Source organism: Capsicum annuum, chromosome 12, assembly GCF_002878395.1.
Source record: "Capsicum annuum cultivar UCD-10X-F1 chromosome 12, UCD10Xv1.1, whole genome shotgun sequence".
Lineage (NCBI taxonomy): Eukaryota > Viridiplantae > Streptophyta > Magnoliopsida > Solanales > Solanaceae > Capsicum > Capsicum annuum.
The window spans coordinates 54380582-54452670 of record NC_061122.1 but is presented as its reverse complement, the minus strand read 5'-3'; the positions used below and the strand labels follow the sequence as shown (position 1 = coordinate 54452670).

At 33.5% G+C, this 72089-nt stretch overlaps 1 protein-coding gene across 4 annotated transcripts; it reads left to right on the top strand.

Moving 5' to 3' along the window:
* The first annotated feature begins 26862 nt into the window (after window positions 1-26862).
* On the top strand, window positions 26863-60466 carry LOC107850675. 4 transcript variants are annotated; one of them, XM_016695371.2, is made up of 4 exons: window positions 26863-27120; window positions 28971-30001; window positions 35082-35949; window positions 60028-60466. In XM_016695371.2, the coding sequence occupies exons 2-4, from the start codon at window positions 29027-29029 to the stop codon at window positions 60072-60074; spliced, it is 1890 nt and encodes a 629-aa protein (XP_016550857.1). In that variant the 5' UTR covers window positions 26863-27120; window positions 28971-29026; the 3' UTR covers window positions 60075-60466. The 4 variants fall into 4 exon arrangements, with proteins under 4 accessions (XP_016550857.1, XP_016550859.1, XP_047257746.1 ...); XM_016695373.2 differs by having other exon boundaries at window positions 26951-27162; XM_047401790.1 differs by lacking the exon at window positions 60028-60466 and adding an exon at window positions 58114-58493 and having other exon boundaries at window positions 26968-27120.
* The last annotated feature ends 11623 nt before the right edge of the window (window positions 60467-72089 follow it).

Genomic DNA, 72089 nt, shown 5'->3' with positions numbered 1-72089 from the left:
TACTCATATTTGGCTTTACTCTTTTCCCGTTCACCTTGAACAGGGTTCACCATCCCGCTTCAATTCCAAAGGACCATATTGTAACACTCTTAACACAGTAAATGGACCATACCATCTAGACTTCAATTTACCTTGAAACAAGCAAAGCCTTGCGCTGTAATGCAATACCTGGTTGACTTTCTCAAATATCTTCTTCTCAATATTGTGATCATGATTATATTTCAAATTTTTTTTGTAAATATCAGAACTTTCATACGTCCAAAGTTGGAATTAATCTAGCTCATTCATCTTATTCAATCGTTATTTTGCTGCATCCTGCCACTCAAAGTTTAGCTTTTTCAATACCCACGGTGCTTTATATTCCAGTTCCACAGGCAAGTGACATGCCTTTCCATATACAAACTGATATGGAGAAGCACAAATTGGAGTCTTGAAAGCATTTTGGTAAGCCCATAATGCATCATCTAACTTTTGTGACCAATTATTCCTATTGGCATTCACTGTCTTTGCCATAATCTACTTGATTTCTCTGTTGGACACCTTAACCTATCCACTAGTCAGTGGATGATAAGGTGTTTCCACCTTGTGTTTTACTCTATACTTCTCAAATATTATTTTAAATAGATGATAATAAAAATGTGACCCACCGTCAATAATGATAGCACATGGAGTGCCAAATCAAGAAAATATATGTTTTTTCAATAATATAGTGACACTGTGTGCTTCATTGTTGGGAGCACAACCTCTTCCACCCATTTAGAAACATAATCCACAGCTAAAAAAATGTAGTTCATGCCAAAAGAACTCACAAAAGGTCCTATAAAATCCACACCCCATAAATCCAACAATTTCAATTCTTTAATAAGAGTCATACGAAGTTCATGGAATTGGGAGATGTTACCTTGGCATTTACATTGATCACAACCTAAAGCAAAATCATATGCATCCTTGTAAATTGGTGGCCAACAATATCCATATTGCAAGATTTTGTAGGCCGCGCAGGTTCCTCCATCATGACCCCCAACTATTGAAAAATGACAAGCCTCAAGTATGTTCATCATATTGACATCAGGTATATATCTACGAATAATCCAATATATACAAATTCTGAATAAATAAGGTTCATCCAAGAAAAATTTCCTTACCTCATGCATAAGCTTCTTTCTTTGCTGAAAGGAAAGATCTTTTGAGACTAGATCACTTGCTAGATAATTAGCATAGTCAATAAACCATGGAATTGGATCTTGGAAAGCCACCAATATCTGCTCATCTGGAAAACTATCATCAATCTCAAGCCCTTCTTTAATTTTCTGCATAGCTTCCTCCTCAAGTCCAGACAAATAATTTGCAACTTGATTATCGGTGCCCTTTCAGTCCTTGACTCCAAAATCATATTCTAGCAACAATAGGATGCAACTAATCAGTCTAGATTTTTCATCATTTTTTCCATTATGTACCATAATGCTACATGATCAGTGTGACAATCACCTTTGTCCTAATCAAATACGACCTAAACTTCTCAAAGGAAAACAACACTACTGATAACTCTTGCTCTATGTTAGTGTAGTTCTTTAGAGTAGGGTTTATGCCTTGCTAGCATAGTATATGGGATGAAGGATTTTTTGTTTTATTTTGCCTATTACTACACCTAAGGACACTCCACTTACATCACACATCATCTCAACTGTCAAGGTCCAATCAGTAGATGCGATGACAAGAGCAGTCATCAGCTTCTCTTTCAGACATTTAAAAGCCTTCAAGCATGCTTTAGTATACTCAAATTTCACCTCTTTCTCAAGAAACGTACAAAGAGGGTTGGAAATCTTGGAAAAATACTTGATGAATCGCATATAAAATCCAAAACATACCAAAAAGCTATGAACACCCTTCATAGAAATTGGTTGAGGTAATTTCTCGCTCACTTCAACTTTTATTGTATCTACCTCAATACCTAATTTTGCAATTTTATGCCCAACCATAATACGTTCTTTAACCATGAAATGATAATTTTCCCAGCTAAGTACCAAGTTGCATTTCTGACACCTTTGAAGAGCATTTACCAAGTGAACTAAGAAGTCATGAAATGAATCACTAACGACTGAGAAATAGTCCATAAACACTTCAATGGTGTCCTCTACCGTGTTAGAGAATATTGACATCATGAATCTCTAAAATGAGCTAAGAGTGCTAAATAAAATAGTACCATTCACTAACCGCAAGCCTATCCAATATATGGTCCATGAAGGGCATGGGAAAATGGTCCTTGTAAGTCCATGCATTCCGTTTTATGTAATCCATGCATACTCTTCATCTTATGACTGGCCTCGTCGGTACAAACTCATTCTTCTCATTAGGTACAACACTAATACCACCTTTTTTTGGAACATATTGTACTAGACTGACTATCTTACTATCAGTAATATGATATACTACACCAGTATCCAATAACTTTATAATCTCTTTCTTCACCACCTCCTACATAGAAGGATATTATATACTTGGAACATAATTTGATTTAAGTATAAAAACCATGAGAGACACCAATAATATCTGCATAGGACTAACCAATGGCCCTCTTGAATTTCTATTACATTAATAATAAAGTTTTTACTTCAGTCTCAATCAAGTCAGCTACAAATATTACCAGCAAAGTGCTATTGTCCCCCAAAAATACATATCATAAATAAGAAGGGAGGGTCTTCAACTCTTTGACGGGTGGCTCTTCAATAGATGGGTGACCTGGTGGAGTAGTTCTATTTTTTAGATCTAAATCAAGCATCATACTATCTTATCATAGTCATCAATACCATCATTCTTGAAGTTCATGATCATGACTGCTAAAGCTTCAACACAAAAACTTTTTTCAATTGGAACAACATTAGAAGTATCATCCGATGCAGTCACTGAATCAATATCATAATATGAATCCATCTCCTAAGCATACACATCAATCATGGATATCACTCTCTCATCTGGCTGCTTCATGGATTTTCATACAGTGACTATCACTTATTCATCATTGAGTCTCAAAATTAGATGTCCTAGCTCTAAATTAATCATTGTCATTATGGTAAAAAAAGAACAACCTTCCCAAGATAATTGGGACTTACAAATCCACTTCACAATCAAATATCACAAAGTTATCTGGAAAGGTTAAAGAAACCACCTTCTCTAATACATCATATAGAATACCAATTGGGTTTTTCACTATCCTATCTTCCATTACTAGTCCCATAGTGATTGGTGTGGGATCTTTCAACCCCAACTTCTTAAGTAATACTAATTGCATGAGGTTAATACTATAACCCAAATCACATAGTGCTAGAATAAAGTTAAAAGATCCAATAGTGCAAGGTATGGTAAAATCAATAGGATCCTTCTTCTTATTAACCAATAAGCTAGTAGCTACAATGCTACAGTGATGAATATTGTGGGCTGGTTCATATCTGACTGAACTCTTCTGGAGATTAGATCTTTCATGAATTTTACATATCCTGGAATTTCCTCTAATGCCTCTAAAAGTGGGATGTTGATTGATATCATCTTAAATATAGATAAAGAAATTTGATACTTACCTTCTTTTTGTTTTTTCAGCCTTTAAGGAAAAGTAGGGTGAGTTCTCAATATGGACATTAAAATAGGCTCCTCGACCGTGTATTTTCCTTTATCATAATACTATTACTCTCTACAGAAACAAAATAATCATTATTCTTTTGTTCACAATAGTGGGTACAAGAGAATCTATGGTGATTTTACCACTTTGAGTGGTAATAGTATGGCAGTGACTATAATTATTTGGATTTACCACCATATTACTTTGAAGAGTGCCAGGTTTTCTTTGATTCAATATGGCCGACATCTGGACATATTGCTACTCTAGTTGTTTAATTGCAATGGCATATGGCTTGACTTTCTGATTCAACGTTGATATGTCTACATTAATCTCCATAAAAAGCTCTCTTCACTCTTTTGGCCTTTGACCAGTTTTGACAATATTGCCTCTATTTTAGACTCGCTATCTCAGCTTCTTGGTTGTACGTATCTGTCACTCTTCTCTTTGTAGTCATCTATGTGTCTACAATTACCATCTGATTCTCTACTCCTTTCTCTGTATAAATCATTATAATAGTTTTGACCTTGATTCCAGTGCCCTTAGGCTCAGAAATTTGCTAACTTCCAATCAAGATACTTTGATTTTTCTTTAGATTCAGTCTCAAAAGTCCTAGAAGTTGATCTTTGCAGCCAAACTACATTCACCTTTTAACACTTATTGTTGCAAATTATTTTAAAAGTATCCCAATGTCTGTCTGCAATTGTGCAACCTCTGGTTCAACAAAATAGTTGCCACCTACATAATCATGAGTTGTTATAATAGCATATATACCTACACCACGCTTAGCATTTCTAGTATGTCAACATTGATTTGTCACAGAAATATCATCTAGCATCTCTTCCAAAAGGCACTATGAAAAATACATAAATGCATCTCTTGAAATAGTATTCGTGATTGCTCTCGAAATAGTATTTGTGATTTCTCTTGAACTCATATTCAGTGATCTATAGAAGATTTCTAATAGATTGGATCCTATGATTCTATGATTAGGTGCCATGCTCAGCTTTTTCTTGAATCTAAACCGTACCTCATACATGGATTCTGTAGGTAATTATCTAAAATTGTAAATTTCTTCTTACAACTATAGCATTCTTGTAGGAGGGAAGATTATGTTCAAAAACTATCTGTGTAACTCATTCGATGTAGTGATTGTAAATCTCAAAATATTCCTAAAATATCCTTGGTTTTAACCCTTAGAAAATTTCTTAGAAATCTATTCTCTAGAACCAATATGACTCATGGATATAAGTCATATGCTGGGGTACAAGAGGTATGGTCCTGTCTTATACTGATCGGTCATAGTTGGTGGGATGGCTTTGAACAATATAATGGTCATGACTTAGTGGTACAAGTCATAGGGCACGGTACAAGTAGTATCAGGGACTCATATGATGGGCGTTGTTTGATCCTCATGGTATTTCATTCTATCAGGGATATGGGTTATGTGTACTGATCGTATTATGGTAACAATGTAGTTAAATGATTCATATATTGGAAAATGTTAGAGCAAAGGTTTGAGACTTAGATATGAGATTTGGATACCGATCATATAGGAGAGTATGACTAGTATGAGTCAGAAGTATCCCTGTCATGTGTTTTTAAGGTATTTAAGTTAGGGTATTTTGAACATTTCCCTACTTACCCTAATTATGATCCACAACTTCTAATACGCTTAGGTTTTTATTTACTCTATTATTATATTTATTAACACTTAGAAACTATTCCTAAACACTTCATAATTCTCTCAAGATCTTTTTGGGCAAAAAATCTAGGGTTTCATCTAGAGGATTACTTTGGGGCTTGTCTTGGTGATTTCTTTCCATCAATTCTTTGGTATAAGGAATTATTCCCTTCCCTTATTGCAATTTAAACTAAAGGCATGGTTTATATTATTGATTTCATGGTTTTACTATTTCATGATTATGGTTTTCAACTATATTGTGGGTTTTGATACTGAATGTTTGGTTATGGTTTCCTATGGTTTTAATAATGCTTTTTATATTTTAATGGTGATTTTAGACAATTTGATTTCTTGGTAATGGGTTAATGTTTATTGGAATTGGTTTTGGTTATATTATGCCCCTAAGGTGTTTGATAAAATGCTTATAAAGATATGTTCATTGCATTTACTTCTTTTAATGGAACTCTTGCATGCTTTATCTAGACAAAGGATTTTTGTATGGTTTAAATTATTTGGAAAGGCTGAAGGTTAAATGATTATGCTTGTGGAGAACATGTAAGTCTCCCATGTGGATTTAATATTGTAATTGAAAGGTCATGTAAGGCCCCTTTAACCTAAATGGTTTGGCTATGGATATTACTTGCAAGTAAGGGGTGGTATGATGATACCACTCATATTAGACTTGGTTAATAAATGGTAAATGGATTGTTTTTCATAGTTTAAATTGGGAATTAATGGCAAGGTGTGTAGCTAACCCGTGGAAGGTGGCGGTGCCGGAAGGACCAAAATAGGAAAGTCATATTTTGATATATGGGTTTTTTATAACCACGTGTGAGTGTCAAGTTCTTACATTTGAGGGATGTACTAGTCATCCCATAGGAGATGACCCTTGGATTACAAGGTCTAACTTGTTTCTTATTTTATGTTATTTAATCGAGGACAAATGTGATTTAAAAGTTCACAATGATCAAAATACTCATATAGAAGTCGCACATAATTAATGATAAGACAGCCTCCATAGGAACAAGTTATACCTCATGGACATGAATTGGCCCTGCCATATTGTTTACTAATTTATAAGATACTCAATAACTCTTGCCTCAGGGGCAAGACTTGCCACAAGGAAAGGCAAAAAATATTCTTCGATTATAAAACATAAATATACAAAGATACCAACAAACGAATCAGTAGTGATTCTACATTGTATATTTCACGTTATCGCATAAAAAATAGCCGATTCAATTTGAAAAGATGTTTTAAAATTTACATAATCTCATAAAAATAGCTAAAAATCCTCCATGTTCAGTGAGTTTCAATAACTACAAAACTAAAAATAGCTAAAAATCCTTCATGTGCAGTGAGTTTTAATAACTACAAAACTAAACTACTACTCGTGGTGCGTCTTCTTTCTCTTTTTCTTTCCAAATAATCTGCCTACTTTATCTGTAGTGTTGTCTTTTATACCAGCTTCTAGTTTTCTCTTTCCATAATCCCACAACAAAGCTCCATACCATGAATGACATATTCAGCAAACACACAAACAAATGCTCCACAATAACTGTGATTCAAAAAAATATATTGCATAAATATATGGAAAACAACAATAAAAACAAGTGAGATGAACATTTAAAAAATAAATGCAATAATATACCATTGAGTTTGTTGTGGCAGCTCATCGACCATTTTTATCGGCAAAGTGTCATTTTCAGATTTGGCAATACCCTTCTCAAGATAAAAATTGACCTTTTTCAGAAAATATGATATCAATGTTTGGTAAGGTAACATCACTTTTTGAACAACTTTATCACCACGTCTGGTACGGTTGGAGTCGTATACATATATGCACCAATCAGTAAAGTTAAAAACTCCCAAAATCCAATGTCCAAGTTCAGATTTTTCCCTTGGAACATAAACTGGAAATAACACATAGTCAACCTTGTTCCATGGTACGTTTGCATCACAATAGAAGCCTCTGATATACTCCTCAACCTCATATTTCTCGGGGATGGCAAAAAAATCTTTCCTATTTTCCACAAAATCGTGATAAAGAGCATCAATCTTATTTCTAAATACAAAATCAGCTGTAGTAAACTTCACAACAATATTAGGTTCATATTTTGCCTTCTTTCTTATGTAGTAGAATATTGTGTCCAAATGTTGCGACAAAATAAAAAGAACACTGAATAAGAGCATTACAACACATTCATCAAATAAAGAAGTAACCAAAGTAAGATGATTGCCAACAGTGGAATATAGTTGGCGAAGCACTCGAGCATGTTATGATACAACTCAAACTTACTCTAAGAATTGAATATATAGAAAAGTTTACAGCTTTACACCAAAGTTACAAAGTAGCAACTAGATATTTAGCCAATCAACTACTGAAACAATATCATTCAAATGGGTGAAGGCCGAATTTTCGTCATCTTCAGTATATACCCAACAAAGAGAATTTTCAAGAAATACAGTAGCTAATCTACACACTACTACTACTATGAACAGTTAATATTATTTTACAACTTCCGATACAAATGCAATGTGCAACTAAATATGATTACTGCCGCCACTTAAATAAAGTCCAATACTAGTGACAATACTACTAATGATGATGATAACACAATATACTAGACGTAGCAAGGAATCTAGTTGAGAGGAGATAAGGTGAAGTCCAAAATCACGACTACTATGTATTTGATTTGATTTAATACTACTAATAATATAATACTAATTGACAGTGAAAAGAACAAGTGACAAGACTAGTGGTGAGGACAGAAAGTGAGCAAGTAGCTGCTACCAGTGCAAGTGGCAATACTAATGGGATCATTGTAAGCATATGAGTAAGCTTTAGGGCAAGTAGTCTTGAATATCCTTGAGTAAGCTGTTGGCTTGCAAATATAGATTATCTACTAAAAGAAATGGAGGAACAAAACAAAGGACAAGTCAAAGGAACATTACAAATATAGATAAGGATAACAAGTGATAATACCGTGTCATTCGAAGGTCAACCACAGATTGCAAGTGAATAAAACCACTCCTTCGAATCCACAACACAAGAGCCAAATATTAAACGTTCGGGCAATACATCTTTTCCTTTAATGTACTAAGCTACTGAGATTTTCCAATAGCACAAAGTTCAAATAGTCAATTAACTGAGCTACTAAGATTTCTAGTAACATAAAACTTTTAATTTCAATCAAGATTTACTTTTTCCATGAAATCAAGAATGTGGGATTATTCAAAATTCACTTAGTAACACACAACTAACAAAATTAAAACTTGTTATATACAATATATGGCTTAAATGCTAATAATCATTTATATAATGAGCATAATTCTTTTCTATTTATTTTCCATTTTATTTCTGTTTCATAAAACGTACCTGAGTAGTATCTACAATGGTGTTCTAATTTTTCTTCTTCATTTGTAGGGAGGTGCGGATTAGGCGCGGTAAGTTTACTAGATAATAAATGCGTACGTATTTATTTATTTTTATATTATGTATTTTGTGAATATTATTGATTAGAATAATTTTCATTTTTATCTTCTTGACTTAAGATGTTTTATTAATTCATATTCTAGATTAGATATTATCGTAATTAAATTATCTAGTGTTTTAGGATCCTCGTTAGTATTATGTAACCTTTTGTATTCTAGGTATAAACTATATAGTTGGGTTTCTATTTCTTTCAATGATTTATTCTTTTCGTAAGATGTATCCATTAATTTATGTAATTGTTAAATTCTTTGTAGTAATATTCATTAACTGTTTTTCTTCGTTCTTGTATTTTTTATTTTCTTATATTTTATTAATATATTCAATTTTACTGATATTCATATTTTGGGGGTGATTAAATGGTAGTTGATTAAATGCTTTGCTATAATATTCTTTAGTTTTTTCTCTTAGTTTTTGTAAATCTTCTATATTATTTTTAAGATATTCTAAATATTCTATATCTTTTGTTTTAAAGTATTCAATTAAATTTGTTTTTATAAGGTTTTCTGTTAATCTTATTTCTTCTCTTTCTTGTTTCCAATATTTTAGATATTCGTAGTTTATCATTTTATTCTAAAGTAAATGTATAATAATCTATTCTATTTGTACTATATATAATATCTTGTTTGAGGTTATTTATGCTACTAACTATTTCTTCTTGTTCTCTTTTTAATGAATTTTTTAAACTATCTAAACTTTTATCTTTGCTTTTTTCTAGATTTTTTAAGGTTTTGTCTATCCATTTTAATTTTTCTATTAGATTTTCTATTATTTCTCTAATTTGTTTTCTATAATTAATTTCTTTATGTAGGTCTTCTTGGTTTGCTCTAATTTTCTTAATATATCTTGACATTTTTAGTCTGTATAATATCCATCTGAATCTAAATAATATTGTTGTTCATAATATATGTGTAAGTTTTCTATACTGTTCAATAATTCTTCCTCTTCATAATCTTGTAATTTTTCCCAAATTATTTTCTTTATGTCAATAATTTCTATATCTCTAAGTATATATAAAACAAGTATTTTAATATCTTCTGTCATTTAGGCTTGATTAAATGCTTTTTAATAATATTTTTCAGTTGTTTGTTTTAGTCTAAGTATTCTTGCTTATTTTCATTAAAGAATTCTATATATTTTACATCTTTAGTTTCCATGTATTTGTCTAAATTTGCTTTTATTTGTTTTTCTACTAATTGTATGTTTCTCATATCTTTTTTCCAAAATTCTAAATATACATAATTTATCATAGTTAGTGTGTGAGTTTGGCATGTAAGTATTTATAAGAGTAGTTCAGTAGGTGTGGTATATAATTAATTCTAGTCATAAAATATCTATCAAATATTTTTTCCAATATGATTTTTCTTATATCCACTATTTTTATATCCTTAAGTACATATAAAACGAGTATTTTAAATTTATCTACCATTTCGTCAGATAAATAATTATCCATTTTTCATAAAATTGCTATTTTCAAAATATTCCCTTTAATCATGCACATAACAAAATATGATCACTTTAGATTGTTATATACTAGATTATTCTTAAATAATATATTTTTCAGTCACTATTAGCATGGTAATCTGGATACTTTTCCCTTAAATAGCGTCTCTACTTTGGTTACTCCCCTATTACGGCTTTCTTGCCTCACCAGTTTCACCTTTAGGATGGCATAGTTCTTAGGAATTTTTCTCCTTTTTCACTTTGCTAATAAACTTCTTAACATGCTATTTTTCGAATAATTCTACTATAAAGCAACTAACATGAACTTATTTTATCATATCATGATTGTTAGGAATTTATGAATTTAGCTATTCATAATAGCAAATGAATATACTTGTTCTGGTAGTTTTGATAATTCTAAGGTTTGTTCCTCCATAGATTTTTCCATTGAAATATACCTATTTTTTAATAAATAAGCAAAATATTTGTTGTGGACAAGAGAGAGTATTTGTGCTTCAACTCATAAAGGCTTATCTTTTCTGCTTTCGAAGCCTTCATTTATAATGAATGATTTACATAGTCCTTACTAATGTTTTACACGTTTTTTTTTAAACTTTACGTCCTATTCTATCTTTTCAAAAAGTCTAAAAACTAGACTAAAAAGTCTAGACTATTTTTTACAAAGTCCTAACCTAATTATTATACTTTACAAAAAAGTCTTCTAAAAGACAAAAACTAAAACTTTACAATAATTTACAAGTTATGTAGAAAATTGTGAAAGTTTGTTACATGTCGCTTTCACAATTTAATTGCGTATCTTTTATCACTATTATTGTTTATGTTGATATCTTCTTCTTGTGGTATCTGCTGTTTTTCTATCTTCTTTCTAGCTGGCATGCTTATCTTCTTGATTCTTTTATTCTAGGCGGACTTCTGGGATAATATTATCTTCTTCATTACATCTCAAACATTGATGATCTGGATATTTGTATCCAATTATCTTACAATATCTTGTCAATAATTCGTCTGAAATAAATCCTCTCTTAATTGCTCTTGTAGTAGATTATTTTTCTGGGTTTAGTAATGTCATTATCAATTGTCTAACATCTTCCATATCTGCTTGTCGTAGTTCTTTTGAATTTGAATAAATCATCTGATGATCTCTTAAATAATAGCTCCATATTCGATTTCATTGGTATAATTGTTTGCTAGTTCTTGAATAATTGTAGCTAGTCCAATAAGTCGTTTGTTTGCATAAAAATCAGGTATCTCGATTCTGGGTATCTCTGGCTGCTGCACAATATCTTCTGGTATAATCATATCTCTGGTTAATCCTATTTTTACAACTTGTATAACTGGTTTTATCTCGTCATATAATATCTCTTCTGGTGCAATATAACACTTTATATAAAATAGATTTTCTTTGGTTACTCTTTTATAGGTGTTGAATATTTTTTGTAATTCTTCCATAGCTGATAGTTCTTCTCCATCTTGGGTATATATGGTATTTAATAATCCATAGTCGAAACAAGTTTTTATTAGGCTTGAGTTAGTTTTGGGTAGTGCAATTAGCTTGTTGTGACCTTGTAATCTTTGGGTTATATAGTTTGTGTTGGGTTCTTTGATATCTGTAGCTCTGGGGTTAAGGTTTAGAAAAGTTTGTACTCGGTAGATATTTTCTATGTATTTTTGGACTGTATAGTTATAAACTTTTTTATCTTGTTTCAGACTATCTCGATATATGATTATTTGTGGGGGTATGTTCAAGAGGTCTTTTTGTATTTTTGGAGTAAATGGTTTTTCAAATGTCTTATTTAAGTTTATATTCTGGTATCTTTGTCCAATAACTCATTTGCTTGTACCTGCAATTGTAGATTGATAAACGTTATGGGTTTTACGGAGTGTCCCAATGTCTCCTTCTAGCTCTGGAATTTTAATGTCTTCCGATCGACATAGCTCTGCACACTGTTGAGTTAGCTGATTTGTAGCTATAAACTTCAGTTTAACTTCATTAGTCTTTAGCTTTTCTATTTCTTTACCCATACTATCCACTTTTATTGAAAGCGTAGTTAGGGTGTTGAGTATTTTTTCTAGAGTATCCTCTTCTATTATATCAGTCTGTGTAGCTTTGTCTTGATATGTAATCTGCAATAACATTTTTGTTAGTACTAATTACTTCATTATAAATGTGAAATTTAATATATTCAAGACTAGTCTCCGAATTTCTTTTGTTGTAACCGAATTTTGTATTTTCTTTGTTAGCCACCAACGTACCTGTGTATTATCTGTTCGTACAATAAACTTGTTATATACAATATATGGTTCAAATGCTAATAAACATTTATATAATGAACATAATTCTTTTCTATTTATTTTCCATTTTATTTCTGTTTCATTAAACGTACCTGAGTAGTATCTACAATGGCGTTCGAAATTTTCTTCTTCATATCTATATTTAAGTACTCCTCCATGACTACATTCACTAGCATCTGCTTCTACTATATATATATATTTTCCATTTTCATTTAGAAATTGTAATTTTGGAAATTCTTTACAAAGTATTTTTATTTTCTAAACTTGTTTTTTATCTTCTTCGTTATAATTATATTCTACATCCTTTTTTACTTTTTTCTGTAAGGGCTTTAGATTTTCTGCTAATTTTGGTATATATTCTCTTACTTGGTTTACTAATCCTAAAAATGATTGTAATTTCTTTTTTGTATCTAATTCTTCTTTTGAATTTATTATTTTTTGTACTAAATGTGCATTTTTACTCCACTTTGATCTATTTGTATTCCTAAAAATTCTATCTGATTTTTCATAATTTCAGCTTTCTTTTCACTTAAACTTATTCCCAATTATTTTATTATCTCCGTAAATTATTCTAATAATTTTAAATGTTCTTCTTTGGTCTTTGTATAATAGTATATCATCTATGTATACTATACAATTAGGTAGTTGTTTAAAATAACTATCCATAAAATGTTGATATCTACCTAGTGCATTTTTATATCCAAATGGTAGTACATTCCATTCATAAAATCCTTGTGGTACCGTAAATGCGGTTAATTCCTTAGATTCTTCTTCTAACTTTAAATGGTAAAATCCTGATTTACAATCAAATTTACTAAAATAATTATATCCTTGTATTTGTCTTATTTTTAATATCTTATTTGGTATTGGGTAATTATAATCATTGTTTTTCTAATAATTCTTCTATATGCATTTTAAATTCTTTTAAATCATCAAAATTATATGTTAATGGTTTCTGGGTTATTATGCTATTTTTATCTATTAATTCAATTTTTATAGTGGTTTTATGTTTTTCTCATCCTTTTAAGGGATCTTCACTATATAATTGTTCTAATTTTTTCTTAATTATTTCTATCTTATTTATTGAAAATATAGTTATTTCTTTTTTATTTATTGAAAATACGATCAGTTCTATTGTATCTTCAGTATTTTTTATATTTTCTAATTTTTGTGTAATTTTTTCACTTCGTTTTATCCAATCAGTTTTCTTTCTTAGTTTATTAATAACTCTTTTTGCTCTTACTTTCTGTTTACATGGTGTTGTAAACCACCAATCTGTTCTAGTTATTATATGTGGGTATAATTTATCTAAAAACGGCATTCCTAAAAGTATATCTTTTGATGTTAGCTCATAATTATAGATTTCTTCTATTGTTAATATTTTATCTCATACTTGTGTTTTTACATTCTTAGCTTTATAAGTAATTAAGCTTCCTTCGTTATTAAATCCTTTAACTATTATTGGTGTTTTTAACTTATCTCATTTACTTTCTGGTAAACAATTATATCTACGTAAATTAGCGTTTGTTCCTGTATCTATCATAGGCGTATAATACCTACTATAATATCCTTTTACTACTATTTTCATTAATACATATATTTTCATATCATGTTAGAGCTCTTCTTAGGAATAATCTTTCCCTATTATATGTTATAGATAATTGTGTATGTTCTATATTGTATGGTTTTACTTGTTCTAGCCATTTAATTCCTAATATTATGTCTGTTTTTTTGCATTTCTTCCTTTATTTCAAATTCTATTTTCATGTTTCTAACTCCTATTATTATTATTTTTTCTGCTATATTTTTAGTGTTTATTAAGCTTCTTGGTAGATCTGGGCATATATTATTATCAGATTTTATTTCCTCATTTTTTACTAGATATTTTGCTATATAATTTTCTTCTTGTCCTGTATTTAAGAGTATTAAATATTCTTTTCTGTTTATTGTTCCTGTTATGTAATATTGATTTAAATTAACTATTAAACTTGTTTCATAACTTGTTCTTTTTGATTAATTTGATGATTCTGGTTTTTCATAAACTATTCTTTTTGTTGTACTTATTCTATCATTTATTATTTCTAAATCTTCTTCTATGTCTATATTTCTGGACCTATAATCATTATTATCAATTGTTTTTACGAATTGTTCAAAAGGACTTTCTATTTGTATTTTATTAATTTTATTTTTTTTCTGTTATTTTATATTTTGTTGTTAATACCTATAGATTTTTACATCTTGCTATAAATATTTTAATTTTGGATATTTTCCAATATAATACTAATGATTTATCTATTTCATTATCTGTTTCATTCTCTGAAATTTCATATATACTGTCTTCACTTTCTAATTCGTAATCTATATAATCTATCTGCATATATTCTGTATTTTCTATTTTTATTTCTGATATTTATTTATTTTTTGGGTTTTCAGATAATTTACAATCTCTAGCTAAATGTCCTAATTTTCCGCAATTATAACAAGTACATTCCTTTATAGATTTCTTTTTCCTATATGGTCTTTTATGTTTATAATTTTTTACATAATATCTTTTTCTTGGTTTCTTATACTTATATTTTGATTTTTTGTATTTCTTATATTTCTTATGTCTTTTTCTTTTCTTATAATATCTTTCTTCACATCCAAATTGGGGTGCTATTTTATTTTTGCAACATGCTAAATTTCTTATTAATGTTTTTTTCATTTTTAATTCTTCTCTATATTTTCACATAAGTTTCTATACCATTGTTGTAAAAATTTTATTCTTCCTCCTAGAGTATCTACTATTTTTGCTTCTTCCCAACTTTTTATTATCTTTGAACTAAATGGTTCGGGTAATTTATTAAAATATAATTTTCTTATCTCTTTACTTTCTTCTATACTATATGCTCCTTTATAATAATATTCTTTAAATGCGCAAGTATATTCATTTATATAACACATATTACATATTGCTAATTTTAACATTAAATTCCTATTTGTATCTTTTTCTTCATCTTGTTCTTCTTCTATTGTTGTCATACTACCAAATTCATCTTTTATAGCGGTTTCGTATTTTTTTAATAATTCTATAGGTGTTAGTTTAGTTATTGTTGATGATGTTCCTTCTATAGGTTTATTAGTTCTTAATATCTTCTTGCTATTTTCAGTTAAATTTGAAAACCATAATTTCACTGTTCCTATTAGTGTTCTTTCTATATATTCTGGTGCATCTGTTACATTTATATTATTATCTAATAATTGTTTTGTCATATATCCTATCCATAATTGTATTTTTTTTCAGTATCTATTACACAATCTAAGTCTAAAAAGTTATAATTTTTATTAACTATTTGTTTTGGTGTCCATTTGTCATATTCATTCTTTAGATTATATCTTTTAAACTTATTCTTATAATATGTATGTTTTCTTATTTCTGATGTTCTAGGTATTATATTTTCATCTTCTTTTTAATCAAGAGTGTTTATTTCCGTGTTTATATTTTCTAAATTTTCTTCATTAATTACTTCTTGTTTTCTACTAATTCCTAAATTTTTTGTATTTGTTAAGATTTCTATATATGTTTCACTATCTTCCGAATCATAATTATCTGTTTCTTCAATATCTATTGTATTAATTTCTAATTCCTTGGTTTCTATTTCTTTATTGTCTATTTCTAATTTTTTTAAATTGATTTATCTTATTTAATAATTTTTGTTCTTTATCTTTTTCTTCTTTTCCTTTCTGTCTTTTTTCATACAGATCTTTTAGCATTTGTAGTTCTTTTTCTAATTCAGGAATCCTACTATTTTTAGTTTCTTCTATTTTTCGTATTTCTTCTGTAGTTTGTTGTTTTATTTTTTCTATTTCCTTTTTTCTATCTATTTCTTCGTTTTCTTTTTCTATTCTCACCATAGCTGCCAATTTATCTTCTAATTTTAATTCTTCTTTTTCTAGCATTAGATATAAATGTTCACCTATTTTATTATATCTTCTTCCTAGATTAGAAAATACTATTTTTATTTTTAATCCTTCGTGATTTTCATATATTTTTTCATCTATTATAAATTCTTCTTTGTTCTTTTTATTGTAAATAGTTCATGTTGATATATATATATATATATATATATTCTAAACTATCTATTTGTGATTCTAAATTTGATATTTCATCTTTTTGTGCATTTATTGAGTTTTTACTAACTTCGATAAATATATTATAATGTAGTCTTTCTATTCTTATTTTTAATTCTTTACTTTTTTTTAGAAATAATTTGTTTTAATTCTTTGTATTTTTGTACTTTATTCATTTAAACCATATTTATAATATTTTGGTGGGTATCTAAATCTAACTTTATCATAATTAGGTAGTATGTGTCTCATTCTTCTAGATTTTAAATGGATTATTAATTTTGCTTCAATACTAGATATTAAGGTAATTAGGTAGGCTAATCTTTGTGGGTTTTCTTTTGTTTTATTTAAACTTATATATTCTGAATAATTACTAATTAAAGATTCTTTAATTTTTCTAAAAGCTTCTCTGATTTTAAATGGTCTTCTCATAATTTATCAATATAAATTAATCTCAAGTAAATCTAATCTAATCTGAATTTAAACATATATGCTACTTCCGTATTATTTAAATAACTGGGCTTTGATATCATTTGTAGGGAGGTGCGGATTAGGCGCGGTAAGTTTACTAGATAATAAATACGTATACAACCACCAATCTGACAAATCCCTAAACATAATTCCCAAAAATACAACAACTTTGTATTATGAGTTAAAAACTTAAACATAAATAACATAAAGAGATTTAAATACTCAATTCAAAAATAACATATCAAAAAAGATAAAATACGTGTAAATGACAACTGAATTTAGTAGCAATTTACATCAACAATGATGTCAATTAAATTTGAAGGCAAAAGTCCCAAAGAGTTGGAAGCAACATTCACTGAGAGACACTCTATTTCTTCATCAGAACCAACATCCATTTTTTTTGTTAATGGAGTTTGAAATTTTAAGAGAAATCGGATGAAGGGGGAGAGGAGCAAGAGAAAGGGTTTTGAGAAATGAGGAAAAAAGATGAACGATAAGGAATAATTGACAAAAATTCTGAATCTATTTCATAAGTTAGTTATCCACACTATATCCCTACAAATGGTATCAGAGCCCAGTTATTTAAAAAGTACAGCAGTGAGATATATGTTAGAGGGGGGTGCGGATATAGTGCGGATAACTAACTTATGAAATAGATTCATTATCATTTGTAGGGGGGTGCGTATATAGTGCGGATAACTAACTTATGAAATAGATTTAGTATATATATAATGAATCTATTTTTCTTTGTGCGTGGATATTTCTTAAATTTTGTTTCAATATTTTTTAATGATTTATTCTTTTCGTAAGATGTATTCATTAATTTGTTTGGTTTATTATTTTATCCTGTAGTAATTGCAGAGTTACAAATTTCTCTATAATAATTTATCCTAACTGTACTATAATGTATATCTAATTCTAGATTTTCTATGTTATTTATTATCTTGTGTTGTTCTTCTCGTAATGAGTTTTTTAAATTATATAAACTATCACATGTACTTTTTTCTAAATTTTCTAAGGTTTCTTCTATCCATATTAATTTTTCTTTTAAATTTTCCATTATTTTTCTAATTCAGTTTCTATAATTAATTTCTTTATTTAGATTATCTTGATTTTCTCTAGTTTTTCTAATATATTCTAACATCTTTTAATCTGAATAATATCCTTCTGGGTAAATTTCTTGGTATAACTGTTCTATCCAATCTATGGTTTCAATTTCATAGTCTATTACTTTTTCTAATATTATTTTCTTAATGTCTATAATTTCTATATCTCTAAGTATATATAAGATTAAAACTTTAAGATAATCTAGATGATCTATCTTTTAAAATTGATTTTATTATAATATTTTGTAGTTGTTTGTTTTAGTCTTAGTAGTTCTTGCATATTTTTATTAAGAAATTCTATATATTTTATATCTTTATTTTCCATGTATTTGTCTATATTTATTTTCATCTTATTTTTCTAGTAACTATATGTTTCTCATATCTTTTTCTAAAAATTTTATGTAATTTATCATGGTAAGTATTTGTAAGAGTAGTTGGGTAGGTATGGTATATAATTTACTCTAGTCATGTAATATTTACCAAATGCTTTTTCTAATATGATTTTTCTTATATCTACTACTTTTATATCTTTAAGTGCATACAAAATAAGTATTTTAAATTTATCTACCATCACATCAGATAAATAATTATTCATTTTTATAAAATTATTTTTTTCAAAATATTTCCTTCAACCATGTATATAACAAAATATGGTCATCTTAGATTACTATATACTAGATTATTCTTAAATAATATGTTCTTCGGTCACTATTAGCATGGTAATTTGGATACTTTTTTCCTTAAATAGCACCTCTACTCTGGTTACTCCCCGCCACGGCTTCTTGCCTCATTGGTTTCACCTTTAGGATGGCATAGTTCTTAGGGATTTTTCTCCGTTTCCACTTTGCTAATAAACTTCTTAACATATTATTCTTCAAATAATTCTACTATAAAGTAACTAATATGAATTTATTTTATCATATCATGATTGTTGGGAACTATGAATTTAGCTATTCATAATCATAAATAAATATACCTGTTCGGGTAGTTTTGATATTTCTGAAGTTTGTTCCTCCATAGCTTTTTCCATTAAAGTATGTCTGTTTTTTAATTAACTGAGCAAAATATTTGTTGTGGACTGGAGAGAGTATTGCTTCAACACATGAAGACTTGCTTTGCAATGCCTTCGGTTTCTTTCATTTATAGAATCAAAATCTTTACAAAGTCTTTACACGTTTAAAAAAATCCTAAAACTACATAGCCTTTAAAATAAGTCAAAAAGGCTGGAGGCTAGAAAGTTAATGCATTAGCCTTTAAAAAAGTCAAAAAGGCTAAGAGGCTAAAAAGAAAAGTCTATACAATAATTCTAACAATTCTAACAATTTTACGTAAAGGTTAAAAAGAAAAGTTTATACAATGAATCTAACAATTTTACGTAAATAATTTAATATCTTGTCTTCTTCCATTGGTATCTTCTTGTTGTCGTATCTGTTGCTTTTCCATTGCTTCTTATCTTATCTTTTCAGCTGGCATGTTCATCTTCTAGATTTTTATTCTAGGTGTACTTCTGGAATAATGTTATCTTCTCCATTACATCTTGAACATTGATGATCTGGATATTTGTGTCCAATTATTTTACAATATCTTGTCAGTAATCCATCTGAAATAAATCCTTTTTTAATTGCTCTTGCGGTAGATTGTCTTTCTGGGTTAAGTAATGTCATTATCCATTGCCTAACATCTTCCATATCTGCTTGTCGTAGCTCTTTTGAATTTGAATAAATCATTTGATGGTCTCTTGAATAATAGCTCCATATTGGGTTTCCATTAGTATAATTATTTGCTAATTCTTGTATAATCGTAGCTGGTCCAATGAGTCGTTTATTTACGTAGAAATCGGGTATCTCAATTCTGGGTATCTCCTGTTGCTGTGTAATATCTTCTGGTATGATCATATCTCTGGTTAGTCCTATTTTTACAACTTGTATAACTGGTTTTATTTCGTCGTATAATATCTCTGCTGGTGCAATATAACACTTTATATAAAATAGATTTTCTTTGGTTACTCTTTTATAGGTGTTGAATATTTTTTGTAATTATTCCATAGCTGATAGTTCTTCTCCATCTTGGGTATATATGGTATTTAATAATCCATAGTCGAAACAAGTTTTTATTAGGCTTGAGTTAGTTTTGGGTAGTGCAATTAGCTTGTTGTGACCTTGTAATTTTTGGGTTATATAGTTTGTGTTTGGTTTTTTGATATTTGTAGCTCTGGGGTTAAGGTTTAGAAAAGTTTGTACTCTATAGATATTTTCTATGTATTTTTGGGCTGTATAGTTGTAAACTTTTTTATCTTGGTTCAGGCTATCTCGGTATGTGGTGATTTGTGGGGGTATGAACAAGGGGTCTTTTTGTGTTTTCGGTATAAATGGTTTCTCAAATATTTTATTCATATTTATGTTCTGGTATCTTGGTCGACTAACTCCTTTGCTTGTACCTGCAGAAGTAGATTGATAAATGTTATGGGTTTTATGGGGTGTCCCATCGTCTCCTTCTAGCTCTGGAACTTTAATGTCTTCCGATCGACATAGCTCTGCACACTGCTGAGTTAGCTGATTTGTAGCTATAAACTTCAGTTTATCTTCATTAGTCTTTAGCTTTTCTATCTCATTACCCATACTGTCCACTTTCATTGAAAGCGTAGTTAGGGTGTTGAGTATTTTTTCTAGAGTATCTTCTTCTATTATTTCAGTCTGTGTAGCTTTGTCTTGATATGTAAGCTATAACATTTTTGTTAGTACTGATTACTTCAATTATAAATGTGAAATTTAATATATTCAAGACTAATCTCCGAATCTCTTTTGTTGTAACTGAATTTTGTATTTTCTTTGTTAGCCACCAGCGTACCTGTGTATTATCTGTTCGTACAATAAACTTGTTATATACAATATATGGCTCGAATGCTAACAAACATTTATATAATGAACATAATTCTTTTCTATTTATTTCCCATTTTATTTCTGTCTCATTGAACGTACCTGAGTAGTATCTACAATGGTGTTCTATTTTTTCTGTTTCATATCGGTATTTAAGTACTCCTCCATAACTATATTCACTAGCATCTGCTTCTACTATATATATAAATTTTCTATTTTCATTTGAAAATTGTAATTTTGATAATTTTTTACAAAGTAATTTTATTTTTTGAACTTGTTTTTTATCTTCTTCATTATAGTTATATTCTACATCCTTTCTTAATTTTTACTGTAGTGGTTTTAAAGTTTCTGCTAATTTTGGAATATATTCTCTTACTTGGTTTACTAATCCTAAAAATGATTGTAATTTCTTCTTTGTATCTAATTCTTCTTTTGAATTTATTATTTTTTGTACTAAATGTACATTTTTACTCCACTTTGATCTATTTGTATTCCTAAAAATTCTATCTGATTTTTTATAATTTCAGCTTTCTTTTCGGTTAGACTTATTCCCGATTTTTCTATTATATCTGTAAACTGTTCCAATAATTTCAAATGTTCTTCTTTAGTTTTTGTATATAATAATACATCATCTATGTATACTATACAATTAGATAATTGTTTAAAATAACTATCCATAAAATGTTGATATCTACTTGGTGCATTTTTATATCCAAATGGTAATACGTTCCATTCATAAAATCCTTGTGGTACCGTAAATGCGGTTAATTCTTTAGATTCTTCTTCTAACTTTAGATGGTAAAATCCTGATTTACAATCGAATTTGCTAAAATAATTGTATCCTTGTATTTGCCTTATTTTTAATATCTTATTTGGTATTGGATAATTATATGTTATAATTTTTGCATTTAAATTTCTATAGTCAATAACCATCCTACTTTTTCCTCTTTTTTGTTCACTATGTTTATTTACTATAAATGCTGGACTATTATGTTTACTATTACTTTTTTGTATATATTGTTTTTCTAATAATTCATCTATATGCATTTTAAATTCTTTTAAATTGTCAAAATTATATGTTAATGGTTTCTGGGTTATTATGCTATTTTTATCTATTAATTCAATTTTTATAGTAGTTTTATGTTTTTTCCATCCTTTTAATGGATCTTCACTATATAATTGTTCTAATTTTTTCTTAATTTTTTCAATTTTATTTATTGAAAATATAGTTATTTCTGTTTTATTTATCGAAAATACTACTAGTTCTATTGAATCTTCAGTATTTTTTATATTTTCTAACTTTTGTGTAATTTTTTCACTTCCTTTTATCAAATCAGTTTTCTTTCTTATTTTATTATTAACTCTTTTTGCTCTCACTTTCTGTTTGCATGGTGTTGTAAACCACCAATCTGTTCTAGTTATTATATGTGGGTATAATTTATCTAAGAACGGCATTCCTAAAAGTATATCTTTTGATGTTAGTTCATAATTATAAATTTCTTCTATTGTTAATATCTTATCCCATACTTGTATTTTTACATTCCTAGCTTTATAAGTAATTAAACTTCCTTCATTATTAAATCCTTTAACTATTATTGGTGTTTTTAATTTATCTCATTTACTTTCTGGTAAGCAATTATATCTACATAAATTAGCTTCTGCTCCTGTATCTATCATAGGCGTATAATATCTACTGTAATATCCTTCTACTACTATCTTCATTAATACATATATTTTCATTTTATGTTAAGGCTCTTCTTAAGAATAACTTCTCTTTGTTATATGTTAAGGTTAATTGTGTATGTTCTATATTATATGGTTTTACTTGTTCTAGCCATTTTATTCCTAATATTATATCTGTTTTTTGCATTTCTTCCTTTACTTCGAATTCTATTTTTATTTTTCTAACTCCTATTATTATTTATTTTTCTGCTATATTTTTACTATTTATTAAACTTCTTGGTAGATCTGGGCACATATCATTATCAGTTTTTATTTCTTCATTTTTTACTAGATATTTTGCTATATAATTTTTTTCTTGTCCTGTATTCAAAAGTATTAGATATTCTTTTTCATTTATTTTTCCTGTTATGTAATATTGGTTTAAATTACTTATTGAATTTATTTCATAACTTGTTCTCTTTGATGAGCTTGATGATTCTGTTTTTTCATCAGCTATTCTTTTCGTTGTACTTATTCTATCATTTACTATTTCTAAATTTTCTTCTATATCTATGTCTCTATAGCTATAATCATTATAATCTATTATTTTTACAATTTGTTCGAATGAGCTTTCTATTCGTATTTTGTTAATCTTATTTTTTTCTGTTATTTTATGTTTTGTTGTTAATACATATAAATTTTTGCTTCTTGCTGTAAATATTTTACTTCCTAGGGTTAATTCTATTCCTGATATTTTCCAATATAATACGAGTGATTTATCTATATTTCTATCTGTTACCGCTATTGAATAATTTGCACTTATTATAAATTTAAATTTTTGGTATATTAGATTTCCTTTTACGACAGTTATTATGTTTTTTTCTATAGATTTTATAATTCTATCATCTGTTAAATATAATTCTATTGGTGTATCTATTCCTTCTCTAAAACATGCTTTTATTAATATCTCTGTACCTCCAAGGTGTACATATTTTATTGGATCTCCTTTACTTTTTATATCATTTATCTCTTTATTAATTATTCTTTTTGTTACTAGTGGTATACTAGCTTTGCCTTTTGCATATTTACAGTCTATTACATATTCTTTTTGGCATACTACATAATATTCGTCTTTTTTTCTAGTAAACATATTTTTTATTGTTGGTATTTTAAATATTTTTTCTACACTTAAATCTAATTCTTTTCCTTTTATTTCATCAAATATGTTACTGTCAAATATTATTTTTTGTTCCGTTCCTTCATCATTTAAATATTCTTCCTTTGTTATTATTTTTATATCTTCTTCAGTCATTTGATTCTTCTATTTCACTATCTATTTCATTATCTGTTTCGTTTTCTAAAATTTCATATATACTATCCTCACTTTCTAATTCATAATCTATATAATCTATCTGCATATATTCTGTATTATCTATTTTTATTTCTGATATTTGTTTATTTTTCGGATTTTTAGGTAATTTACAATCTCTAGCTAAATGACCTATCTTTCGACAATCATAACAAGTTCATTCTTTTATAGATTTCTTCTTTCTATATGATCTTTTGTATTTATAATTTTTTACATAATATCTTTTTCTCGGTTTCTTATATTTATATTTTGATTTTTTATATTTCTTATATTTCTTATGTCTTTTTCTTTTCTTATAATATCTTTCTTCACATCCAAATTGGGGTGCTATTTTATTTTTGCAACATGCTAAATTTCTTATTAATGTTTTTTTCATTTTTAATTCTTCTCTATATTTTCACATAAGTTTCTATACCATTGTTGTAAAAATTTTATTCTTCCTCCTAGAGTATCTACTATTTTTGCTTCTTCCCAACTTTTTATTATCTTTGAACTAAATGGTTCGGGTAATTTATTAAAATATAATTTTCTTATCTCTTTACTTTCTTCTATACTATATGCTCCTTTATAATAATATTCTTTAAATGCGCAAGTATATTCATTTATATAACACATATTACATATTGCTAATTTTAACATTAAATTCCTATTTGTATCTTTTTCTTCATCTTGTTCTTCTTCTATTGTTGTCATACTACCAAATTCATCTTTTATAGCGGTTTCGTATTTTTTTAATAATTCTATAGGTGTTAGTTTTGTTGTTGTTGATGATGTTTCTTCTATAGGTTTATTAGTTCTTAATACTTTCTTGCTATTTTCAGTTAAATTTGAAAGCCATAGTTTTACTGATCCTATTAGTGTTCTTTCTATATATTCTGGTGCATCTGTTATGTTTATATTATTATCTAATAATTGTTTTGTCATATATCCTATCCATAATTGTATTGTTTTTTCTGTATCTATTACACAGTCTAGGTCTAAAAAGTTATAATTTTTATTAACTATTTGTTTTGGTGTCCATTTGTCATATTCATTATATTTTTTAAATCTACTCTTATAATATATAAGTTTTCTTATTTCTGCTGTTTTAGGTATTATATTCTCATCTTCTTTTTTATCAAGAGTATTTATTTCTGTGTTGGTACTTTCTAAGTTTTCCTCATTAATTACTTTTTATTTTTCATTGATTTCTAAATTTTTTGTATTTGTTAATATTTCTGTATATGTTTCACTATCTTCTGAATCATAATTATCTGTCTCTTCAACGTCTATATTATTTATTTCTAATTCTTTGTTTCTTATTTCCAATTTTTCCTTAAATTGATTTATCTCGTTCAGTAATTTTTTGTTCTCTATCTTTTTCTTCTTTTTCCTTTTGTCTTTGTTCATACAGATCTTTTAACATTTGTAGTTCTTTTTCTAATTCAGCAATCCTACTATTTTTAGTTTCTTTTATTTTTCGTATTTCTTCCGTAGTTTGTTGTTTTATTTTTTCTATTTCCTTTTTCCTATCTATTTCTTCGTTTTCTCTTTCTATTCTTACCATTGCTGTCAATTTATCTTCTAATTTTAATTCTTCTTTTTCTAACATTAGATATAAATGTTCACCTATTTTCTTATATCTTTTTCCTAGATTAGAAAATACTATTTTTATTTTTAATCTTTCGTGATTTTCATATATTTTTTCATCTATTATAAATTCTTCTTTGTTCATTTTATTGTGAATAGTTCATGTTGATATATATATTCTAAACTGTCTATTTGTGATTCTAATTTTGATATTTCATTTTTTTGTGTATCTATTGAATTTTCACTAACTCTAGTAAATATATCATAATGTAGTCTTTCAATTCTTATTTTTAATTCTTTACGTTTTTCAGAAATAATTTGTTTTAATTCTTTGTATTGCTGCACTTTATTCATTTAAACCATATTTATAATATCTTGGTGGATATCTAAATCTAATTTTATCATAATTAGGTGGTATGTGTCTCATTCTTCTAGATTTTAAATGGATTATTAATTTTGCTTCAATACTAGATATTAAGGTAATTAGGTAGGCTAATCTTTGCAGGTTTTCTTTTATTTTATTTAGACTTATATACTCTGAATAATTACTAATTAAAGATTCTTTAATTTTTCTAAAAACTTCTCTATTTTTAAATGGTCTTCTCATAATTAATTCAATAAACATAGATAAATTCTAACATATCTAACATATATCTCACTGCTGTACCTTTTAAATAACTGGGCTCTGATACCATTTGTAGGGGGTGCGAATATAGTGCGGATAACTAACTTATGAAATAGATTTAAATAAATTTAAAAAAAGAAAAAAAATGAAGAAATAGATAATGGTTGAAAAAAAGGAAAAGAGAAAAAAAAATAGAGGTTGAGAAAAATAAATTAAAACATGAAAAATAAAGTTAAAGAAAAAATAAAAATTAAAAATAATAAAAATCACAATAATAAATTTAAGGGAAAAAAAGAGTGAAAAAAGTAGAATAATAAAAGTAAAGGAAAAATTTAAAAGTGAAAATAATAAAAAATAAAATTTGAGAAATAAATGAGTATGAAAAAGCTAAAAATATATTTGAGGTGTGGAAGGGCAAAATGATACTTTTAGTATATTAAAAAGTAAGAAACACTATTCTTATTTAGGATCAAATATCTAAATCCACCGATTTTTGGATCTATTATGACCTTTATTTTCCTGAAAATTAATTTCGTATTCTGCACCTATACTTTTAAGACACACACAATTTTTTTTTTTTTTTTTTAAAAATGAAGAAGCGCAATTTACTCAGAAACGGTCTTAAAAATTTGACACTCAAAAAGGGAAAAGACTTGAAAAGTTCTAAAAACACACACATTCACATCTTTTGTCCGAAAGATGCCCATTTCTCTACTCTTTTTCATACCCAAGTTCTATTTTTTTTGAAAGAAAAAACACAGTGCCTGTTCTTTCCAAGCTTCTTAAGACCTAGTAAATTTCTCAATTCTTCTATTTGGTTCTGGTGGTTTTCTGGTTGGTTGCTTTGTTTTCTTGTTGTTTTGCTTGTCTATAGTGTTTATTAATTTTATAAATCTTAATTTGTCTACAATTGTATGAGGTTCAGATTTTGTTTGTAGTTTCTGCTAAATGTTACTTGAGTTGATTTGTTTTAATTGTTGTTTAGATCTGTTTGATTTTGCGAGATGCCAACTTTATTGTAAGGATCAGCTGTTTTATCTGTTCTCTTAAAGATGTTTAGGGAATTTATGCATTGTCTTTTTCTTTAATTTGGCTGCTTCCTACGTTTGTAGTGAGTAATTCTTCAATGTACAAGTGGAATTGGGTTCTTTGGAAGTCTTTGTTTCCTTGAATTTTACTGTTATTTCGCGTAAATTGTAAATTTAACATGGACAAAGGAGTGCACTTGAAATGGAAAACGTGGAAGTACATTGTTTTGTAAGTTTAATTTCCCCCTTTCTAGTACCCGGAAATTCTGATAGGTTGCGTTCTAAGTTGCACCAACTCTTCACTTTCGATTCCGCGCCAGTGTCGGATTCTTCAAAATACAGTACTTGTGGAGAATCCGACATGCACCCACTGACAGTTTGAAGAGTACGAGCAGCATAGGTTGCATTCACTTTGGCTTCAGTAGCAGCTGGGCTATGTATTTCTTGCCGAAAAATGACTTTATGGAAGATTTGGTTCCGTTCATTGACCTCACATTTTAAAGATTTAGTTTTTAAATACAATGCCCTGTCATACATGGATCTATATATTGTTTCCCTAAGCAAATGTGAAAGCCCGTCAGGAGGGATGATGGAAAGGTCCCTTGATCACTCGAACCTACAACATTCGAGTTAGAGGTGACAGGTGTTTACAATCCGAGCAACACTGATGAAACGCCTAATTCACAAATAAATCATATAAAAAGTTTGTGTGATTTCATGAACTCTTGCTTAGACTACAACTCTGGGCCTCGATTTGATGTGTTTTTGGTGAGTAACTGAAGAGTATCAAAGGTCTTATGTTATGTAAATTTGTTGACTTCTAAGTTACTCTTATGATTTTTGGTGCACAATGCATTTGAGAAATATCGGGGCTGGAGTGTTGGCCTGTTAAGAAGGCCCGCATCCAGAAGATGAAGGAGGCAGAAATGAGAATGCTTAGGTGGATGTGTGGGTGTACTAGGAAAGATAGGATTAGAAATGAGGTTATTCGAGATAAGGTGGGAGTGACTTTGGTGGAAGCCAAGATGAGGGAAGCGAGGTTGAGATGGTTCGGTCATGTGATGAGGAGGAGCATGGATGCCCCAGTGTGGCGGTGTGAGAGGTTGGCTAGGAATGGTTTCAAGCGAGGTAGAGGTAGACCGAAGAAATACTGGGGGAGGTGATTAGACATGATATGGTGCAGCTCCATCTTACCGAGGACATGACCTTGGATAGGATGTTGTGGAGGAGGCGGGTTAGGGTGGAAGGTTAGTCTGAATTTAGGATATTGTATCTTTTGGTGTGTTTCTTGGAGTATCTTGCTTATGGTATTATTGGATTTGCTAATTTCTATTGTATCTTGTTCTTTTCCTATTCCTACTATTACTATACCCTATCTTGTATCTTGTTCTTTTACTATTCCTAATATTAGTATTCCTTGTCGTAGAATCTTTTATTTTGAGCCAGGGGTCTATTGAAAACACCCTCTCTATCTCACATTTGAGGTAGTGGTATAGACTGCGTACACTTACCCTCCCCAGACCCCACTTGGTGGGAATATACTGGGTATGTTGTTGTTTTTGTTGTTGAATTCATTTGAGAACTTTACAGATGGAATTCAACATGTCTTTGCAGGTACTGTCTCCTATAAGAAGGTGGATTGAAAAGTGAATTCTGGCTCTTTCGATTAGATGAGCATGGATAAAGCTTCTGCTGACTGTCCATACCCGGGGTGCTTCTTCTGTGTCATGAAGGAAGGAAATCCAAGCAAGCGCCGAGCAAGTATATTGAAGTTTTTTAGAGAACTTCCCTCACAGGATGATGATGGTCAAGTTCTTCCAATCAGTGGCCTATGGAACACTGCCATGGCACATCCTAATGATCCAGAGTTTATTGAACTGGGGATATTTGAATGCATGTCAGCACTTATTTGGAAGGGTTTAAAAAATCGCCGCTGGCTTTCACATGACCAAAATATATATATTCCTTATTATGCGGCACATATAATTGGATCGTACACCATGAATATGGAAGAGTTTGCTGATAGAGCTGTGCGTGCTGGAATAATCCCTCCTTTAGTTGAACTTTTGAGAGGTAGGTTGACTTGGGTTGAACAGAGAGTTGCAGTGAGAGCCTTAGGACACTTAGCTACCTATGCCAGCACCTTTCCAGCTGTTGCAAGTCATGGTGAGATTCTAGAGCTCTCTATCCAACTCGCAATGAGTTCTCTTGAAATTGTTTACTCTCACTTTTACCAATATGTTGATAGAAGACTTAGTTATCACTGTGACCTTCTTACCCGCGGCATGGGTGGAGTTGAAATGGAGTCCCGAAAGGCAGAAGAATGGGCCAGTCAGCTACAATGTTGGTCCCTTCAGCTTATTAATTGCTTTGCTTTCAAACCTGAATTTCTTCCTACTATTTGCAAGTTGGAATTTCTAACAAAGCTTCCAGGAATGTGGGGAGGACTTGTTAATGAAAGCTCCCCTGCTGGAACTGGTCTGTTAAGGACAATTTGCCATCACAAGCTCGGTAGAGGTCCTGTTGCTGCATGTCCTGGTATTATAGAGGCGTTGTGCAATATAGCTCGCTCGTCGGATGACTGGCAGTATATGGCAATTGACTGTCTTTTGTGGTTGCTGCAGGATCCAAGTACCTGTCATAAGGTAATTTTGTTCTCTAGAACTATTTTGCTGGGCTAATAGCTGGAATATTTTATGCGGTATTGGTTTTACAGACAATAGAATGAGCTGGTGGAATAGGGCATTAATTTAGCTGGAACACTTTATTCAGTAGTTAGTAATTAGGTTCATTTGAATCAGGTGATAGAATATGACATATCAATGTTATATAAATGATTTTATTTCTCTCTTTTACTATTTGGAGCTTAACTTTGACCATAGAAGTTCATCCACTAAATGTAGAAGTGCTCCATTCTTTTTCCTATGTTACATGTTTGCGTCCAGTACTTGTTAAACCAAAATAGGTATACACTTCACTCACCTCTTCTCTTAGTTCACATGGTAGGTATTTTATCATAGATGTTTAACTGATCTTTGATGTAATTTTGTTCATATATCCAGCAGACTCTAATTCAAAGAGGTTGGTCCTTCTGAAAGTGCATAAGAATTCATATTTTGGAGCATGCATGTGTAAGTCCATAATCTGTAGAGAGACAAAGGAAACAAAAGATGAGTGTTATAGTGATGTGGAACTCTGTATTAACTTTAAAGCATGCATGCTATTGGAATATGCATAAGTGATTACCTTAAAAGAAACCTTCTGTCCTGAAGTACTGTTCTGGTGTACTTGTCTGAAAAAAAATCAAATGTTCTGAGAAAAGATCTCAGGATACTGCACTATGTATTTGAGGAAAGGTGTCAGGAAACTGTAATATGTATCCTGTTACTTCGCTTGGGATATTCAGATCCATTTGATGAAGTCTGTGAATACTTGAATAAGTTTTGTTAGTTTGGTTGCCACCTAAGCATTCAAAGAACCAATTTCTTTGACTAACCATGCAAGAAAGTAAATCGCAAAACATAAATCAACACAAGCATTTTATGTAGATAACTCCTTGCTAAAGAGAGTCAGAAGCCACGACCTACATCTGTAGGACTTTTACCAAACTCTTCCACTAAACTCGAACCCAAACTCCAAATAGGTTTACAAACGCCCCTGTAACACCTAAAGAACTGTTCCCATAATTTCCATCTCCACCTTCTTAACTCTTCTCTCAATGACTCTATCCGGTCAATGAAGTCCCTTACAATATAAGACAACACCTTCTACAATCAACTAGGAATGTAATCAAGATCCTACTTTGGAACCATTCCAAGAAGCTAACTATTACAACTAAATAATTGTATGGATAAAACTTGATAGGAACATGTTCTTTGTTGTAGTAGCAGCTTCCTCTTCAAGACTCTTCATGTAGAAACGCTGTTAGAGCTATGTCTTTGGGATGTGGTCCAACTTCAAATTATAATCATGTTGTTGTATCTATAAGAGTAAGTAGCCACCTTCCAGCTCTCCAGTCCAACTTAGAATTGGTTCAAGTCTCGCCATGACTCAAATTCTGATTGGACTTGGTCTTCTACATCTTCATGCATACGAACTTCTTAATCTCCTTAGTTGAGTTTAATTTCATGTGCATATTTTATGGCAACTTTCCTTGCATAGATTTTCAGTTTCTTGTCATATTGAATTCTCCCATGTTACAGTTCTTCCAAGGAATCCCCGTGCACACGAGAACAACTTCATCTTCTATCTTTGACAGTCTCCTATCCTGCTTAGAGGAACAGGTTTTCTTAGGAGGAACAGGTTCTCTGATGAGTGCCTCCGGCAGTGTTGCTCTTCTTCACTTCTTTGTGGAGATCTGTGAGGGCCTGGTTCTTAAATCTTCAATGTGTATTCTTTAATCCCATCTTCATATGGATTATCTCTTGTATATAGTTTGTCAAGCATCAAAACACCATATGATCGTGAATGTAGATTCAGAGATCATGGTGCTTTCAACAAGTGTTGCAGACAAACATGCAATAGCTTAGAGATGTAATATTGAATGAGATGTTATTAGTAAATATTACTATTAGAAAGGAATAGAAATGAAGAAAAGAATCAGTCAGCAAATAGGAGAACCTGAGTTCTGAAGTGTGATGTATACCCTCTCAATCACATAACAATTGGAAAGATTTTCCAACTATCACCAACAACTACAGTAACCAGTGTCCCCAGGACCAGCATGTGCCCTGTGCATGTGCATATGAATGACAGTTTATGTTCATGTATTAGATGGAAGGATGTAAAGCAAAGAGGGTGGTGTCAGGGTGTTGGTCATGTTTACTGACACGGCTTTCTGTTTTTTGCCCCACTGCATCTTATCTCACTCTTGTTACTATTCTGATGCCAGTCTTTCTTGAAGGTGTTTGTCTTTGTGCTGTCAAAAAGGTCAAATGAGCCTCTTGTTTGGTTGATCTACTTCGTTCAGATATTCTGTTTAACTAATTTTACAATTCTAAGTAAGTTCTGTTGTTAACATAGATAACTCTTTCTTATTGTTGGTGAGATGCACCAAATCAACAGAGCCATATAATTAGGATGGATAGTATTCTTGACGAACCATTAAGTTTTATTTTTCCAATCTATTTTCAGGAAGAAGAGAACCCAGAGAACCCATTTTAGAGGGTGAAACGTGACACAATGTGATGAAATCATATTAGTTTATCCTTCTGGAGTAACTTGCTTTAGACCTCTTGCAACAGATAGAAAAATCTACTTGCACAATGAGAAATAACTGCAATGGCTATTAGAAAGAAGAGTAATTATGTTAGTTTACTTACACCGTTGCATTAGGTTTAGGACAATAAAGTCTTGTCATTGTGCTCTATGAAAATCTTTCATCTTCTATGTTTAAGAGTGAAATTGATATTGTAACTATTTTGCCAGAGAAAAAGATACAACTACTATGCCTCAGTTTCTAGCAAGTTAGAGTTGGCTATATAAATCCTTACTGTCCATGTTTCTCCATTTAAATTCATCTTGGCGGCACCCAATGGTGTGGCCTAGTGGTCAATGAAGTGGGTTAAGAACCATGAGGTCTCAGGTTCAAACCCAGTGGAGACAAAAACACTTTCCATCAGTTCTAGCCTTGGTGGACAGAGTTAGTTGGTACCTGTTGCTGGTGGGAGGTGGCAGGTATCCCATGGAATTAGTCGAGGTGCGCAAAAGCTGGTCCGGACACCATTGTCATAAAAAAAAGAATCATCTTGGTGAACATGACAAAAATAAAAATAAAAACCAAGAGTACTAGAAATTCTCTACATTTGTTGTCTGATAGGGCTGAAAGATTAGAAACCATAGGACCTAAAGTAAGCGTATTAACATGTGTAAAATATATTTCCAACCTGTTAATATCATCTATATAGATCTTTTCTTCCCTTTTGATTAACCTCTCACAAAGTCTGCATGGATTCCAAGAGCTTGTAGGTACTTCCAGAAAACTTCCTTCCATGTGATTTTAAGTCTTCTCTCTTCCCTTTTAACACCTTCATTCACCATGGTTTCGTATCTACAGACCAGTGCATCAGAGATCGATGCAAGACATGATCAAACCATCCTACGCAGTCTTCTCTTAGTTATCCTCATTCCTTAGTATGTGCTACTTGCACCTTTTGGGGAATGTGGCCATTTTAAATCTTGTCTAGTCTTGCATGACCATAAATCCATCTTAGCCACATCTCTGTGACACATCTTTTGGTTGTATTGGACTTAGTGGTCCAACATTCACTTTCATATAATATTGTTGGTCTTATAACTTGTTCTATAGAACTTATCGTTCAACTTTGATAGACATCCTTCTATTACATAACGCCATGTTAGCACTTCTACATTGCAACTATCTGATTCTGATTTGTTGTGCAATATCTTCATCATTCATTAGTTTTCTTTGGGTGATGAACCTAGATTCTGAAATATTTGCACTGAGGCACCACAATCACGTCCAATTTCACCTCAATTTCGCTCTTCTGATGCTGACTAAACTTGCAATTGATAAATTAGTCTTAGTTCTCCAAAAACCCTTATCATCCAGAGTGTTTTATAGCTCAAACTTTTGGTTGGCACCCTCACAGGTTTCATCAATTAGCACAATACTGTCAACAAAGAGCATACATCATGGTATCTTATCTTGTATTGTGTAGATTAGCTCATCCATAACTAGGGTAAACAAGTCTGGGCTCAATGCCAACCCCGGGAGTAAACCCACGGTAATGGGAAATTTCTTGGTCCCTCCTATTAATGTTCTCACATTAGTGATGGCTCCTTCATGCATGTCCTTTTTGACATTTATATATTTTGACTGAAGAAAATACTTAACCTATTTGACAGATTCAAGATGCTTCTCGAACTAAGGGCTATTTACTTTGAGTAAATTCTATAGTTAATATGTGCTAACGAAGTCCTCACACTGTAAATACTTTTCATACCCCCTTTTTTAATCAAATATATGAATTTGACTTGTCAAAAGAGAAAAAGAATGTTTCAGAGTGGCCATGTCAGTGTTACCACTAATACTGTAAGTACAACGCAACCCCAGAAATGAAGACATCAAAAAAGGGAACAAACATGTGCATGTGTATTATTGACTATGTACTACTGCTTCAAACATGTGCACTTTTGATTTCTCAAAGATTAGAAATTTCTAGTGTTTCTTTCTGATAGTGCTGCTATTCCTATCTCTCCTGATAGTATGACTATTAACTACTGCAACCATTTTCATCTCTAGCACTTTAGGTTCAGTATTGTACTGCTATGATCCATTAACATGTAAAGTAATCCGTATATTAGAATTTAGGTTTTGTTTATATATGTATAAAAGAAAGTGTAAATGCAAAAACAACAAGTAATAAGGAAGCCTAGGAGTTTTTCTGGGAATTTAACCCTAGTTAGTAGAGTGGCCTTAACGTGGAAATTGGATCAGTGTGTTCAGTCAAATTGGATGTGATATCAATTGAATAGAATGGCAGCTTTTGGACGTGATCTCTATCTATTATTTCATAGTCAAGATGTACCCACAGGATGAGCTCGTCTCCTGCATTCTCCTAATTCCTTTTTTATGACAATGTTACAGTTTTTAAAATTAAAGCCATAAGCTGAATATTGAGAAGCCATGACATGCAGTATCTTAACCATAGATCTGGACACTTCTAAACTTGTTGAAGTTCTTTTCTATTTTTTCTGCTGTAGGTGATCGAAAAGGCTGTACCTGCACTTGTGGATCTTGCGGAGATATCATCCCTTGGGGATCATAAGAAGCTTGGCGACTCTATTGTCAATGTTCTTCAGGAATGTATTGAATCACAAGGAACAGGTCGTACTCAAATCAATAGCCATGTGAAAGAAGAAGTTGAAGAACTACTGAATTCCAAACAGAGACTAAAATGGGAGAAAAATATGCCTAAAGAGGACCTTCATATCAAACAGGCAGCAGCACTGGTGGTAAAACTTGAAGGGAATTCCCTGTTTTCATCAGGAAATATTTCTGGGGCTGCAGCTAAATACTCTGAAGCATTGGCGTTATGTCCAATGAGGTCAAAGAAAGAGAGAGTGGTGCTCCACAGCAATCGTGCTCAATGTCATCTTTTATTGCAACAACCGTTGGCTGCTATAGGTGATGCTACTCGTGCACTGTGTCTTCATCATCCTGTGAACCGTCACGCCAAAAGCCTTTGGAGAAGAGCACAGGCATATGACATGCTTGGTTTAGCCAAGGAGAGCTTATTAGATGCTATTCTCTTTATAAATGAGTGTTCTCAATCAAATGATCCCGATCTGTCTTTAAGGCAAAACAAGGTTCCTGATTATGCTGAGCGTTTAGTAAAAAAGCAGATGCGTGCAGCCTGGTTATTTAGAGAGGCTACAATTAAACATGGTGGAGTTCAATGTGAGGGTGATGCTGGAGACATGTGTGACCAGGAAACTGATGATTCTGAATGGGAGACAGCAAGTGAAAGTGAAATGGGAAATGAGGAGAGAGATGAAATTGGTGACGACATTTGTGGATGGGAAAATGAGGTTGAAAGGAAGGATAAGTACAAAAAGGCTTCAAGCAAAGGTACGTTTATTCCTAATTTTTAATGGTTAACTGCGCCATCACTGCAAGCTTATAGACTTGGTGAATTATGCATCTTGAAAATATAAGCCATATTGTACATATGTCAACTTGAATTAAGTTATGATATTTTGTCAATTTTGCCTAATTAATCTTTTAGTCAGTATATAATTTCACTACAATTTCCAAAAAGCCTTTGTTGTGTAGAGGGGATGGGCACACCCTTCATTTTGCCTCAAATGATTCCATCTCCAACTCTTTCTGAGTACATAGCCCATTTTGGTGAGTTCACGGAGAACACGACAATTGCCTACGATGTTAAACAGTTGAGAGTAACTGTCAATGTATGTATCCCCTTCTAGAAATCATATTTAATATGCTTTGGAACTAGATTTTTCAGGTAACAGTCCCTTCTGGAAATCATATTTAATATGTTTTGGAACTAGATTTTTCAGATAACAGTCCCTTCAACCCCCCCAAAAAAGAAAACCAAGCATTCAGAATGTCCTTTTGGATATTTTTCTGGATATCATTTATATGTATTTCTCGGATTTTTCAGATCACTGAATACTGGACTTTGCTAAGACTGTGCAGAGCTGTTCTTTATTCCATCTCCATTTCATCATTCATGATATGATTTGTGAAACTGTATCTGTTCAAATAGGTTACTTTTAGTCCATCATATGCATTTCTGTAGCTTCAAATAAATGGTCATACTACCACTATTTTTGGGGAGTGATTGAAATCTTGAACAAGGATAAATAAAGTGAGAGAAATGAATAAGCAACTTTTGTAACTCTGTAAACCGTTGCCTTTCCACTATTGCTGGGCTACTAGTAGTCTTATCCATTGTGCTTACTTCCTGATGAGAGGGAAGTAAGTTGCATTTGAAGTGATAATCTAATTGCATGAGTCAATTCCCCAAATGGTCATCCAACTTCTAGAAATATCTCATTAAAGTAACTTTTGAATTTTTTTGGATAATATGGTCTCCAAACTATGATCATATTTTCAACAAAGTGAAAAAACTAATGGAAAAGTGAAATTTTTAACGGAAGATCTATCTTATTAAGTTTCATCTTTAGACACAATACCTTTTAATCCATTATATATATATACACACACACACACACACATTATAAAAGGTAAAATAATTAATAGTTCCCCCAAACCAGGCATAAGGAGCAATGATTACTATTGATAGTTTCCCCGCTAGGGGAAGGAAATGAAACGAGCTCAAATGGAATAAAACTTGATACAAATGATTCATTTAGTTAACCCTATTAGTAATGTTTTTGAATTACAATATACTCCCTCCATCCCAATTTATGTGATGTAGTTTGACTGGGCAAAAAGCTTAAGAAAACAACAACAACAACAACATACTCAGTGTACTCCCACAAAGTGGGGTATGGGGAGGGTAAAGTGTACACAGTCCATACCACTACCTCTTTTGAAGTAGAGAGGTTGTTTCTGACAGACCTCCGACTCAAGCAGATAACAAATATGATCAAACAAAAATCATAAAAGCAACCAACAAAAAAGGGGTATCACACCGCTATATTGTAGAGGAAACAAAACACCCACAAAGTGATATTGTAAACTAACTATACGAAAACATCGCCAAAACACCACGAACAAGAGGCTACAAGACACTTAAGGCAGAGATAAAAATAGATCACTTTTCCCTACTATTACGAATGTACTCCTACCTACTACCCCTCTACAATATAAGGGTATCACACCGTTATATTGTAAAGGAAACAAAACACCCACAAAGTGATATTGTAAACTAACTATATGAAAACATCGCCAAAACACCACGAATAAGAGGCTACAAGACACTTAAGGCAGAGCTAAAAATAGATCACTCTTCCCTACTATTACGAATGTACTCCTACCTACTACCCCCTCTACCTGTCACGACCCGAACTAGGGCCTGACCGTGACGGACATCCTGATCCATGAAGGCCAGGACACCTTATTCTATCTGGTAATCATGCACAACATTCATATAATAAAACAAGATACAGAAATATAATCTAATACGGAAACATGATCATATTCTAGATTCAGTTCAACAATGAAGAATGAAATCCAATACCAACTAACAACATCTGAAAACCGTTTGCGAAATCTCTACTACATGATCAAATAATAACTGTATGAAAACTGGGACAATGCCCCCAGTAGACCAAAACCATAACTAATGATAAATGTCTGAAAGTAAATAGGCCTTTTGAAATATAGAAGATAGAAGACTCACCAACTAGACTCTGCACTTCTGTCCGAAGAAATCTACTACTTATCAGGACCCCCTAGATTGTGCCTAAGAACCTGGAAGGTAGTGGGTCAATACAAATGTACAGGTACGCAGAGAAATCCAAAATAAAGCTTTTGATATAAATAAAATAGTTGAGAGCTAGTCATAAAACATCACATATGATAAAAATTCCAAAACACATGGGCATCTTTGATAATCATAAAACCTTTCTGTCAATGCAGTCTCTGATCTTTGTATTACTTCTGAGTTAGGTGGCACTCCCCTACAAGTTTGATATTCCACGGGCTATATGGAATCCACCATTGACTCGGCGGGGAAGCCCCCAACCCAAGTGTGCCGCAAGGGTTGGAGTGTCTGAGTCTGATACGCCACAGGGCACTAGGCCAGTGTATAATAATATCCCAGGATCGACAAGTCACGGTTTAGGGCAATGAGTTGTCTGAACTCGTGCCTTCTTCCGGGAACCACCTAAGCTCTCTTTATGCCCAATTTTAGTCTGTTCTGAAACATGCACCATTCTAGTTTCAAAATTTGAAAATCTGATTTCAAACATGCATTCTATTCTGTTCTGAATTAACATGACATTATCTGAGTTGGTGTCGTCACACCGAGACTTGCAAGTCCTTTTTCTGAGCTATAATACATCATGCATGATTCTTTCATCAAAACTCAATTCAGACCACCCAAACATGCAAATAGTATAAGAGATTTCATGTTCCAAAACATAAGTCAAAACTATGCAAGAATTCTTCAAACATATGGTGGCCATGTACTTTTGGCAAAACCATGCACTCTTTCATTATATGTATATTCAACATTTATCAACATACACAACCCTCTCTTTTGATTCCACAATCATGTTCAAATCATGGTATAAATCAAGACCTTTCATATCATGCTTTTCAAAACAATCCATATTATACGAATAATGAGAAAAATCATATCAAGAGAGGGATTCATTATAATTCATTCTCTCAATTGAATATTCATCCTTAAACACATGCATACATATATATAGAATTTCAAATCAATTTGGGGAAAGGCCTAAAGACCAAAACAATGTCATTGAGACTTCTAAAATATGATTATAAATCATAAATCTAAAACCCTTTTCTTAAAAATCATGATTTCTATGCGAATGAGATCTTTAGGAAAACCCCGCGTACCTTAATTTATGACTCATGAATGAACTCATTCTTTAGGGATGCTATTCGAACAATTGATGGGTGCTTATTGTAGCCCTCGCAATGGAGATTCCGAATCTCGAAGAATTATTGAAAATCCCCGATTGAATCTTGAATTATTTGGGTTTTAAGTTTGAAATCCTAGAGAGTGTTCTTGTGAATTTTTGAAGAAAATATGAATAATATGGTCACTTGGGAGTAAAATCCCGTGTTTAAGCTGATAAGGGGTGGAAATTACCCAATGTGCCCTTAATGAGATGGAATAAAATATAACTGGGAGCTCGATTTTATGGGCAACCGCAACGCGCCACTATCGCGATGGCTCATTAGAAATTGACGAATGGGATTCATGGGTCACCGCAATGCGGAGCCATCGCGTTGTCCCATTTGTTGGGACCTGGAACTTTAGCGCGACGCGCCACGATCGCGCTAGGCTACTGAAATTTGACAATTGTTAAATAGACCACCTCCGCGACGCACCAAGCACCAAAATGACGGTGTTTTACGACTAGGACTTAAATTAGCCTTAACATCTTGCCCGGGTATATGATTTGGGCGAATCTTATATCGACGAGAAGCTCATTCAATTTCCCACACTACATAATTGATTAACATGGAAAATTTGCGTTGGATTTATGTCTTTTGGATCATTTACGCATAGAAATGACGGTTTTCGTTCTAGCTCGAAATGCGGGGTGTTACATTATCTCCCCGTTGGGATCATTCGTCCCCAAATGATAGGTAGGAACGTTGAAGCTTAAAGGTATGGAATAACGAGGGCATAATGTGTCTTCTAAGAAAGGATATAACTGATTTGAAACATTTAAACTTCTATCATGAAACTGAATTCTGAGCTGACTTGCCCTTACTTGTTTTAAGGAGCTGATTCATGCTAAGAGTTTAGGATTTCCCCCAAAGTGTTTATGCTCAAATTACACACATTGGATTTGGAAGTGATAACTTAGGGAAGTACAATCATGAGGCAACAAGATTTAGATCGTACAAAGGTATTACACTGTTTGAGCTAAAATAGTTGGAAAAATTTTTTTTGAGATTATGTGCTGAACTCTTGTGAACTGAGTCATGACTAAATAACTGAATTTGAAACATGATGCTTGGACTGAACTGAGTTCGCAACTTACACGGATGGAATAGATTATCTTTTGGAATGGTCATATGTATTGGACTTCGGATAGTAGGACTGGGTGAAAAGGTGGAAGACCACTGTAACTTGTCTGCCTGACTGTTAAACTGAATTATACTGGACATTTATACTTAACTGGAGTATCTCTTCAACACTCTTTCTAAAGAAGTCCTAGTAGTATTAGGGAGCAAAGAATCTCTGACATGAGTTACACAATACATCCAACTAAGGAGTCACAACAATGACACTACTCTATAGCATGGAATATAGACATATAACTCGTAAACTAGGATAGAATTACCAAACCTTAGGCAATGCAGCTTCTTACTTTCAAGATTAGCCACACTTCTAAAATACTCTCTCAACTATACTTTCCCCTTGAGCACCATGCTCATTGATTCCACTTATTTTTCTTACATGGCCGCTGATATTTCCATTTTCTAATGTCTAAACTGAACTAAATCCCCTCACCATCTTCAAGCCTAACTCAAAATCACAAGACGCACCACTTAATACTGTAGTACTAGTCTGAATCATGAACTTAGCACACCTTGCATTTCACAATTCCTCATCTTCTGCATAATTCTTATTGCCACTCCAGCAATCACCTTCAACTTCGTATTAGACATTCACAAACACTCAAGGCATCCATCCATATGCATACAAACATGACATTCAAGCCTATCTTCATACCCACATATGCACTTGTAAACAACCACTCCTAAAGCATATTTCTCATATTCTCTAATACTTCTATCCATAACAACTTCCCTTCACTATTCAGATGTTACACAGAAAATATCCTCACTAACCAAGCATTACACGAAACTTCACCTCAAAATCCTTTCAACTTATAAACTCACATAAAACAAGCGCACAACAATTTTTTTCCAAATATAACACATTAAACTTCAACTAACCTTAACACGTATCAAAGACTCGGCCTCAATCTTACTCCACAATTACTGCCTTAACTCAAATAAGCACACAACCATCTTTCCTTAACAAGAAATGTTTAGTCTTTCCCATCTAAATCTAAACAACTGTACATCATCACTATATCGACCTAAGGGAAAAGGTCACTGAAAAATTGGAATACTGGAATCCGGAATATGAGGGGAGTACTAAGCGTAACTTGATACCCTACGGAGGCATGAGGAATAGAGCACTCACGGCATGGACTCATTAAAGAGATCTAATCTGAGGACGTACCTGATATAAATCTGAATTTTTCACTGATCGTTAAGAGTATCACATGTGCATAAGAGTCATGAACTGCATGACCTAAATTTTTGGAATTCATAACTTACGGAAAGTGATTCTGACTGCTGAACAAACTGGGATTCATCATACTAGGAACTAGGAGAGTACATGATTCCTTATCATATGTATGAACACGAGCTATGATCATGAAGCTGAAACATAAAGCATGAGTATGTATCAGAATAACTGAAGTAAACTGCTGAAATAAGAATAGATGAAGCATCATTCTTTCTCACGGCCAATTCCACAACTTACTGGCACATCTATTAGCATCTGAAAACTTGACTTGGTTACTCGTTCTATCATCTCCCCCATAGATTTAAGCCATTACTCTAAGTCTGTGAACCACTATATACACTCAGGTATAAACTGAAATCACTTTACTCCAGAGTCGGGGATCTAACAATACACATAAAACTAAACTTATCCTGTAAGACGATATCTTCATGTATAGTAACCAATGCTAATTCCTCTTCATCATATAACAGCTGAAACATTCACCAAATTAGATTCTTCTAACACTAAACATGGATATCTCCAAACCTTTGACGGACCATTCCACTTCTGTCATAGTCTACCAGCATCATGCTTGCAAACTTATATTTCTAAACCATGAGAATCAAGATTATACAAAAAGGCTCAACATCATTAATCATAACTCCGTAACTTAGCTATCAAGAACATCACATATTATCTAACTAGTCTTTCTCCACCTAGCAACTCAACGGTACTACTAACCACACAACATGCAATGATCCTTGAAAATAATGCAGCCCCATAGCACCTTGGGCGTACTTCTACATCCTACTTACAACATCAGACTTGATTACAAATCAAATAAACTTAAGCTCTTGTATACACTGTTCAAGCCTACTAGATCACTTTCACACAACTAACACCCACCACATCAATTCATTATATCCACCTTGATCACCATCTACTATTCCAACTTAGTGTTTAGTTCTAGCTATGATGAACCACAACTTCACACAATTTTCTTACATGCCAAACATCTGAAAACATTAATCCGCCAAAACTTCATAACAATAAGGATCAATCACAATCCTATGATCTATCTTATTTAAAATCCATTAACACATCCTCCTTCTACACATCATTACTATCTACCCCTTTTTTACAGCTAAACTTAGTTCATGGCTCCATAAGTCCCAACTAAACTCCTTCTTGCAACCTCAGGGGCATTAAAATTAACTCTACTCATCAACCAAGTACCTTTATCAATAACCTATAATTTTCTTGCACGACAAACACCGTCAACTCTTTTTATACTTCAAGTAAACGACAATTCACCTTAACTAATAACTCCTCTACCTTACCTTCTACTAAACTAACACACGGGGACGTATCACTTCATTACCAACTCAATCATATGCAGAAAGATTCGGCTATACATATATTCAACCAACACAAGAACAACAAGTCGAACAACAATTTGCTAGTGAATCGAAATAGGCCTTACATGGCTTGACTAGACTTTGATTTTGTGCTTTGAACAAGAAATGAGATGAATGACAAGACAACTATGCTAGTGAATCGAAAGAGCCCCACACGGCTTCACTAGACTTTCAGTTTCAACAATACAATGATAACAAGATTACAAGAGATAGAAACTTTACACACAATAATCAATGATCTAAGAATACACATCTTACTCTGTATAAATAAAAATCTAAGTCAAACACTTCCCCCACAGACTACTATACAATCCACACATGCTACTAGCTACTACATTAGTTTATCACTATAAAGGGGTAAATCATCCTCAAACATCAGTTATTCAACTAAACATATTTATCTGCATAAAAGTCATCCTCACTCTGATTTCTGACCTTGTGACTTCATATCACCAACTTCTTGGTCTAATCTCACTTAGATTCAATCAGAAAGAACCATGTCATTTATACTCTAAACTTCTGTACTTGAATCACCCCAATAATGAGACATGTCTAAGAACATCAGAGTAAGGAAAGAATTGGGATGACTGTTACTTTCATATGGGCGACACCATAGCACGAATTAGAGTATGAGAGAGGAACATTCCGACTCTATTACACGAACTAGAACATGAAGAAAGGGAGATATTCCTAAACGCCTTGTAGCCTCCTGCTTATAAGTGTGGCGCACTACACACCTATAAACGAGACTCTACCCGACGCGATTTCGCAGACACCCTGGGACCATGAATCATGCTTTGATACCAAGTTTGTCATGACCGAACTAGGGCCTGGCCGTGACGGACATCCCAAACTAGGACACCCTATTCTATCTGGTAATCATGCACAACATTCATATAATGAAAATTGATGCGGAAATATAATCTAATACGGAAACGTGGTCATATTCTAGATTCAGTTCATCAATGAAGAATGAAATCCAATACCAACTAACATCTGAAAGCCGTCTGTGAAATCTCTACTACATGATCAAATAACAACTGTATGAAAACTGGGACAAGGCTCCCAGTAGACCAAAACCATAACTAATGATAAATGTCTGAAAGTAAATAGGCCTTCTGAAATATAGAAGATAAAAGACTCTGCACTTCTGTCCGAAGAAATCTACTGCTTATCAGGACCTCTAGATTGTGCCTCAGAACCTGGAAGGTAGGGGGTCAATATAGATGTACCAGTACGCAGAGCAATCCAAAATAAAGCTTTTGATATAAATAAAATAGTTGAGAGCTAGTCATAAAACATCATATATGATAAAAATTCCAAAACACATGGGCATCTTTGATAATCATAAAACCTTTCTGTCAATGCAGTCTCTGATCTTTGTATTACTTCTGAGTTAGGTGGCACTCCCCTACAACTCTGATATTCCACGGGCTATATGGAATCCACCATTGACTCGGCGAGGAAGCCCCCAACCCAAGTGTGCCGCAAGGGTTGGAGTGTCTGAGTCTGATATGCCACAGGGCATTAGGCCAGCGTATAATAATATATCCGGATCGGCAAATCACGGTTTTGGGCAATGAGTTGTCTGAACTCGTGCCTTCTTCAGGGAATCACCTAAGCTCTCTTTATGCCCAATTTTAGTCTGTTCTGAAACATGCACCATTCTAGTTTCAAAATCTGAAAATCTGATTTCAAACATGCATACTATTCTGTTCTGAATTAACATGGCATTATCTGAGTTGGTGTCGTCACACCAAGACTTGCAAGTCCTTTTTTTGAGCCATAATGCATCATGCATGATTCTTTTATCAAAACTCAATTCAGACCACCCAAACATGCAAATAGTATAAGAGATTTCATGTTCCGAAACGTAAGTCAAAACTATGCAAGAATTCTTCAAACATATGGTGGCCATGTACTTTTGGCAAAACCATGCACTCTTTCATTATATGTATATTCAATATTTATCAACATACACAACCCTCTCTTTTGATTCCACAATCATGTTCAAATTGTAGTATAAATCAAGACCTTTCATATCATGCTTTTCAAAACAATCCATATCATACGAACAATGAGAAAAATCATATCAAGAGAGGGATTCATTATAATTCATTCTCTCAATTGAATATTCATCCTTAAACACATGCATACATATATATAGAATTTCAAATCAATTTGGGGAAAGGCCTAAAGACCAAAACAATGCCATTGGGACTTCTAAAACATGATTATAAATCATAAATCTAAAACCCTTTTCTTAAAAATCATGATTTCTATGCGAATGAGATTTTCAGGAAAACCCCACGTACCTTAATTTATGACTCTTGAATGAACTCATTCTTTAGGGAATACCTATTCGAACAATTGATGGGTGCTTATTGTAGCCTTCGCAATGGAAATTTCGAATCTCGAAGAATTATTGAAAATCCCCGATTGAATCTTAAGTTATTTGGATTTTTAGTTTGAAATCCTAGAGAGTGTTCTTGTGAATTTTTGAAGAAAATCTGAATAATATGGTCACTTGGGAGTAAAATCCCGTGTTTAAGCTGATAAGGGGGTGGAAATTACCTAATGTACCCTTAATGAGATGGAATAAAATATAATTGGGAGACCGATTTTATGGGCCACCGCGACGCGCCACTATCTCGGTGGCTCGCTGGAAATTGACGAATGGGATTCATAGGGTCACCACGATGCGGAGCCATCGCATTGTCCCACTGGTTGGGGCCTGGAACTTCAGCACGACGCGCCACGATCGCGCTAGGCTACTGAAATTTGACAACTGTTAAATAGACTAACTCCGCGACGCGCCAAGCGCCAAATTGATTGTGTTTTACGACTAGGACTTAAATTGGCCATAACATCATGCCCGGGTATAGGATTTGGGCGCATCTTTTATTGACGGAAAGCTCATTCAATTTCCCACACTAAATTGATTAACATGGAAAATTTGCATAGGATTTATGGCTTTTGGATCATTTACGCATAGAAATGACAGTTTTCGTTCTAGCCCGAAATGCGGGGTGTTAAACTACCCCAATCCACGTCCTCCACACCTTCCTATCAAGGGTCGTGTACTCCGTATCTGTAACTGCCCCATGTCTTGCCTAATCACCTCCCTCCAGTATTTCTTCGGCCTACCTCTATCCTACCTAAAACCATCCATGGCTAGCCTCTTACACCTCTGAACTGGAGCATTCGAATCGCTCTTCATCACATGCCTAAACCAATGCAACCTTACTTCTCGCAGCTTATCTTCACTGAAGCCACTCCCACCTTCTCCCAAAAAGTCTCATTTCTAATCCTAACCATCCTGGTAAGTCCACACATCTATTGTGACATCCTCATCTCCGCCACCTTTAACTTTTGGATGTGGGAGTTCTTAACTCGCCAACACTCCGCTCCATACAACATAGCCGATCGGACTGCCACTTTGTGTAACTTACCTTTAACCTTTGGAGGCACCTTCTTATCACACAAGACTCTTGAGGCAAACCTCCATTTCAACCGTGTTGCACCAATACGGTGCATAACATCCTCGTCATTCTTACCATTCCATTGAATCATAAACCCAAGATATTTGAATCTCTCCCTTATCTGGATGGCCTGAGAATCCAGCTTCACAACCACGTCATCCTCATGCGACAAATCACTAAACTTACATTTCAAGTATTCTGTCCTGCACAACCTAACTCCTTTAGGCTCGAGGGTCTGTCTCCAAATCTCTAGTTTATCATTAACTCCCCTCGAGTCTCGTCAATCAGAACAACATCATTAGCAAATAACATACACCAAGGCACCTCTGCTTGAATACGGTGTGTCAAAGCATCCATTATCAAGGCAAATAAACACGGGCTAAGAGTCGCTCCCTGGTGCAACCCTATCAAAACAAGATAGTTCTTTGAATCTCCTCCTACGAAGTTTAAGAAAGAAAGGAAGATTTTTGAAACTTATGGTCTAAAATAAGTCATAAATGTTTGTGTAGTTGTAAATTATTTTATTAAGGGTAAAGTGGGTATTTTAAAGTTAAATTGTTACTAAATATAGGAACGTGTCATTCTTTTTGGGACTGACTAAAAAGGAAAGTGTGTCATATTAATTGGGACAGGGAAAGTAGTTTTTGTTAAAGAAAAAATTGAACAACCATTCTCAACTCAAGTGTGTTTTCATTTTTTTTCCATTTTGTTTCCTTGATCATAAGTGAACCAAAATAGTAAGTGGATCCTATACATGATAATTAAGAAAGTATTGTAATAATATTCCTATTCTGATTACTTTACATTTAATTCAATTCATCAGTGTAAATATTTCTTAATTGGTCTTGTAAGCAGTTTAATGGACATTTATTCAATTTCAGAGAATAACTTCTAACAACTTCTAACAGATGGGATATAATTTTTATTTATCTGCTAAAAAGTTCAAATGGGTCAAATGACAATGGTTTAAGGGGTATTGCGTCTAAAAATGGATCCTAAAAATATGACATGTAAACTTCTGTTAAAAAATTCCACTTTTGCATCAGTTTGTATTATTGTTGGAAATATTGGCATAGTTTGATGACCATATTGTCCAAAATTCAAAAGTTAATAAGATTTTTCTACAAGTTGGATGACCATTTGAGGAACTGACTCTCTAATGTATACACCAAGTGATGCAAGTATATGATTTCCTTAAAATATTGAAAGATTGGAATGATGAAGCAAATATCCAGTAAAGAGTTATCTTGGACACTTCTATGAAATTCACAAATAATAATTTTTTAATTTCTAGCGGTGTCAAATGATTGTTTTAACATTTTCATCAGGGATTCTTAAACGTCGCCGGTGCGTGTTGGATCCTCCAAAACTAGTGTATCTTTTTTAGGATCTGACACGGGTGCAACAACATTTTGGGAGAGTCCGAGCAACATAGGTTCTAACTTAGATTATCTAAATGCCAATAATATCCTGCTGATCCTTGTCTAGACATTTTTATTATTTAAATGGTAATGATCAATGGTTGGCATCATTGGGTTCACTTTTAGTTGAGAGATCCCAGTTTTCTGCATACGTATTCTTCATTGTTGGGTTTGTAGAGAAGAACGAGCGGAAAGACCATGGTTCATATGCGTAATAGAGAGGCAATGTTTCTATATGCCCCTTTTTCTTATCCTTCTTTTTTCTTTGTTTTCTATGTGTTTTTCTTTAATCATTAAAATTGGTTATTCTTCTTTATCAAATAGTGATAATATCAATGAATTTGGCGATCCTAAATTTCACATTGAGAATGCCATTAGTCCCTTGCAATGAACTGGAATCGTTGTCTAAGCATATCTTTTGTGAATAATACTTCTCTTTGGTGTCAAAATATATACAATTTAGTATATCCTACGAGCTCTACTAGCGTATATTGATTTTTTGCATTAATTGTGTTCCACACGTCCCAATAATAATTTATTACTTTTCTTTTGCTTATGTTGCTGAATAATGGTCCACCTTCCTTAAAGTTAATATGCGTAAAATACCAAATGTATCTTTCCATGGAGTCCCCTGATAAATCACATCAAAGCCTTTAAGGGGTCGTTTGGTAGAATGTATAAGAACAATGCAGAATATAGTGTATTAGTAATGCTTACATTAGTAATACTTGTATTAGTTATGCTTGTATTATTTCTTATACATTGTTTGGTTTGATGTATAAGAAATAATACATCTTACATAATTTTTATAAAAGAAATGTTTGTTTACAAAAATACCCTTCTTTGATTTTGTACATTTTTTTTGCAACAAAGTTCTTTTGTCTTCTCAAACATAATTAGTATTGTTGAACTAGTATATAGATGTTTTAAGATTAATTGCAAGCCCAACGACTTTTCGAAGAAATGTTACGCCGATGGATTAACATAGTCGAAATAAAAATAAAATATAAGACGTAAAATTAAAAAATAGTCTCTATTTTTTTTAATTTTCTTAAAAACCCCCGAAGCAAAGCAAAAATATGTTATAGTTATTTAAATCAACTATTCATTGTTGTAAATTAAAATGACGGGAAAAGAAATTGTGAAATGTTTTGAAAAGATTCACTATTGCAAATTAAAATGACGGGAAAATGAATGGTGAAATATTTTGAGAGGAAAATTGAGGGGTATTGAGGTCATTTAATAAGTTAATGCATGCGTTTAAAGTCTTTGTATTACTAATACATAGAAAATGGAGTGTATTACTAATACACACTCCAATACACAAAAGAGTGTACAACTAATGCTTGCATTAGTTATACATAGGGAAAATGACGTACCAAACAAGGCACTAGTAATACATATTAACTAATGCATGCATTATATTTTACAATACACTCTACCAAACGACCCTTAAGAGCAAGGGAGAAATGAGAATGTAAAGATCAACGAGTTCCTAAATATAAAATGGTCCCCATCTTTTTTGGACTGACAGGAAAGGATAGAACACGTAACGAAATGGGATAAAGGGAATACAATACTCCCTCCATTCCAAAATATGCGGTGTTTTAGACTTTTCATTTGTTTCAAAATATAAGTGGTGTGCTATATGTAGTTTTGATGATGAGCAACTAAACTACGAGGGACCAGGTCCCTGGACATGTAAAGTATTGTACAGCTGGCACGGTATCTGCACAGTTTTGTCCTCTTGTGTAACAAATTTGCAGGTGCTATTTTGTATTGACTTAGACAGCTGGTCTAATGATATTCCATCTCTAATCATCACCCAGCTATAAAAGGAAAGAGATGCCTCTACAACAATCGGTTTTTGGCGAACTGGAATCCTAAATTTCACATTGAGAACACCATTAGACCCTTTCAATGTACTGGAATCGTTGTCTAAGCATATCTTTTGTGAATAATACCTTCTCTTTGGGGTCAAAATATCTACAGTTTAGTATATCCTACGAGCTCCGTTAGCGTATATTGATTTTTTACATTAATTGTGTTCCACGCATCCCAGTAATAATTTATTACTTTTCTTTTTTTTATGTTGCTGAATAATGGTCCTCCTTCCTTAACCTTAATATGCACAAAATACCAAATGTATCTTTCCATGGAGTCCTCTTGATAAATCACATCAAAGCGCAAGGGAAAAATGAGAATGTAAAGATCAAAAAGTTCCTAAATATAAAATTGTCCCCATCATTTTTGGACTGACAGGAAAGGATAGAACAACTAACAAAATAGGATAAATGGAATACAATACTCCCTCCATTTCAAAATATGTGGTGTTTTAGCCTTTTCATTTGTTTCAAAATATAAGTGGTGTGCTATGTGTAGTTTTGATGATGAGCAGCTAAACTACGAGGGACCAAGATCTTGGACGTGCAAAGTACTATACAGCTGGCATTCGGTATTTGCACAGTTTTGTCCTCTTGTGTAACAATCTTGTGTAACAAACTTGCAGGTGCTATTTAGTATCTACTTGGACAGCCGGTCTAATGATATTTCATCCCTAATCATCACCCAACTATAAAAGGAAAGAGATGCCTCTACACTAATTGGTTTTTGGCAAATTGGAATCCTAAATTTCACATTGCCATTAGACCCTTGCAATGAACTGGAATCGTTGTCTAAGCATATCTTTTGTGAATAATACCTTCTCTTTGGGGTCAAAATATCTACAATTTAGTATATCCTACGAGCTCTGCTAGCGTATATTGATTTTTTGCATTAATGGTGTTCCATGCGTCCCGATAATAATTTATTACTTTCCTTTTGCTTATGTTGTTGAATAATGGTCCACCTTCCTTAAGCTTAATATGCATAAAATACCAAATGTATCTTTTCATGGACTCCCCTGATAAGTCACATCAAAGCCTTTAAGAGAAAGGGCAAAATGAGAATGTAAAGATCAAAGAGTTCCTAAATATAAAATGTTCCCCATATTTTTTGGACTGACAGGAAAGGATAGAACACCTAATGAAATGGGATAGAGGGAATACAATACTTCCTCCATTCCAAAATATGTTGTTTTGATGATGAGCAGCTAAACTACGAGGGACCAGGTTCCTGGACGTGCGAAGTACTGTACAGCTGGCACACGGTATCTGCACAGTTTTTTCCTCGTGTAACAAACTTGCAGGTGCTATTTTGTATTAACTTGGACAGCTGATCCAATGATATTCCATCCCTAATCATCACCTAGCTATTTCAACACTGCTCAAGTTCTTAGCTTTATGAGTGCTTAAATTGTAATAGTTCTTGAGTGAGTAATGAATTGTAACAGATCTACTCATGTTATGAAAGTAATGTTTTCTTTTTGAGAGTGCAGCTTAGGTAGAGTTGCGTAAGTTTGAGACTGATTAGAGCTAATCAGTATAGAGTGAGTCCTTGGTAGGGTTACCAATATGAGCTTGTAGTAGAGTTGCTACTAGCGCGATGAGCCTAGAGTTAGGCTGAAATATAGACCGTAATCAGGAGGTTGATTATAGTGGATTTCGTTGGTGCTTGTGAGGGAAAGCCGTGGTGGTTCTCACGTAAGAATCTTTGTGTCTGTTACTTTTTCTACATTGTGTTTAGTTTTCCTGCACTCTGTTGTTTGATTGCCTGTGTTTGATTCTGAGGGACCAGGTCCCTTACTGTGTGGAGCAACCCCGAAGGGTTTCAACAATTGGTATCAGTCACTCTAAAAGGTTCACACCTAGAATGTCTTTGTTAGAATGGCTGTTCCACCTAATCCAGAAGAAGGGCAATCTACAGCTAGACCACCAAGATTCAATGGGCAGTATTATGGGTGGTGGAAAACTAGAATGTTTGACTTCATCATGACTGAAGATAGTGAACTAATGAACATAATTCTGGATGGTCCTCATGTTCCTGTAAAAGAAGTCAAAGAACGAGATGTTACAAAAATGGTCATCAAAATCAGGAGGGAGTTTAATGATGAAGATAGAAGAAAGATACAGAAAAACTACAAGGCCAAGAAACTGTTAGTATGTGGAATAGGGCCTGATGAATATAACAAAATCTCACCTTGTGAAAATGCCAAAGAGATCTGGGATTGCTTCAGGACTGCACATGAAGGTACTACTGATGTGAAAGATTCAAAGGTAGACATGCTAACTACTCAGTTTGAAACCTTCACCATGAAAGATGAAGGAACTATCCAAGATATGCATACCAAATTCACTTCTATCACAAATGAGCTTCATTGCTCAAGAGAAGTTATCCAGTGTATAAGCAAGTAAGAAAGATTCTTGGTGTTCTTCCCAAGTCCTGGGAAAGCAAAGTAGATGCTATCATTGAAGCAAGAAATCTGAAGACCCTGAAGACCCTCACTATGGATGATCTGAAGACTCATGAACTTAAAGCGCAGTAAGAACATGAGAAGATGGAGGTTAAAAGGGAAAAATCTTTGGCACTAAAAGCATCTAAATCAGACTCTAAGGAAGAAGACACTGATGTTGCTTACTTGGCAAAAAGAATAGTTAGAGCTATGAGACAAAGTGACAAGTTTCAAAGAAGTGGGAATAGCAGCAAAAGGGGAGGCACTATGGAAGTTTGTTACAAATGTGGAAGTCAAGTCCTGAACATTTTATTAAGGATTGTCCCTTGCACAAAACTAAAATCATCTAAATCAGACTCTAAGGAAGAAGACACTGATGTTGCCTACTTGGCAAAAAGAATAGTTAGAGCTATCAGACAAAGTGACTAGTTTCAGAGAAGTGGGAATAGCAGCAAAAGGAGAGGCACTATGGAAGTTTGTTACAGATGTGAAAGTCAAGTCCTGAACATTTTATTAAGGATTGTCCCTTGCACAAAATGGATCATCAGGATTACCTCAAGGCTGCTGGTGACAAAGAAAAGATCAGGGACCCGGTCCCTGACAATTCAAGAAAGAAGGTTGCAACTAATTATGCAGTAAAGCAAGCTCTGGCAGCATGGGGATATTCTTTCGGTGATTCAAGTGATGATGAAAAGACCGGAGATGTCTCTATGCTAGCAGTAGAAGAAGGTTCAGTTATCCATGATTCCCTGTTTGCATTCATGGCAAACACAGGAAAAAAAAAGGAGGTAACTCTTTCTGACATCAAGAAGAGTCTAGATAATTATACTGCTAAAAGGATAAAAAGTCTTGCTAGTGTCTTGATAGACTTTGTGTGTGAGCTAATTGTTGAGAGGAATGCATTAGAAGTAAAAGTGGAGAATCAAGAACGTGAGTTGATTGCATTAACTTTTTAGATATTTGAAACTAAAGAAATGGTCACTAAATTGAAATCTGAGTATTTGAGTTGTACAAGTCACCAAAAGAAGGGAAGTGACCTAGATGAGAAAGGAAAGAGAGAAACTTCTTGGTTTCAAATTGATCTTGAAGAAAGGTTGAAGGATTCTCAAGTACATCTTATGGAAGCACTACACAAGCACTACACAGGAATGAAAAGTTAGAGAGGGACTTGGTTCGCCTAAGCGAAGAGTTGAACAAATCTCTTAAATGGATTGTCTCTTCACAGATCCGCTCTAATCTGACCAGTCAAGATGTCAATGATTGGAGAGGTTTGGGGTAACAAGCAGAACTCCAACTTGTTGAGTCTAAAAGTAAGGTTGCTTATTATGTTGGAAGCAAAAGGAATGAAATCCTGTGCACCCACTGTGGAAGAGATGGACATTTGAAAGAGAAATGTCAGTCCTGGCTTAAGGCTAAATTGAAGAATATTGAATACATTCAGAAGGAGATTGTACATCCTAAGGGCTTCAAGTCTCTAAAAAAGGTGAAGAGGAACCTATCACTGCCTAGATAGGCTAAGAAGAATTTGATCACACCATTATCCTCCTAGTGGGAACTCAAACTTAGGTGGTTCCCAAATATAACTTATGATCATGTCTCCAGGTATGGGAAGGGAATTGCGATCAGGAATAGCACGTTGATTGAAAAGGTTCAAAGCTCAATGATGGAAGGTTTAATTGTGTTCTCTCTCTTAAGACACTTCAGGTGAAAGTGTCTTATTGTGAAAAGATGAGTTCAAGGACCTAGTCTTTAGCCTATGAAGGCTAATATTCAATAAGGAGGTGTATGAAGCTTGTGTTAAAAAAGAAGCCCTTGAATGATCTTCAGATTTGATGAATGAAGAAGCATTGGAGAATGAATGAAAAAGAAATTTTGTAGGTAGATGAAAGGAGTGCATGTAGTTCCTGATTAGTCAGAAAAATTTGTTGATCTTTGATAATGCTGAAAATGATGAGGTAGAGGATGAAAAAATAAAGATAAGTCATGATTCTCAGGGACCTGGTCCCTAAGAAATTCATCTCAAAAGGAGAAAGCTTCAGCAGCCTGAATCAAGTCAAGTTTGGGACCCGGTCCTTAGACCTACATTAAGAACAAACTGTGGAACAAAAAGGGTGTGCAAAGGTAGAAAGACTGAAGCTGATTGATCTAATCGACCGGACCTATCTTGTGACTCAGTGTTTCCACTCAAAATTGGCTATGATTAGGAAACAAGTATCCTTGATAAGGTAGGTGGACATTAGTCTAACTCAGTACTATACCCTTGTAGGTATATACACCCATGGGACAACTTAGGAAGTGAACAAAAGTGACAAGCACAAACTTGAAGATTCATTCAAAAAAGAGGAATCTGATCTTATCTCACAGGTTAGTATCACAGTATGCTTTAATAATCATAAAATATACTGTCTGTAAAAGCCATGTATCTTTTCCTTCCCTCATAAAAGTTGTCAATTCGTTTGCAAAATAAAGAGTAACTCTTATCAAAACCAAATATGTCATTCTCTGATTGCTAAAACAGGCTACTTAGTCTCAACTCATCACTCATTGCCTCCATTAAACCAAATTGATCCTGCTCATTCGCCTTCCTCTAGAAAATCAAATTGAATATGCCCTCATAAAATATCCTGATCCTTCAGCAACCAAAGCCATAGAAAACTGTCTTAGGTCCTCTAAGTCAAAGTTTGGTAACCCTGTTGGATTGAGGAGAAACACATAAGCTGTGAAAAGGAAGAAATCCTCTGAGGGACCTGGTCCCAGGAAGAAAAAGTTTCTATTGAAAGGTTAGAGGCAAGTAATGAGAACGAAGGATGAGATGAAGAATGTGGGTGGTTAGAAGGGGATTAAACTGCTGATGACTCAAAAAGTTCTCCTAGGAAAGAACTCTTGATCCCAAAATATGTGAGAAAAAGGGAAACATGAAATGCCATACGGGTACCTCCTCAACAAAGTATTTGATCTCTTTGAGTTACTTGGGAAAAGGAGATCATATGGGACAGCCAAGCTGATAACTAGTTTGAACAAAACTTGTGGAGAATGTATATCAAGTATCTGAATTGCTAGCTGCTCAGGAGAAGTTGGGAATGGAAATGGAGGAGTTAAGAATCAAGTCAGCCGTCAAAGATGCTGGATTAAATGTATCTGACATTGCTGAACCAAAGGGTATCCTCTGAAGGACTAAATACCACTGATGAACATACAGCTGGAAATGCAAAACTCCAGGAAAGAATGGCCAAATTGAATGATGAAGTGAAGATCCTTACCAAATAATTGGTGGATACTCACATGACTATAGATGCAAGAATGGAGTACTGTTTAAGTCCTTTTCACCCAATCCTCCTTCCACCTGAGCCCTGTTATCCTCATTCCCTCATCAACCTTGTGTTAGTTCCATATCCTGGATCTCATAATGACTTTTAAAGATAGTTATCTTGTGATGATTATTTTAGCTTGCTGCACTGGTACTGATTATTATGAGTGAATGAATCTTTAGTTTATGTATCTCATTTGTCTCCTTACTTTAGAGCTGTTTTACATGTTAGTGTTGCCCCAATAACGATGAGTTAACTAATTTGTGCTATCTTTACTCTTGGTTTACTGGTAATTCTTTTCAATAATGCCAAAAGAGGGAATACTGAGTTCTTGTAGTAGGGACCAGACACTAGGTAAATTGAGATGCTGACCTGAAGAGAGTCATATAGACAGGGGGAAGTATGTGAATGCAAAGGCACCACATGAAATGAAGGTGCGCAATGACAGGGGGATGTTTCTGCTGCAAGAAACAATGAGGGACCAGGTCCCTGTGTTGGATGATAGAGGAAGCATGATGATAGGGGAACATTCATCTTTAGGTGGTAATGAAACACCCTGGTTTCTGGACCTTAGAAAATTTCCTTGATTTCAGGTTTCTGGGCAAGATACGACTTAGGGAACGAGTCGTACACTTGGGTAGGGGTGGTATGGTCCAGTCGCATGCTGACCAGTGTTGGTTGGTGGGATGAATTTAGTCACTGGAATGGGTACGTTTGGTGGTACGGGTCATATCGGTGGATACAGGTCGTTTGGTTTCTTCACTTAACTTTGACATAGTGACTTAGGTTGGATCTGAGTACGAATGGCTCACCGTGAGCTGTGAGCCAGGGTACGACTCGTACTCAGGACTCGTGCAGGGAACAATGTTCAAACCTCCTGGGATTCTGTTTTGCCAGGGGTACGGTTTTTGGGTACCAGTTATATACTTGGATACGACTTGTGTTTGAGTGTGTCGTACCATGGACAGTGTTAGCTCCAAGGGGGAAAACCTAGTGGGTACGACTGACGAAAATTAAATGTAGTTCAAGTAAGGGCAATCTAGACATTTCCCCACTTATCCTATTAAGACCCCACGACTTATATTCCTATTAAGAGGTTATTTGCCCTACTATTCTATTCTTAAGCACTTGAAAAACACTCTTAAATCCTCTCTAGAGTTCTTGGGCAAAGGAAGCTAGGGTTTCATCTTAAGGAGGAGTAAATTGGGGCTTGTCTTGGTGATTTCTCTCCATCATCTTCTTGGTTTAAGTCATGTTCTCTTCCCTCATTGTTAGTTCCAACTAAAGACATGGATTTTATACAATGTTTTCATGATTTGAATGTTGTATGATTTTGGATTTTTATATATGATTTGGGGGTTTTGGTTACAAATGCTTGGTTATGATTTTTCCATGTTTTAATTATGGTTTTATATGCATTAACGGTGGTTTTGTATAATTGGTTGCATGAGAATAATTATTGGTAATGGATTTTTGTTTTGGAAACACTATGCCCCCAGTGTGTTTGATAAAATGCCTATTACAATGCTTTCATTATAATACTGGGTTTTTAGTGGAACTTATGCATGATTTAAACTTGGTAATGGAATCCTAAATGATATGAATGGTTTAAATGGTTTGGCTTAATAAACATACTTGTGGGGTACAAGGGAATCCCTTAAGTTAATATGGTAATAATACTTGTGGGGTACATGAGAATCCCCCAAGTTAATTTGATAACATAGTTTATGGGTATATGGGAATTCCTTGACCACTAAAAGGTTTGGCTAAGGACAATACTTGCAGGTTATAGTCGGTATGGCGATACCACTACTAATAGCCTTGGTTAATAATAATGGAATAATGGTTTGGTTGGAAAATGGTTTTAATTGGGCAATAATGACGGGGTGTGAAAGCTAATCGTGAAGGTGGGAGTTCAATGAACGAACACTGGAAACTCATGTTTGCCGACATGAGGGGTAGGGCATGACGACCCTTTTATGATTCTATTAGGTACACGGGAATCCTCTAATTACACTGTACATATGTATCATGGAGAGTGAAGGTTACATGGAAATCTTCGACTCTTATGGTGTCTCCGGTTCGTGTGGCTACATGCATCGGGGCCTATTCAGGGGGTTACACTGGACCCATATAGCCCATGGGTGGTTTTAGAACGGTTAAGCTTCACATACCCAGGTTAAAGGTTTTGAATGCGTGCTAAACCCGGTTCCCTTTCCTGGCATGGTTATATATATACGTATGGTTTGTGTGCATATGGATGGTTTTACGTGACATTACTTTATCCTTATCCTGATTTCATGCTAGCGTTCACCCGCTAACTTGTCCTCGGGCAGCTGTATCCCCACACAATGAAGGAACCGACCATTCTACTCCTCCTGCTTAGCATTCAGACATTCGGGGGTCAACTTTGGATTGAAGTGGTGAGCTTTCATCTTTTCGGAAGGCTCCATTTCATGGATGATATTTCACACTTTGATTTATTTATGGATATTGGTTTTGGCTATGGTTGGGGGCATGTCCCAACTAGATATTGTTATTCTTTTGGTTAGAGGCTTTTGTGGAACTACTATGGGTTGGTATGGGCAGGATCGGTATTGGTGTCATCCTTGGCATTGGTATTGGTATTGGTATTGGTATTGAGGCTAACATCATTGGACAAAATTTCTCATTGTTCCATCTTATTTCATTTTGGGATTATATATACAATTATTATGGAACTTGTGTGGTTATGGTTTAGTATAGTTTGGTTATCGGATGGGTTCGAACGCAAGGACTCAATTGGGTCGGTCTCCGTAATAGAGCTATCCCAGAGTTGTAATCTGAAATGTTATGCTATCTTTGTTATATGTTCAAAATTCAGTCAACTTAGGGCAGGCGACTGGAGGTTGGGTTGGGTAACGGGGGTGGTCTCCGGTCCTGGTTGGACTTGGGAAGCCCATTACGACAAGGCCTCGGGTCTAGTCGTGTCTGGTAATCACTCTGATTAAATGTGATGAATGTGCACTAATGCTCAAATTGTATAGTTTGGTTTGTCATCATCGAAAAGGGGAAAATTGTTATATGTAGTTTTGATGATGAACAGCTAAACTGCGAGGGATCAGGTCCTTGGACGTGCAAGGTACTGTACAACTGGCACACGCTATCTGCACAGTTTATCCTCTTGTGTAATAACTTGCAGGTGCTATTTTGTATCGACTTGGATAGCTGGTCCAATGATATTCCATCCGTAATCATCTCCCAACTATAAAAGGAAAGGGATGCCTCTACAACAATCGTTTTTTTGCAAATCCAAAGAATGAAGAGAGATGGCAAAAATCCCATTTCAACACTGCTCAAGTTCTTAGCTTTATGAGTGCTTAAATTGGAATAGTTCTTGAGTGAATAATGAATTGTAACAGAACTACTCATGTTATAAGAGTAGTGTTTTCTTTTTGAGAGTGAAACTTAGGTAGAGTTGACTAAGTTTGAGACTGATTAGAGCTAATCAGTGTAGTGAGTCCTTTGTAGAGTTACCAAGGTGAGCTTGTAGTAGAGTTGCTACTAGCGCAAGGAGCCTAGAGTTAGGATGAAATATAGACTGTAATCAGGGGATTGATTATAGTGGATTTGGTTAGTGCTTGCGGGCAAGCCGTGGTTTTTACCATACTGGGTTTCCACGTAAAAATTCTTGTGTCTTTTATTCTTTCAGCATCATGTTTAGTTTTTCTGCACTTTATTGTTTGCTTGCCTGTGTTTGATTCTGAGGGACCTGGTCCCTAACTGTGTGGAGCAACCCCAAAGGGTTTCAACATGGTGTTTTGGGGTGTCAAAAGGAACTAATATTGTTCTTTCAATTTTACCCTTAGGGAGTTTTACATAACCAAGAAATTAATAAATAGTTACATCTTTTTTCAAAGTATTTATCATGGGTAAGTAAAACTACTACTTGTTTTTAAGGAATGAGTAGTTTCTTAAGGAATGAGTAGTTTCTTAAGGGGTGCGCCAAGCTAAAAACACCACTTATTTTAGAATGGAGTGAGTACAAAGTTTTTAACTTACCTCATCAAAATAAGACCCTAGGTGGGGGAAGAGTTTCTAGTCTAGTCTTATAGGCAAAGCAAGTTCAATGCACATTAACTTCATAATTTTTCTATTTTTGTAACATTTACTGTTCCTTTTGAAAATGGTACTCTTTTGTGGCTGTTGAGATGTGTTTTATGTTGTGGTTCATCTCATCCTTAAACTCTACCCAATTTACACTGATGCAGAGATAAAGCATGGATATAATGTGCAGCTTACTGAAGACAACGTGTAAATTTTCCCCCAGTAGTCCTGTTCTGGGAAATTTAGCATCTATTAGCTTGAGAATCTAAGTCTCTGTTGCTGTGTCTGCACAAAGGACAGAGGTGTTCGTTGTTGTTTTTGCCTGTCGCATTGCTGAATACCACCTACCCCCTCTCCCAGCCACCCTCTTCTTACATATAGTTTAAATAGAGCTAGAGGAAAAGAAAAGGATTGTTAGCGTGTGTATTTATCTTGTTTTCCTTTTTGGTTTCGGTTTGTTTCCAAGTCAATTCTTTGAGAACTCGACAAAGTCGAAAGTGATTTCTGTACATGTACATAAACACACTGGTGTTTTATTTTGTTTGGGTAATTCTGGAAAAATACTGTTGCGAGTCATCTTCATTAATGTGATTGCATCCAAAATGGTTCTTTGGTATTTACTGTATGGATCTTAACTTGTTAAAGCAGTTATCAGATGACAATAAAAGCCTGTGTTAGCCAAGAGGTTCTGCTTGAACTGGACTACACAGTTTAATGATGCTTCTTTCCAGCAATAACTTGTAGGCTCTAGCAAGTAGCAACACTGAGCTCTCAAGATTTTAATGTTGTAATTTGCACGCTTTACTGTATGTTGTTCCCGGATACATTTTGTTCGTTAGCCATCTCTCGGATTTAAGTTATATATACTGGTAGTGGAAACAATGTTTTGCAAAAATGTGGGGTAAGACTACGTACAATAAATCTTTGTGGTTCGGCCCTTTCCTGAACCCTGCCATTGTGGGAGGTTTAGCATATAGGCTGCCGTTTTATACTTGGTAGTGTAAAAAATAAAGTTTATCCTTTAAAAGTTGTGTAATTTACCTTGTTATACATTGCATGTTATTTATCATTTACTTCAACCGATCGGTACTTATATGATTTATATGATTTATCTGCAATTACTTTTAAGTAATCTGAATGCGTAACTACTTTTAAAACCATTAATTTATAAAAAATTAAGATCTTACGTAATTATATGGTCTGGTTGGGACATACTCCCTCTATTCATTTTTATTTACTTCTTGAGCATACCCCTTAATAAAGCTCTCATTCCTAGAAAATTAAAAGTAATTTTATCAATATATTCTTATTAATTTTATGCCTCTTTCCAAATTAGTAATTAAATGCATTGAAAAAAAAAATTCTCAAGTAATGATCTTGGTAATCTGAATAAGGATATAATAGAAAGATATTAATTAAATTATTTTTGAAAGGTTAAAAGTACTTAAAAAGAAATAACACACCCCAAATGTGCAAAGAAAAATAAAGAAAGGAATACAAGATTTTTTTTTTTTTAATAAACTGAAGTACTATTATAACTTAATGGTATGCATCATTACAAGGTTACGTACCTCTTTTCGATTCTTTGTTGGCCCTATGTATTCATTCTGTACCTCTTTTCGATTCTTTGTTGGCCCTTCGCCACTTACCTATGTATTCATTCTGTATATATTTCTTGTGTACTAGAGAAATCTGAAAATAAACTATAAGAGATTTTAGTTAGATTATATTCTCTCTGTTTATTTGTAAATTAGGTTGAACTATTTCTCCCAACGAAAAGAATCTATATCTTTAGCATAAAATGTCTTTTTAGAACCTAATCAACATGCACCAAACTTATTTGTGGTAAGTGATTGAGTATTTGACAGGTGAATCAGATTAGTACTTGGTTAAATTTATCTTTGAGTTTTAGAAAGTATCACTGCAATAGAGTTGCTTATTCCCTATTGTCTTGGTTGTATTTTTTTAAGAGATAATTACACAAAAGTATACTTTATATTTAAGTAGCAAAAAGTATACTTTACAATCTAAAATGTAATTTAATCATTCACTATAAACTAATTTTTGTTTCCAGTTATAGGAAATAACACTTCTTATATCAAATTTTCAGCTTCTTCATCACGATTTTCACTTCAATTTTTTTTCAATTCTCTCCCAAAATTATTTTTCACCAATTGTTGAATTATTTTAATAAACTAATAGACGTAGTTCAAATATATTTAACTGTAAATATATATTTTTTCTTCAATATCAACAAAATCATATCAAAACAGCTGAAATCCATCATTTTTCGTTTGAATATAATTCTTAATTACATTTGAAATACTGCAATTCAATATTTGCAAATTACAGATACACATTTTTAACTTGCACACATTTAAGTCAATATTGGCAACTGAAGCAAGGGCAAACACCTGTACGCGAAGTAAAAGTACAATACACTTAACTATGATCATTGTATCATATATTTAACTTTGGTCTAAAAAGGCATAGAGTTTAGTATATCTTATAATATAAGACCCAATATACAAATATATATACTTTTTATAAAATTTGTATGTTATTGTATAATATATATATATATATATATATACAATTATGCAATAATATACATAATTATACAAATTATACATATATTTATATAAAGTTTAAGTAATGCATCAATTTTGTATGTGTGTAAAAATATGTATAAGCGTGCATACACATGGACCATACACATTTACACTAGAAAATACTTTTTTTTTTTTATCTATTATTAGACTTCCATTTCAATATCAGAATCACAATAGGCAAAAAAAATAAAAAATAAAACATCCTAAATAACATATCTATCTAGTTTAGATTTATAATAGCGATCTCAGATCTGTAAATTCAATTTAGATATCTTCTGTAAATCTAACTTCTAGCGAACTGCATCATGGAGTGGAGATCCAATTTTAGATTCAACTGAGTTTTTTTTTATCCAACTCAACATTAAGAATATTAATGAGATTTTAAAAATTAAATAAACTTTCGCCGGCGCTGTCGGAGATTCGATGATGAGTCATCGAATTTAGGATTTGCCGCCGAATTCACGATGGTGCTGGGTCTTCAGCGCTATCGTTGACGGTCGTCTTTTAGCTGCCATCGTTTTGATCTCGAATACTGTCTGTTACTTGTTGGAGACTCTTGTCATTTTAGGTTTGATCATTCATTTAATTAATTTTCAAATGATTACTTAGTATTTAGACACGTCAGATGAACTTTGTTGCTCTAGAGTTAAGTTGGCTATCGAATGAAGTCTAATATTTTGGACCTATACAGTTGGAACATTTTTGGTTATGTAATATAGAGTGAGCTATATTAGTTTAACCTTATTAATGATCTTTAAAACTTTAAATTTGACTATTACTGCTTTATTTAATTATTTACTTCATATTAAGAATAGTATGAAAAAGACGTAATAAAATTGGCTTGATTTGGAAAAATAAATAAGTAAATTGAAATATATTTTTAATATAGGGTAAAAATGAAATAGAGGGAGTAGGTGTTTTCTTTCATTCCGTGATAGAAAGTGTATTGTCTGTATCAACATTCACAATCGACATGTCTTTTTTATTTTTATCAAGTGCATTAAAGTGTTCTTTCATGCGGGACTTTGAATTAAAAGGGACAAATAAGTTTTTCAATTAAGTGAGAGTCCTTCAAGTTTTAAAAATTAGGTAAAAAGGACAATTTTTTTTTTCACTTTTTTTTTTAAACATTTTTGCTTCAATAACTAAAGAGGGTGTCTCAATAACTATAGAAGTTGTTTTAACAATTATCAAAGATGTTCGACAACTGTGCAAAGTTGTTGGACAACTTTGATAGTTGTTGGGACAACTTTGATAGTTGTTGAGACAACTAATGCAGTTGTCGAACAACTGTCCTAGTTGTTTAAGCGACTTTATTTCTTTTAACTTAATAATATTGTGGGACCCACTTGTCCCTTTTTTTAATTAAAGACTTGAGAGCGTTTATGAGCTCATTTTTCTCATGCTATTGCCTAGCTACCTTTAACTATTGTGTCAAATATCTAAGAATGCACTATCAACCATGATCCCTTTTTACTAAACGGACAGGTAAGTGAGAGTTTTTGAAAATTAATATATAATTTATTATTTAGTTCCTAAACCCTTATTATTAACTATAATTAATTTTAAATATATTTTTAAAAATATTAAATTTATTATACTTAAAGAGTAATATAGTAAAATTGATATATTATTTATTGTTTCTTAAGTAATGTGCCTAGTATTGTCAAGTCAATACTAAAAAAGTAAGAAATATGTTTAAGTTGGAAAACATAAAAGAAATAAAGTGAACTCTCTCTTTATGTCTAGGCACCGTACCACCAGTACACAGGGTTTAACTCTGTAGGGCCGTCTGATTCACCAACACAAAATAATGCCGCCATGGAAGAGAACGAAGTCCCTAAACAATCTTTTAGAGATGTCTTAACAGATAAGCTTGCAGATATCACTACACCATGCCAATTGAAAAATTGGCCACCAACCCACGATCAAATCGGGAAATCCGATGGCCTTATAGTCCCATCAGAGCAAGATAAAGCTAGAATCTACCAACCATGGAGATTCTCAGTGATAATCAAGTTGTTGGGAAGAAAAGTTTCCCATCAATTTCTAAAGGCAAAAATCACAGAGCTTTGGAAACATTTTGAAGCTTTGGTCCTCATCAACCTAGGGCAGGGTTTCTACATCGCCAAATTCAACAAGTAGGAAAACATGGATCGAGCTTTGCAAGGGTCCCCTGGTTTGTAGTAGGAGGGTTTCTCTTAGTTACCAGGTAGGAGCCTAACTTTGTGCCCCATGAATCCACCATTAGACATACCGCCATCTGGGTCCGACTCTTTCACCTGCCAACGAAGTTCTACGACCACCTGATACTGGGAAAAATTGGATGGAAATTGGGGGTTCTCCTAAAAATTGACTCATGCACATCGTCAACTCTGCATAGTAGATATGCGCGGATCTATGTATAAATGCCTCTTCATACACCAATCAAAAGGACGATTATCGTTGGCAATCATACCCAAAACTAGAATACGAGGGAGATGGTATATTATGCACGGGATGTAGAAGTTTAGGTAACACCCTCAAAATCTGCACTGATCCTCCAAGCACTCACAGTACACATAAAATAAGGTCTTATTTGAACTCAATCACTAGTACCCCCACATCAGAGAGCATATGGAAGTTAGTTAGTTACCCAAAATGGAGGAATCCACTACCAACCCAGAAGCATAGTCAGGTAACACCATTAAAAGTCCTCCAGGTAAGTCGTCTGCCCAGGGTAATGTTAAATTGATAACTCCTCCACGATTTGGGAAATGGAGAGCCACTTTGGGGTCTCCATCATCAAAAAACCCAAATCGATACTCCGACGGAGTCAACACCTCTAAACTGGACCAACCAAATTCCAAAATTAGGGATTATGTGTCTCTAATTAATACCAGGGCACCGTACCCACCTTTAGCCTAAAGTCCTAAAGAAGTCCCTCCCAAGGGCCCACTGTATTTCCTTTACCATAACTATTTTAATACCTTGCAAGCTCTTGATCTAAGCACCTTGGAGAATAAGAATAATCATGATGGAACTATCGATGACATGATGAGGAATGTCGTATCAATTAACTACACTGCTAGGTATGGGAAAGATCACTTAAATGCTATTTGTTTTGTCCATGAGAAAGAAGCTTTAGAGCCTCATTTGCAGTCGATATGACTATTGAGGTCGCTTCACTTAACTCTCCTCCTATCAAACACCATCTCATTACTAAAAATGGTAATCCTAAACCCTATTCCCCCTCAATTTCTTATCCTCTCCAGAATGGAAAACCTAAGAAACATAAAGCAACAACACCCTCCACCAAAAACTCCCATATTCTTGGTGACTGCCCCTCCATCACCAAACCATATCCCAGACTCTTGGCTAGAGATACTTCTTAAGGATGTACCACTGACCCTGAAATCCAACATAGGGGACCAACTAGTGGTTCTATTACTTTAAGATCCACAGTATTTAACCAATGTGGTGAAAGAGGCAATAGACCATTCAATCTATCTACTGGGCAATCAATTGTAGATCCAAACTCTACTCCAACCATAACTCTTGATGGACACTGTACATCTATCCATTCAGGAGCACAACCTTCTTTTGAACCAAACCTTTTAGAGCATGTCTTTCTTCCCTCCCTAAATATCTAATGTAAATCTAGTGGCTCTCTCTTTCATTCCTGGAACCTTATAGAATCACTTCTTCACCAATTCCAAACACCAGCCCCAAAAGGGTGGGTAGAAGGCCTAGAGAGAGAGAAAGGTCAAATCTAGACAACTTGAAATAGTGCAAAAGGGCCTGGAAAGAGTCTTGGAAAATCTTGGGGTCTAAAGACCAGAGACTTTTCCACTAGAGAGCATCTTCCAAAAGGAATACAAAGAGCCCTTAAGAGAAGCTGTTATTGTGCTCTGTCCCAAGGGTCTGGTGATGTACTCTTTGAACTTGAAGAACAAGATAGACCAACTACCATCTTCTGCGACTCTCTCTATAACTTGGATGACCAATCCCTTCCAGAAACCAGGGAAAAGGAAAGTTGTGACCTCAACTCTACCTCTCCAAATGAATTCGATGCTTTGTTTCATCATTTGGAATGTATGAGGGGCAATTAGTGCTACCTTTAGAAGGCAATGCACCACCTTGGTTAACCTCCAGAACCCTTCTATGCTTTTCTTGCATAAAACTAGAATGGCTGAGTATAAAACGATTACTTCTGAGCAGGGCTTTGATAACCAAATCTAATCCCTTGCTATAGGTAGATCTGGAGGCATTGTCATCATGTGGAAGGACAATTCCTTCAAGTTGGAAGACATTTCTATCACTACCTAGGCCATCCATACTATGGTCAAGGTAAACCACTTCTCTCTCTCTTAGAGATTTTCGGCCATTTATGCTAGCACTGACTTCTATATTAAAAGTCAACTCTGGGACAATCTCATGGCTATGTCCAAAACCACTAGGGAGAATGGCTTCTAGGAGGAGACTTTAATGAAGTCCTCCAAGCTAAAAATAAATATGGTGGAAAATGTATAAATAATAGAAGAGATAACCTCTTTTGGGACTGTATTAACCAGTGTGGTCTAGTTGACTTAGGATATAAAGGTGCAAGTACACTTGGAGTAATAAAATACATAGAACTAAGAGTAGCCTTATCATTTAGAGACTTGAAAGGTGCCTTGCTAATAACCTTTAGGTCTAATGGTTCCCTGAAACTAACATTACCCACCTACCCTGAACCCACTTTTACCACTGCCCCTTACTGGTCAGCGTCCCTAATCAGGGCCCTTCAAGGCCCTGTACGCATTTTAGGATGGAGCCTATGTAGTGTAGGCACCCTACTTTTGAAGGACTCATCCACTCTTCTTTTGACCACCCAAATAACATTACCAATGCCATCCTTAACCTCCAGTAGAACTCCAATGCTTGGAATAATAAAACTTTTTGTAATCTCTTTCACAACATAAGGAAAATGTTAGTCAGAATTAAGGAGATTCAAAAATCCCCTCACTATCCCTACAACCAATTCCTCTAAAATCTTGAATCTGAGCTCATCCTTTAATATGACTTTCTTCTTAAATTTGAAAAAGATTTCTGGAGAACAAAATCCAGAATAAACTGGCTCTTGGAAGAGGACTCAAATAAAAATTCTTCCATCTTTCCACCCTCAACAAGAGAAGAAGAAATAAATTTCTTTCCCTAAAAGATGACTTTGGGAATCGGATCTTGGACTAAACTAACATCACCAACCACATCATTGATTTCTACTTTACACTCTACACCACTGAGCACCTTTCTTCCACTAGAAGATACCATTCCTAGCCACAAAATAACATCAACAACCCTAGCCTTAGTAAATCTGAAGCCAGTTTACTGGAAGCTCCCCTGAGAGAATCTAAAATAATTAATTCCATAAACTCCTTTAAGCCTATCAAGGCTCCGACATAGATGTAATTCATCCCATCTTCTTCCAAAAATACTAGCATATTATGGGGAACAATGTCACCATCTTCTGTAAGGACACCTTTTAAAGTGGCATTATGAACCCCACCATGAATGAAACCCTCATCTGCCTCATCCCCAAGTGTGTTAATACTCGTCACATTAAAAACTTTAGACCAATTAGTTTATGCAATAACCTTTACAAACTCATCATAATATTGTCCATAGAATTAAGCCTTTCTTGCCTAAATTAATTAGTCCTAGCCAAGCAAGCTTCCTATCCAATAAGAGAGCCTCAAATAATGCAATTATTGTCCAAGAATTCATAACCCACTTCAAAAGAATAAAAGGGAAACAAGGGAGCATGATCCTGAAAATAGACCTTAATAAGCTTTTGACAGACTCGAATAGTCCTTCATTAAAGACTCTCTTAACTATTTTAAGTTTTCCACTAGCTTGGTCAACTTGATCATGTCTTGTGTCTCCACCATCTCTATCTCTATCCTTGTAAATGGGACCAAAACTAAAACCTTTCTCCCCTCAAGAGGAATTAGTCCAGGTGATCCTATCTCCCTTTACCTCTTTATTCTTTGCATGGAAAGATTCTCTTGGGTCATTGATGCAAAAGTTCACTCAAAGACTAGAAACCTATCAGCATTTCCAAATAGGGCCCATCCTTATCCTACTTTTTCTTTGCAGATGGTCTGACCCTGTTCTCAAAAGCTAGCCCTGAAGACTGTGAAGTCATAAACAACACTGTCTCTGACTTTTGTCTCAAATCCATGCAAAAACTTAATATAACCAAATCTAAGGTGATTTTCTCCTCAAATTATAAAATTGAGACCTCTCAGCTTGCTCTCATGCCTTAAATATCAATGCCAACCAAACCTTTGGAAAGTACCTTAGCTTTTTAATCTTTCACTCCAACCCCACAAATGATGATTTCTAATTCATTCTGGATAGTATGCATGCCAAGCTTTATGGATGGAAAACTAAATGCTCAATATGGCTGGTAGAACTGTCCTAGTAAAGTCAACCTTTAGCAACATTCCCTCTATAATAATACCTAACAGCTCTGGGTAAGAGTTCTCTATTACAAATAATGTAGACCCTACCCCACAGAACCTAAGAAAAGAATTATTTTTAGCACATGAAAATATATCAAATAGGGTTGGGGGTATGCTCTTATAGCCATAGATGGATCATCCACAAAGGTAACAGAGTGAAATTATTTAGGGATAAATAGATTCCCAACTTTCTCAGCATTAGGAGTCTCATTGAGGGACCCCTCAACAAAGGCGAAGATCTCTTCACTGTCAGGGACATCTATAACCACAAAAATTGGTCCTTTAATACCCTCTCCTTCACCTTACCTGCTAAGCTCTTGGATACTATCGGTACCTCTTTCATCCCTTCTTAGTCCAACCTAGAAGATAAACTCATCTGGGACCAATCCCATGATAGAAAGTTTACCATGAGCAGTGCTAACAAAATTATCTAAGCTAGTAGCACCATTCATGAGAGAAGCACTGGTAAAGATTTCATATGGATCTGGAATCTTAGTACCCCTAACAAAATTAAAACTTTTCTCTGGGTGATTCTCCATAAAAGACTTTTTATTGTTAGCTTACTCGACCACATGGTCTTAGAAGTGCCCTCCACCCGTGAACACTGACAACTCACCAAAAGGACACTCTCATATTTTCTTTTGCTTCCCCAAAGACACCAACTTTTGGACAATCCTGCTCTTCCACAGTAATACTACCTCTACTCTCAACCTAACAGACATTAATTCTGACAACTGGATCATCACCTGGAAAACCATCTAGGACAAATCTTTTAATGAGTGGTATAACTGGAGTACCATTCTCCCTTTCTGCTTATGGAATATCTGGCTTAACAGAAATGCTTGCCTATTTAGCACTTGTAGTAATCCTATAACTGGTAACCATACCATTGGTCAGGCTAATGAGTATGCACTGCTGGTAAAGGATTACCTGATTTTGTCTAAACAACTCACCACCATCTATATCTAGTGGAAACCTCCCAAATAAGGCACTGTTAAACTCAACACTGATGCTAGCACCAAGCTAATATCGGGTCTAGGAAAATTAGCGGGTGTCTTTAGGGATCATAAGGGTGAGTGGGTCTTAGGATACATTAAATTAATTCCCTATGTCAATGCCCATCAGGCTGAGTTTTAATCTATTATTGAGGTCCTTAGAATAGCTCTTTGTAATAACTTAACTCCCATTGAAATCAACTGTGATTCTTCTACTATTTTGTATATGCTAACTAATAACCAGCTTGTCTATTGCAACATAATTCTTGAGTGCAGGTCCTTAATCTAGACACTGGGTCCCCAATACTGAAGCACACATGTAGGGAGCAGAATAGAGTCACAGATGTTCTAGCAAAGTTAGGGATCAGCAATGCAGATTTTGGCCAACTGCAAATTTTGACATTTCCTCCAATGTGTGTAGCTGAAACATTAGCAGCAGATAAATTTGGAAATGCTTTCCCTACAAAAGTTGCAATTTGTAATAGTCCTCTACTTAATATTGCTTCTGCCCAAAACAACTCAAGGGATGCCCCTAATCCTTTCTTTTTTTCAAGTATTGCTACTGATGCTATTACTATAAATGAGTATGATCCTCTTAACCAAAGAAAAAAGAATGTGTTTAAGTTATTTTATACATACATGTAAGAGTGGCTTAGCAGAAATGAAATAGGAGAGATTGGTTCAAATGTTATGGTTTATCATGAATTTTCTACTTGATCAGGATTGTACTATAATTGTGTTTTCCTTCAAAAGAATTTATTTTGCTGGAAAAGGCTTTCTTATTGAAAAAGGCCTCTTTTGATTTATTCTTTCTTGGAGAGAAAGTTTGAAACTCTATAAATTGAAGATCTCTCTTCTCATACCATAACACAATATCTACAATATAGTTATCTAAAGAGTTTTGCATAGGGGGAGATTTTCTCCCAATAAATTTTATATTTTTTTAATTTCAAGTATGTAGGTCTGTTGGTCAATCATATTAAATACAAAAGAGTGTCAAAAATACTCGTGAACTATCTGAAATGGATCAAAAGTACCCCTCGTTAGTTTTTGGGATAAAAAATACTTCTTTGTTAAATATTTGACTAAAAAATACCCTTCCCTCAAACAGAATTCCATCAAGGATGCCACCTCAATTAAAAAAGCCACCTCAACCTTCCACATCAGTATCCACATGTATATTTTTTTTAAAAAATTCATCGGCCCGTAAGTTAAATAAATGGATCTGACTCGACCCACTAACCAAAAAAATTGATCCTACAATAAATTGATGGTATATCGATCAACAACCATTTGCTCTCTCAAATATTTCACCTTTAGCTTTTGAAATTCAATTCCATTTAGTGTGACTAGGCCTGAATCCGAATCATAAATTCTTTGCAACAAGGAAATAATTGTTAATTTTATGCTCCCACTTTCTCCCACGAGAGCAACCATCTATGATGGAGGGATACATTTATTCATCTCAATTTTTACTAAATCGCGTTATAGAACTCAATGGCAAAATTTCATGATAAAGTGGATCAAATAAATCCCCAAGGGAGAAATCTATCAAAGAGATGCATAAAGAAATGAATCATTAGCAACTAACATGAACGAAATATGCTGGGATTAGAAGGATGATTATCTAAATTACTTGTGATTAGAATTCCAAGTCGCGGGATAAATATCCTAGACAAATAAAGAGGGGCTAACATATTCAAACTGTTGAGGAGAGACTTTTCTACCAAATCAATGGTTCAATTTCCAGCTTGCATTAAGTCCAATAACTAATCCATCTATAGCTGTTGAAGTGTTCTACAAAAGAATATCAAGTGAGTTTCCAACTATACCTCAGACAAACACTGCATCTGTTGATAGTCAAGAGAATTGCATCAATTGAGTTCTCTTTGCTGTCGAACCAACTAATCTCCATGTAAACAATTTGCTTGAAGCATATTAGGCGAATTCTCTTTATTAACGTACATCCTGCCACTACAATAAATAACGTATTCAAGTATGCTACTACTAAAGATGCCAATCTTAGACTAACAGATATCAATGACAAAAATCTTGAATGCTTTCTGAGTTCATGAGCCGGTTTATAGAAGTCTTGATAACATAAGAAAGAAGTACCCCAAAAATAGGTAATATT

What these genes read in the sequence shown, in the direction of transcription:
- LOC107850675 (XM_047401790.1), top strand. Translation starts at nt 29,027, where the DNA reads ATGAGCATGGATAAAGCTTCTGCTGACTGTCCATACCCGGGGTGCTTC. An exon ending in ATCCAAGTACCTGTCATAAG is followed by an intron (nt 30,002 to 35,081) that starts GTAATTTTGTTC and finishes TTTCTGCTGTAG; the next exon opens with GTGATCGAAAAGGCTGTACC. An exon ending in CAAAAAGGCTTCAAGCAAAG is followed by an intron (nt 35,950 to 58,113) that starts GTACGTTTATTC and finishes GTCCTCGGGCAG; the next exon opens with CTGTATCCCCACACAATGAA.